Below are 59,396 nucleotides of genomic sequence, written 5' to 3'. Positions count from 1 at the left end.
ACATGCAGATGAGGGCGCATCTGCACCACCTTTAAAACAGACAACGAAGAAGCTTCAATCCAAACGGAGTCTCTGTGTGTGCATGACTGCATGTAAAATGTTTGAGCCTGAGTGCACCTATTGTTTTGAGTGAATGTGCCTGAACACACGATCTTTGACATAGATCCGTCTACATGCATGTGCACTTTGATAGTCACAACTGTGTTTTTTCCCCTTCTTTACTGTGTCACTGCATATGAATAGAAAATTGTGTCTTTTTACTAAGCTTAAGCTTCTCTGCTACACCATATGGGGCTAAACATTATTCGCAGGATGTCATGGGGAAAAAAGTAAAATGGGTAAGAGGAAATAAAGCTTGACAGGCATTGTGTTTTACAGTTCAAATAGGCCTGAGAGAGCTGTTAGGAGAGCCAGCCTCGGGCTGTGTAAATCATATATAATACATCAGCTACCAAATGGATTCTTAAGAATGGATTTTTGTTTTTGGAACAATTTGCTTTATCTGAGGTGCACTGTAGTGCATCACAAAGAAACACCTTTGCTTCCTATATTTTTCGCTCTCAGATAACTATTTGTTATAGTAATTGGTGAGAAAGGAACCGGAGCAATTATCAGGCACTTAAATGTAGAATGTAATATATTTACACCTGATTTAGCTTAGATACAGCTTTCTCCTCCAGACTCTTAAATATGCTCACATTGTTAAGTAATTCAGGAGGGGGTAAAAGGGTCCCTGGATAGTGTTTGCCAGGCTGTAGCTATAGCAACAACATGCTGTTTGTGAGCAGGGTCCTAGTTGTAGTGTAATAATCTTGGTTGCCTCATTTTGTTATCATTACTCATGACATGAAAATATAATAAATAATAATAAAGTATCATTCCATCTCCATGATAAATATTCCAGCATGTAGCAGTTCCTGTGTCATCTGAGCCCTGTGTTTTTCTGGAAATCCTTAAGCTCTGAGTGCAGGACTCACTGCTTCACCTGAAGTTGGATCTTGTACAGTGTTCCATTTAGGTTTTGATTTATTGCTGGAGGAAGCAGAAACAGACCTGCACTCTCGAGGGGGCCAGGAGAAACTGTGATGTTTGGCAAGTTTTGCTGAGATGCACACTCTACAAATCATTAAAACTTTACACACCAACTTCAGATAGCCAACACTTTTTTGGGGTGGATATTAGCTTAATGGAGGGTTAGGACTTAATTTTTGGTTGACCTTGAATTAGAAAAAAATAAGTGTGAGGGTTTTATTTGTTTATGAGCTTAGCTTAAACCACCTGAAAAACCCCTTGGACAAAAAAAATGTAAGCTGCCTTCAAAATCACATTCTTTTTCTTTTTACTTTCAGTACATACTGGAGCTGCCTTTACAAAGTATGTACTGTTGCATGCAGAATGGACATATTTCTTAGTCATAACATGGAACCTTGAACTTTGACCCTCTTGCTCATAAATCCGCCATGCAGAGGATTGTGGGTCAAAATTGGCCAATAACCCAGAAAAATGGGTATTGGAAGGCACAGGTATCCTTACCTCACTTTCTCTTGCCCCAACACTTTATCTCCTCTCTTTTGATGACATGAACCACCCTTCCACTCCACTGATTACTGAAACACAATAAAGGTGTGCAAGCTGCTGATGTTAACGACTCTATAGTATAATAATACTTTTTTTGAGCGCATTTTAAAATAATGTTTCAGAGAAGGTTTAGCAGGAGAGCAGTGTAGTTTATATAAAAACAATAGGCCCTTTTCACAGACGCCATGTTGACATGCCATTGCAGGGTAAACACAGGTGTACCTAATAACAATAATCCATTTTAATGAATGCTTTCTGTCTTGGGTTCTGATGCATTGTTCACCTGTTTGATATATCTCTGTGTTGTGATTTTAATTTCAGATTAACTATCCTGTACTTGTATTGTATACAATATTTAAATAAGGCCTTTTCATCTATTTGTTGTCAGTGGAAGGACATGAGCACCAAATTCAAATGTATTCAAGGTATTCCCTTCTTTCCCTTCTCTGACTACCGGCTTGACATATAACACCCAAAGGAACTGGATGATTTGCAGTTTCCAGTTTTTGTTGTCATACCTTATCATTGATATCGATTGAATGTCATGACGCACAGAGGCTGCATTCCTAAGTGATAGGTGCAGGAGTGAGAAAGTCAATGCATACATGATGAACCACATGACATCAGACAGAGAAAAGGATCCTGATCATTATTTATAAGTACTCTTACCGTGACTTGTCCCTGAGTGAAGCCATCTCTCATTTTAGAACCGTGTGCATTATTTAGCAATGCTGCCAATGTTTCTGCTTTTTGTGTTTGCTTTTTTGAGTTAAACAAGACGTGTAGGGCTGTTGTGACTGCTCTTTGAATCTAACAGTATTCTGGACATCATTTACATGTTTATATTATTTTTTAAGACTAATGTTAAATGTGCATTATAGTTTCTATTATTTTACGTAAAAAGGAATAGTTGGACATTTAGGGTTTTTTTTTGCAATAAATTAGATGAGAAGATTAATACCACTATTTCTAAACTGAATATGAAGTAAGCGCTAGCAGCCAGTTGGCTTAGCTTAGCACAAAGACTGGAAACATGAGGAAACAGCTCTGTGCAACTAAATCCATCCATCAACACCTGAAAAGATGAACCCCTTGTCATCCTATATGACTTGTACAGTAGCTACGGTATTTATCCTTAAGGTTCCTAAACATGAAACACAAAGCAACAACTTTATAATCTGAGCAGCATTGATTTAGTCTCAATGAATGGCCAATGGCTACCAAGCGTATGTCTAAGCATGCAAGGTGCCTGTTCTTGATGACAGTAGACACCACCTTTTCTCATTGAGCATCATCTGATCTTTACATTTCTTGCCAACACAATTAGATTCCCTGTCTTTGCTTCACAAAGAATCCAACCTGGGGCAACCACACTCCCATGACTGACAGGAACGTCTTTTCCCCTAGCTTTTATAAAGGGATTACCTGAAACCCCCTGTGGCTCGGTGACTCTAGGATTACTCAGCCCCTTTTCTCTTTAACTTGCTCCAGAAAATGAGATGCACATTGTTGGCCTGCCATGTTCTGCCCTCCTCTTTCTCTGGATGCCTGCTCTGTGACTGTCACATCACATCTGTCTGTGGGATCGTGACCGGGGCCTGTGCCTGACTCCCAGTGCAGCCGCCTCAAGGTTTTCACCTTGTATGTGCCTTAAAAGATGCATAACGTTAATCACAAGGCCATTTTGCTTGATTTGACTCATTGCTTTTAGTTTGATTAATGTCACTGAGGACGACGCAGGCTGATTGCAGCAGCTGCAGAGCGATATGTTAAAATGCATCAGTATGAACGTCACGATGATATTAGTTGATAGCAGAGAGTACTAACTGAGGACAGCCCAGCTCAAACCAACTGCATTATGCAAATTTGTTGTTTGTACACATAAATATTTCTTACCAATCTGAGTGCATAGCTGTGTTGTGAAAAGAAATGAGGGTCACACTTGCAGTATGTATCCCATACTCTATGCATGGATTAATGCAGTCTTTATTGCTTTCAGACACTGATTTTATCACATCACAATCTCTGCATTGTGTTCAATTTGAACAACTTCCCCTCTCTTTATCTTTGCCCGTAAACTTGATTGCTTTTAGCTGAAAGATTAGATGACGCCCTGTCTCCTGCCTGCATGCCTTTATTAAGGGGGCCTCAAAGACACTCTCTCCAGTATGAAATAAAGATGGCATCAGTTAATCCAGTATTTCAATTACAAGCTGTGATTTATTGTCTCTCTGGAGACTGACTGAGACTGCAGCAGGGAGAGCCACTGCCGGCAGAGCAGATACAGTCAGATACTGTAGCGTGGCACTATGCAAATGCCCTGGTTCAACGTATTGTATATCAGAAAGCACTGCCATTATCTGTCGGCCAATTCTGAGGCAGAGCGGCAACACAGACTTCACTCTTCCTGTTTTATGAAGTCTTGCTGTAGCTACAATTGAGGTATTTGTTATAGTGGCAGTTAGGGCAAACGTTTGTCAAGTTGTTCTCTGTTCATGCAGGTGTGGACATACTGCAATAAGATGTAGTCTAATTAACAATCAATTTAGTTTATTCCAGACCACTAGTTCACAGTGACATCACACATCAGTACAATAGTTATGCTAATTATGTGTGAGTCATTAAAGGTTCAATTTCTGTTCAAATGTGTGATAAAGATGTTGATTCAGCTCATTAGTAAGAGGCTGCATTGCATTTAGGTTTTCCACCCACAAGGTCCTGGTAGTATGTACACAGGTTTCCTGTCAAGGCTAACTGGTACACTTAGATGGAACAGAGCCATCGTTAATGCAATTAGTTGCACCTGTGCTTTTCCTGATATGACAAATCTAAAATGTCTGCTGGGAAATGGACTATGTCAAAGGCCATTCATAAAACAAGGATTTTTTTTTTTTTTTACTGGTCTAACGTCGTCAAAAGAGTCACGGTCTGTGAATTACACACATCAAACATAAAGCTCTTTAGATCATTTTACAATCTATAAAGCTGCTTGACCACAACAATGTTTCTAAAATAGTGTTTTGTGTTTCGTCTCCATGACAACTGAGCGATTTCCATCCACCAATGAAGACCAAGTGAGTGGTTGAAGGCCCTGAAATAAGCTTGTAAATGGACCTTGAATTCTTCTTTCGAATACTGTATTTCAAAATAAATGTTACAGATACACATCACAAAACAAACTACTGGAGTATATTATAGTTTTTTTTTATTCAGACTAGTTTAGTTGATAGTCAGAAAATAAATATAGTCAACATCATTCAACATAATTGGTTTATTATTTTAGTAAATCTTAAAGTCAAAATACCAAACGTTCTTAAGTGTGAGGATTTGCTGCTTCTCTTTGTTTTATATGATAGGTTTGTTTGTTTTTTTGGACTGGAGAGACTGAGATAGGTATTTTTTTAAATAATTTTTAAATAATAATAATAATAATTTTAAATAATTTTTGGGGGAGAAAATGGAAATATCCCTTAATTCAGACTGCCTCACATACCAAACAAACAGTCCCACCTGGGTGGGGGTGGATGGCGTCACGTGACATTTGAAGGTGCAGCGTGTAAACAACAATATATACAATAAATACAACAATATCCACATTCAAATGCAGATACATCTGTGCTGTATTCGTATAAACACACCAAATACCATCACACGACACCAGGGCATACCCTGAATACTCTCTCTCTCTCTCTCTCTCTCTCTCTCTCTCTCTCTCTCTCTCTCTCTCTCTTCCAGCAGCAGAAGGAGCATCCTATGGGCTAATCAGCTGGTAGTTTCAATCCAGCCTCAGCATCCTCCCCCTCCCAGAAGAGGAAAGCAGACAGCCGGTGAGCGCGAGGTGTTTTTTGTCCGCTACCATGGTGGAAATGACGGATGTCGCGTGCCTTCTCGTCCCGCTGGTGATGCTCGTGGGGTCAAGCTTCCAGACCGACGTGAAGAGCGTCAAAGAGGCGGAAAAAACGGGGAATTTCATGGAAGACGAGCAGTGGCTATCCACCATTTCACAGTACAGCCGCAAGATCAAGCACTGGAATCGCTTCAGAGATGTAAGTCCGCCGTGTTGATTGTGAGATGCGCGGTAATGCAGTATAAGATGCGCACGGTAATAATAGTTATCACACACTTTCTTAGCCTGCATAATAAACACAAACTTGGTGCAGTTGTTGGAACACAGCCCAGACCGTAGAAACACATAAACACACTTTAGAGCAAATGTTTCAACATAAGAACATATTCAGTAATAACCACTGAAAGGTCTATTTTTAGGATGGCAAAAATATAATTTAGAGCAATAAGAGGATGGAAACAGAACAAAGCCTATAGGAGGGGTTGTGTTTAATCGTTTACTTCCACTATATGCCTTATTTTTAATGAATGTCCTCTTCGTGTGGCTTACATATTATACCTGATTTTGACATTGTTTTTAAAGAAATTTCTTAAGATGTATAATATATGTGAATCGGATAGTTTGGGATAATGGCAAATGGGAAATGGTTGTCCCAGTGACTGGATGTTTTACTTTTCTGACTCCTCAAGATTTAGGATGTAAAAAGTGATATTTAATTGTATAGCTTTACCAGGATTGCTATAGGTTAAAAATAAAGCTACAGTACCTATTACTCTTCCTGCTCATATAGTATAAGGGCCCTTGGTTTATTATAATCAATTCATGTTTCAGTCCCACTTGCACAGCACAAGCAGTATAGACCTATTCCATCATACTGCCCTTAATGTGGGTTACCTCAGATGTGTTTCCAGACGTGTCCCGGGAGATTTCACGAACAAGAGAATTAAGCAATTAGAGCAGAGAGGCGGGATTGATTGATGTGCATATACACCTACTGAACAGACTGAACTGGGTTACAGGGATTGATTAAAGCCTGCAGGCTATGGCAATGATACATTGCTGTTTCTAAATGTATGGACATTATTTTGCCTGAAAGCTCTGTGAAATGATTACTAATGACCCCAACAGGATTTGGACAATAGTGCAGTTGGATTATGGTCCTTATAACTCCTAATTTGGCTTTAATTGATCCAGGGTGGTTGCTATCACGTGATGGCTATCATTATTGGATTTGAAAAGTGAGCAGTTGGCTTCTGCTTGACAGTGCATGAGAACAATGCAAGATCTTCTCTGTAAGTAATAACAATCGCAAAGAGGCTTTGGTGTCATCCCTGATCCGCATTCATACGCCTCCTTATGGACATCCCTGAAGAAAAGGTGTATGCATGTGAAAATTGTCAGCCGCCCCTCCTGGGATCGGATTACTTTGACTGTGATTACTTAAGGAGAATGTCCTCGGGAACTGTATTAAGGGAAGTAATGAAATTGTGGGCATGGAAAGATTAAGTCAGAATTATTGTGGGATTATAACTCGCTGAATGCTGCTCTATATTTACACAGCTTTGATCCAAAATGTTAGAGCGGCAACTTCACTCTGAATTCAGCAATACGTGATCGGCTGTGCAAAATAGAATTCCATCAAGAGTGAATAAAAACACAAACACAGACAGAGAATATGTGGAGCATCCAAAGATATAAATGGTTCTTCTTAACTTTGCTTAAGGGGATGCCATCTAGAACAAAAATGTCCCTTGCTCTGATTTCCCTTTTTTCCCCTTGATTTAACATCAAAGCTGCTGGGTAACACAAACAGTTACAGTTCCACACTGTCTCTTTCATGTTCATTATTCCCAGAGGTGAATGTCTTAATGTGTGTGTGTGTGTGTGTGTGTGTGTGTGTGTGTGTGTGTGTGTGTGTGTGTGTGTGTGTGTGTGTGTGTGTGTGTGTGTGTGTGTGTGTGTGTGTGTGTGTGTGTGCATGGGGAAGGATACAGTGCATACATGTGTGATCCATTCTACACTCTTGCAAGGGCATAAGCGTGATTTTGTCAGAGCTGTTGCATTTGTGCGTGTTAGTGCATCCGCGAGCACGTTACAGGGCAGGAGTGGTGGTGTCTCTGGCGATGATGATGATGACAGGAGAAACATCAGAGAAGCGAACCGCTGAAACTCCCGGGGGGAATCGCCAATAGAAACCACTTTGATTGCAGCTTGCTGCCGTAGCAACAGCGGTCTCTGTGTTATGGTGTTGAAATGAAGCATGCATCACTGAGGGTTTGATGACTCTATCCCCCTCACCAGTCCTGATTCAGGGTGGAATCAGAAGAAAACATCCTTTATCAGGATTTTTCATATCTTTTAAACTGCAAACTCCTTCAAGTGAAACACAATTTGTACCTGTATTTCCTTGATGATTCAGAATCGGAGTTGTTGAATATTGAATATAACGAACATTTAATTGTTGTTGCTTCATGTTCTTTGAGCAACAAAATAAAAAATCTGAACCAGAAAATGAGCAGTTCAGTCTTTGGGAATTATATGGTTTGTGTATAAAGGACTGCCAATGACACAGTTATAGGTATTCAGATTACACAAATTGATGTTGACTCCCACAGTCCTCTGAGAGCTGAATGCTGAATATTAATCTGACACACAAAAGCAATAATCAAAGCTGCACAACATGAAAGACGACCTCTTTCATTCTCCCTTTTGCATGTACACAAACACACAGAGATGCAAATAAAACCCTCACACACATAAAAACACAATGCATGGGCTACAGAACACAAACTGTAAATATTTAATATCTATTCTCTTGTGAAATGTAAAAGCAGAACCTGGATAAGAGGCTCTTTCTCTTCTAATAATAAATAGCTCCTGCACTTCAATTCAATCTATTTCACAGGATGACAAGGCGATTAGATTTAATAGTGACCGTCAACACATAATAGAATGGGACACCTTCAATCCTTTAATCTGACAGGTGCACTCAACATTTCATTTCACTAATGCACCAAATCCAGGAAAAAAAGAAAACGGGGAACGGAGAAGGAAGTCATGGTAACTGGGTTCACAGCTATAACCCAAACACTTGCTGTTATAGACTCTAGTCTTATAAGACATGAAGCACTGTTAGTTGAAATTAAAATAGGTATAACATGGAATCAATTTCTTTATACTCTCTATTATTCTAAACAACCAGAAAGTTATTATTAATAATGGACCACTAGACAGCTCTAGATTTGATGTAGACATACAATTTCTAAAACAAATTGCAGATATAGAATAATAAAAATACATCTTGTTGTTCATCATGAACTCACTTCTATTTTGAGCTCCATTTGTAAGACCAGACACTTAAAAAACTTTGTTCAGCAAACAGAAATACAGAGACTCATTTATAGGGACAATTAGATGTCAACTGGGATCACCTCACCAGTCGAGGCACTGTCTATTTTCAGGGTGAAATTTAATGACTGGAGACTAATGCATTGTATACATTGCGGATCCAATTTGATATGTTTACAAAAGGCAAATCAACAAATTATTTATTTTTGCTTAACTTCCTTTGTAATTGCAATACTGTCAGTGAAATTAGCAAACTATGAAATTGGTCTGGTGTTTTATTCCTGTTGATACAAGATAAACTCAGATAAATGTCTAAAAATGGATGACGATTAGGACTGCAGACTCACCTGGGAAGCTGTTTATTGTCAGCATTCCTCACGCAGGCATGCACATGAAAGAAAGAGCTCAGTGTTTATGATGTGATATTTTGGTTAATATTTTTCTTGTTTTCTCTGCTTCCCACCCAGCGCTATCTGTGCCTGGTAAATCCTTATCTTATAAACACATGCCTCTCCACTCAAGCAGCTCTAGACCACTCTGTACCAATCCGGCCTGCACCTGTTATACATTTACTTCACTTTAAAGGAAAACAATTAACTCACAAAAACATCAGATCCCTTGGTGATGCCAGTGTAGTAAATATGCAGAATAGGGGAAGCATTTGTGGAAGGTTTTGGCAATCTGGCAAGAACATTTGACTACCTCTCTCTACCTCACTACTCCCCTGCCTCATTTTAGCCTTAAAGTGGCTACAATCCAGCACAATTCTAACACTTTGTGATTGTGGGGCACTCATCAATTCTCCTTTTTATCATTTCACCATAGCATACAAAACATAATTGTGGCTAATGGCATATGCAACACTGGAGCCAAATACTCCATTAAAGACCAGATGAACAGTAAATTATCATCACCAGCCCTGCGCTCAGACTGGCTTTCCTGTCGTGCAGCCGCTCGACTATCCCCTGCTCTCTGCTGTTAGAAAAGACTGCCACTGATGCATTAAAGCTATGAATGATGATAAGAGCTTATCAGAAACCTATTAGTCTATCGAGTCATACTTTGTTCTGGCGTGAGTCGTTTCTTATCATACTCAAGATTCTTTATGGAGCTGCAAGTGTCCAGAGCTGTGTTGGCGGAGCAGATGGGTCTCGATTACATCCAACAGTTTTAGTAGAGATAGTCCGGTTGTTCCGGGTTTGGAGGGACTACTGGTGCTCCGTGGGGTGTCCTGGCCTACAGGGGGGCTGTAATGGAATAGAGGAAGAAAAAAGAAACAGCTTTTCATCATGATATGCTTGCACGGCTACAGCTGCTCCCCACTGCAGTACAATAGCCACAGCTGAAGGGCACAGGTGCCGCAGAGAGCCAGGGAGGGGATTTTCCAAGTAGTGAAGAAAGGTGATTCATATCTCATTTCTTAGCAGATGCAGTTATCTATAAAATGGAATACAGGTGTTACTAATAGCTGCAGGAAAAAAAAGACAATTTTGTTCAACATTCTTCCCTACAGAGGCTAGAAATGCCTGCACTTCAGCATTTCACATGCATGGCTTCTTGGAGTGACCTGGGAGTCCGTACGGCAAATAGATTGGTTGCTGCAGAGAACACCCGGCATCCAGGAATCTGCCTGTAATGAGCTCTTTGTTGGATACCTCGAATGACCTCCTGTAGTTAGAAAACCTAAATGTGCAGTAAATAGCCCAGTCAGCTGCAATAAAAGCCCCAAAATTGTTTGAATGGTGTGTCAGTGGGATGTTAGTTTGTATATATTCAGATACAAAACCGGACAGTTTATAACCTTGAGTTGTAGGCTGTGTTTCAGGATAAACTCTCATTTGAAAATGTAACAAAATTATCATGAGACTGTGTGGGGCTTGTTGAGATTCTGTACAGCCGGTTCAGTAAATCCCAATTGTTCTTCTTTTAAAAGCAACAATAACTCTAATGGCAGTAGCTGTCCCAACAGTAAATGCCACCCAAGTGTTGATTACCTTTGGGCTTGAGCCAGACTGAGTCGAAGCCAATGCAAGATCAGCTCCCACAGGCACAGTAGCTGATACAGGAGAATTTAGAAAAAGTGCTTCAAAATATAGTGGCCCAGCACTGGATGTTTTACCACCTGAGAGCTCCTGGGTGGGCTTGTTGAGAAAGTAATCAAACTCAGAAAAACACACACACCCACACACTTAGAGGGGAAATAGTTGTTTTGAAACGAGACAGTACATGCTATGAGGGCTGTAGTAACTCCATATTATAATTTTTTTACCATTCTAAGAGCAAAAGAGCAAGGAAGGGATTAGGGTGTGTTTGCCTGTTCCAACATCAACCATTATCTCATCAGGCTAACTAGTTTTATATACAGTAGTAACCTAACTTGTTATCATTATAAACTTCTTATGTGCCAGAATGGAAAGCTTGCAGGTATTGAACATAGGCTAATAAAGTGATTTGTAGGTTACAAATTATACAAAAAAATACAGTAGTAATGTGAATCTATTTTAAGTGCATTAGAATTGAGTAAGCTTACTGTACTTGTTAATCACCAGAAATGACAGCCGGTCTGCCTTTTCCACTTGATAAGCCAGGTTTCAGTCCTTTGTTACTGCTGATCTCGTTGAGACTCTCTTATTCTATAACATTGTTTTCGACTCCCCTGTCTCCAATCGTTGGCTGATTCTTATCCTTCTTGTTGCTCTTACCAGGGCAACTTCATTGATTTTCCATTGTTGCATGTCTGTTTTTCAGTTGAGCTTAGGGTTTTTACTGAAGTGTGAAGGTTCTTCCTGTGAAACAGATTCTCCTGTGAGTTGCAGACTGTTTTTTTTTATCCTCTGCAGGGCACTGAATTCACTAGGGCTTATTTTATTTATAATTTGTGAGTACAGGGCTGGCATGAGAGCACAGAGACTTTGTGGACAAAGTGGTTTTTTTTTTTTTAAAGCTGCAACTGTAGGTGTGTCTGTTGTGTGTGCATGACTTGTGTATAACGCAAAAGGGTAAGAACAACGCAAGAAAGTTCAAGGTTTGCATCAAAAATTCTGTCAAATTCTCTTAATTAATTCATTCATTTTTTTATCCTGTGCCTTTGAATATGTATTTGGGGAAATGGAAAAAGCAATTCACACTTTACATAATTAAGTGCAATTTTCAGCAAGCTTTTGTATTTGACCTTTTATCCATCTTTGATTTCACAGTATTTCTGACGTCACTCATCTCTCCTTGAGCCTGAAGAGTGTATGTGAAGAGCCTTTCTTGAATGAGGCAGAGAATAATTATGGAATTAAGCACATTATCTGTTCTAGTTAAATGTCACAAACTTCAGTGCAGATGTGAATGAATACCTTTTGTCCATCGCCTTCAGCATGAAAGAGATTACTCAAATAAGGAGAAGTGCAATGGAGACAACAGGCTCTATTAATCTGTCATAGTGTGTTTTATGATAGACATGGAAATCTATCTGTAAACTGAAGCATAAAAAAACGCTCTAGGTTGTAATTGCATTTTTTTGTGCAACCTGGTGCATCTAATGTATCTCACACAGAATCCACAAATGGAAGTGCTTGGTTTAAATTTCACATCTGATTTTATTACACAAATCCGATCACAATCTGGATTTTGGTCAGACTCAAACTTTCTTGCCATAAGGTCCTCATTCATTCTCTGTCTAGTGTTTTCTATTTGTAAACTCTGGGATTATTACCAGAAGGAACGCTCTGTAATGATGAAGTCAAGCTTGCTGTCACTAAACCTTCAGTGGGTTTGACAAATCTCTGTGTCAAATTAGTGGAGGTTTTAATGGGAAACGCTGTTTACAATTGTAGTCCCGAGAGTGGAAATACACCAGAGGTTTTGCAGATACAACAAAACACAAAAATAGAAGGTATATCAATACAGAAATAAATCAGGATATCAATGTAATGGAAATACATATCAAATATTAATCAGATTTGCTTGTATCAAAGTCTATGTTTAACCCAGGGTGTAGAGAGTTGAACTGATCATTAAGTCCATTGCTTCAAGCCAGGGTAATAATTGGAAATTTCATGTTCAACTTCCTAAGTTTTATTAAGATTTCACAAAAAAAATTCGGATGCATTTGAATAAATTAAAAAGGTGAAATTATTCACACCCACACACACACAAGAAAAAGTTATAAATAATAAAATAAGCATGTTTTAGGCTTGTAAAAAATATGTGTAGCCATGGATAAAAGTTAGTTCCTTTTTTTCAGTTTAATGTATTCTAATCAAGAGAGAAGACTGCAAGAAAGAAGAGATAAGTAGTTAAAATAAACAATTGTCAACATATTAAAGGTAAAAGACACGCATATTGTGCCTTTAGTTTCATTTATTTTCTTTGATTGGTTACTGTAGGTATCAAACAGTGCCAGGAGAAAGAAAATAATCACTGGAGAGACGCGAGACTTCTGATCGCGAGGGAAGAGAAACATCTATGGTAGCAACGACTAGCAGCAGTTTTTTTTCTTTTTTAAGTTAACTACTTTCTGTGTATAGTGGATAAGTGAACGAGTGGAGTGGTAGCTTGGACCTGGCGATGGATTCACGGTCAAACAGACCCCAAGGTGACCCCAAGAAAGCTGTGTGGGTACGCTGATAGCTGACTGGAAAGGAATGTTGGTATGTGTAATACCTTAGAATTATCTTATATATAAGCTAATTCTGTTTAGCATATTGTTTAAAGCAATTAAGTTAGCTTTTTTTGAATAGAGGTACATTTTCAATATTATTGATATTTGTGTAAGCAAGTGAAAGGGTAACCATTATTTCTAAATTTCAAAAAAGCAGTCAGTAAACTATAACTCCCTTTATTCCAAATGCCTGTCTGGTGACAGTTATTTAAAATAGAGCGTATAGTCAACATGAAGCCGACTCCAAACACCACATCATTTCAGTCTAAAGGTACTTATACTGTAGGCAGGGGGTTCATATATATATTTTTTTCTTTCCTCGAATTCATCTCACAACTGATTTATTTTGAAACTTCTAGTGGGAACTGCTGTTCCATAAAATTGCTGCGTTCCCACCCTTACCTTTTACTTTCCCTGTCCTCCCAGCCATCTTACGTAAGACTTGCTGTTGACTCCGTCCTGGAAGGGAAGCAGAGCAGATCCTCCGTGTCTGATGCTCTGCCTCTGCAATCTTTAAGCTCAGAGTCCTGTGTGCATTCAGAAATACGGGAATCAGCATTCTTGCTTTTTGTGCCCTAAAGCCTAGTGTGCATGCAGATAAGAGGAGAAAATATAGGATGAGGATGTTGTTGTGTTTTGTTTTTTTGTTTCATCTCAGGCTTGTTTCATGTGATCTGTAAACCAAAGCTGAGAGGTTGTGTGAACAGCATCTGAGCCTTAATGTGAATCTTTAGGTGGGAGGAAGTGATACGGTGCTGTATTGTTGCTAAAGACAACCTTGGGGCAATATCATTTTTTTTATTTGATTTTTGGGTTTTATTTTATACTACAACAGTATCCAAAAGAGTTTATTTCAGTAGTGTGTTTCCACAAGATTTGTGTACAATAAAACATCAGTGCATTTGTCTTGTAAAGATGCAGTGTTAAAAACAATAGATGTTTGTTGCTTTTTTTTTATAGCTGAATCCACTGCAAGTTTTCATTATTTAGGATGGGATGAATAGGATGTTTTGCTGCTTGCTGATCAGCCATCTCTGTGAGAAACCCTCATGGTACTTGCTCAGCCTCTGCACCCTTATCTCTCAGTGATTCCAGTCTTTGAGGGGGTACATGCATTTAGTTAAGGACCATTGGCTGTCGACAGAGTTGACTGGGAAGAGGATGGAAAGAGGAATTTATCAGCAGAAGTGGTGGGCTTGCAGCCTGGTCCTTGCTGTAGTCTGGAGGGGGATGTCAGTAAGGAGGATCTTTGGTGTAGAGTGGCACTCAGTCTTATTCTGCATAACAGGTGACTGATCCTTGTCAGTTGAGAGCAAAGGAGGAAGTTGACATAGTTAAAGAGCTTGCGGCCTGGCTTTGATGAAACTTGAACCACTGTTTTGGTTTTCATAAAGAAACAGACACACCAAAATGAAATAATTTTACATCAGTTTATCTTATGAGGTTGAAACAGTAGGACTGGGTATCGCCATATATTTCCCGAATTGATTCGATTCAGATTCACAAGGATTTGATTTCCAATTCAATTAGGGATATATCAGGTTTAATACCAATATTGCATGTATGTACGTTTATATATATATATATGTGTGTGTGTGTGTGTGTGTGTGTGTGTGTGTGTGTGTGTGTGTGTGTGTGTGTGTGTGTGTATATATATATATATATATATATATATAAAAAGAGCCGGCTGCTAACGGCTAACAATAACTAGCTCTCTTCCTGGCGATTTCAACACAGATCTCTTTCCAGCAGAGAGATTGGGGTCTTTGCTGGCTGAAATTCATGACCCCTTGTGGTTATTTAATACATAAAACTGTGCGCACATTGTAGCTCTGTGCTGTTCTGCATGGGTTTGATTAATCCACTGAAGGCAGATATTAACGCTAATTGTGAGAAAAGGTCAGTTATAAACCTTCATCCAGCAGACATATCTCCACATGACAGTGTTATTACTGTGTCCTTACTGATGAGGCAGCGATGCACTCCGCTGTCACTGTCAACACGAACAAACCCCTCAGGATAACCACAGTAAACGCTGACTGCATCTGACAGTTGACATTTACCTGGAAACAGCTGTCAGTCACACACACGATCAGATAGACACACACATTCATTTCAGTGGGCTTCATGTGTGTTCTTCTTTTTCAATCCACCCAACAAGCACTATATCACATGTCACCTTTTTAAAGAGATATTTTTGTTTTTGTAGTGACACTCTGCAGTTCCTCTTGACCTGAGCCCAATTTTACAGTGGACATGCTCATCGGTTCATGATTCTCATCCTACAGATATGAAGGATTGTGATCCCTCATTATTTTGGAGCTAGGCAGCAGGGTGAACTGTCTGACATGCGTGATGTGGACGGTTAGCTTCCTCGCTCCTAGAGAGGAGATCTTTCTGATGTTAACAGGTAGATCCCAGATCTCCTGAATACAGCTTACTGTTTACAGCTTTCAGCTTGCATCCTCTAATCACATCTGTGTAAAAAAAAAAAGGCAGTCGTATCTGCTTTGTGAGTCATATTTTAAAGCGATGTAACTTCTCTGCCGTGTGCCAAACTTGTCACCATTCTTTTGCGTCTCAGGCTCACTTTCATTGTACACTCAGGAGAATTTATTTCCCCTGAATACATGTTCTGCAGCCTCTCTTTTATGAAATCATTGATTTCCAGTCCTGTCAGCACAGCAGGACACTTCCCTCATCGGTCCTGGCAGAAACACAAATACAGAATAGGCTGCTAAATAATGCAGGAGCTGAAGCATCAATAAAGGAGACAGGAGTCAGATTAATGGCAAGGACGTAAACCCTTTCAGGTCTTACCCTGATAATGCGTGACTCCATCAGGCTCAACAAGGTTGAACTACATAACCGGCAATCATTCATAGACCTTTACTGGAGTGTTGAGTTAAAATCCACACACCAGACAGTTTACTGGAAGTGATTTTTCTATCGTTGAGCAGAGGAAATTAACTTGCAGTTGCAGCGAGTCGTGGATGAGCAGAGCAACAGCAGCACAGCTTGGTAGATTTCAACACTCGAGTGGAGTCCTTGCTAGTGATGAAAATATTTACCTCTGTGAAATGAAACTGTGCGGGTCAAAGAAGAAGGTCCCGGCTCTCATGAGAGCTGCTTATTTCATGTGTTGTGTCAGGATTTATCGCCTCACTGGGAGCTGTTTGGCACACGCTTCCAGTACAGTAAATGTTTACGGTGATGAGTAAGTCATCTCCAAGGAGGGGGGGTTGATTGTAAATATCTTGAAATTACTCATTATTATTATTTCAGACACAGCAATATGCTCAAAGAAGCTTCACATCTGTACATGTCTCCTGTGGAATTTCCCTTATGTTTGAAGGAAATACAATCATAAACGATAAATCGTGCATTGAATTCCTTTTATGTTTTTTACTTGCTATTCTCACTGATTTTAATTAGGCAGGATTTCGAGAAGGTGATTTCATGTATTTTTGTGCACCAATAAGAGTTCTGGGCCATTGTCAATTAAATCTAATAAGGTTTTTTAATCATTTATATCTTAATAAGGATTTATTTTCAACCTTGATGTTGTTGCCTATTTAGTTGGACTTAAAAATGAACATAAATAGTCCTTTTTAGACCCTTTCAGTGTCATTGAATGCAGTTTAATACCCTGTTTCTATATAACACTTTTCTTCATTAATATTTTCTTTTTTCTCTCCTTTTGCTGTCATTTCACCAGGAGGTAGAGGTCAGTTTTGTCCACTTTTTCTACACTGCTTCTCCAGCTGCCTTTGTTACTGCGTCTTATTCATTCACGACTCATTTCCTTGTCTTTTTCTGTGTCTTTATCTCTGATTCTCCATCCATCCTTTTCTTTAATTTAAAATATCTTTCAACTTGCCCATTTTAATAAGAATCATTCATGTTCTTATTAAGTGTTCTTATTAAGTTATTGCGTGTGTTTGTGTATGTGTGTGTGGGGGGGAGCCATATGTCTCACACATATAGGCATCGTGTGCAGATTTGTTAGGCTCATTTCCATACAGATGTAGATCCACAGTACATACCCATCTGTCTCTGATGTGACTCACTTGGCTTATTATCATGCTGCAAGACTAATGTACAAATAATCAGTGTGCCATGATGTAAATAGTAATGTGAACTACTTCACTTCTCCTCTATGAAGATGACCGAGTGTTGATATGCTATCAACAACACTGCACTCAGGCCTTCATTCTAGTATGCGTCTGCTAATAAATGACTGTTTTCTTCATGTTTCTGCAGGATGATTATGTCCGTACCTGGGATGAAAATCAAGGTTCTAATGACAGTAAGTCTCCCACCATCTCATCTCATTCTCACTGTGATGTTAGCTTCTTATAAACAGTTTATGGGGGTTAGTAAAGTCCTTGAATGCCATTTAACATTAACATTTTGATGGAATACTTCCGTTGAAGCATAATGTAAATCAACAGTTGTGTAGCTTGTTGGAGAGCTTTTTAAGTGCAGTTGCCTCTTCATTGACTCACACACACTCTCCTGTCGGGCAGTTGTCAGACTCTCTTTTTGAGCTCACCATTATGAAATTCTGTTAAATCTTGGCTGCCTGACAGCTGACTCCGAGCCCGGTCGGTTTCTGCAGTAGAGATGCTTTCACCTCACTTGTCAGGAATGTATTTCTTCTGTGCGAGCAAAACATGTTGAACAGACATTAAAAGAAGGTTCTAGCCTAGCAACATTAAAATCCCGGGAAACGGGACTTAGAGCATCTTTAGTTTCTGTTCTGTGATGATTTCACATTGAAACAAAATATATGAGCGGTGTACAGTTTCAAGAGGGAAATCAAATCCTTTGCATTTAATTGGGCCGCTAAAATGTAGTACAGAGAGCACCCAAGCTTCTTGGTCACCCACGCGATGCAGTACATGTGATAAATATGTATCTTGTAAAATATGTTTAAGAGATCTTAAAGATAACACAATGCTTAACAGCCAAAACCCGGTATATCCTCAAGTATATCCACATGTATCGGTCCAAGACTAAAAATATAGATGTACTAAATTCAATACGGCAATTTATTTACTTGGTGAAATCTTTTTCTGTGCTCAAAATGTCTCATCGGGCACTCATGCCGATGCAGTGAAAGCAAAGCCACATGATTTATTGAAACTGAACGTCATTGTACCGTAGCATGGAGACAGAATCTGTGGCCTGTGTTTGAACTGTGATGCTTCTCAGACTGTCAGCGGTTCATCGTCTTAGACAGCGCTGCATATGCTCTGTGTTTGTATGCTGGAGTCAGCCACTCGCTGTCCACAGCGAAAAAAGGGTTGAAAGATGTTAGCGTTCTGTTTTATCTGCTTGAGTGGATCCGATATGCGTCCCCTAGGAGATGCTAAACATTGCCTCCTCCTTTTTTCCTCTTTCTATGCTGCAGTCAAGCAGGAGCCATGAGTAGAGGCTAACTGTCTGAGGTCTCGCCCTCGACTCCTGCTGAGACTCCAGCCTTAATTGAGCCTCTGCGAGATGAAGTCATGACAAGACCGTGTCCTCAACCATTGTCACTTGATTTGCAGCTTAGACGAAGTAGGCTGAATGGCAGAGTCCATTAGTGCAATTTCCAAGGGCTTAATGAAGGACTAATTATGATTTCCATTGAAAGGCCGGAGAGGGAAGTAAAAACTACAAGAAAAGAGTGACAGAGGTGTGAGCTAATGTGCCTTGATGTAGTGTAAAGTGACTGACATCAACATTATTCCTGTCAACTCTTTAGTCAGCGTGGTGATGAGGAAATTGTGGACTGGGGAGATGAAGCAAGTCGACAAGTGTAGGAGAGTGTGATAGGGATTTGTGCCTTGTTCATCTGTCAAGAGGAATCTGTTTGTTCACCAGGAAGTAGATAAAGAGGAGGTCATTAGCCTACAAAATCACATCCACAAAAACATGATAAACAGAACCTGTAATGAGCTGTGTAATGCTGTTATTCACTTATGTGTCATATGTTGATCTGAGGGGCTTAATTTATATTTTTGAATTTAGGTCTGTCAGTAGCAAATAAATCCTGAAAATATTATTTTTATTTACAGAAATATTGACCCCCCGACTAGTTTTGGGATTGTTCGATGATCCGACTCTCGAACAATTGGTTCGATTTAAGTCTGCTGTCTTTCAGTCTACTTTCAATTGTAGTGCGCTTGTTTTAATAGCACTGGAGTAGTATTCAAACTGAACTTCGCTGCAGAACAAACACCATATTGTCTGCATCTTCCAATCATCTGAGGTACCATATTCCAAATTTTCTCCATATACAACTTTATTGAATTGTCAATGGACAAAACCAACGGGGTGTTTATGTTCAGTGTGAGCTCTCTATCCAGAAACATTAAATGTTTTGCAATTGAAGATTTTGAGCCATCTGACCCACCCAATTAACAGTAATAGTCAAAAAAACATTACCATTGCATGATCGAATGTGATGGTGATGGTAGCATGGATGTAATTCTGTGTTTTTGCAGATGGCAATAGAGTTGAAATAATACCCCAACTTTTGTCAACCTGGTCGACATAGATCACCTTCACAAGTGGCATCGCTATAATATATAACGTATAAACTGTGTGTTCTCAGCTTTTATGACACTTTAGCAAAGCTTTACATGCTCGCCTTAGGTAATCAGATGAATGGTTCTTTTCTACTTTAATTTCACACAGTATAGAGTCCTTCATCTATCTATTTCCCCCTTTCTCTCATTTTGACATGAGTGTACTATCTCCTCTATTGATCTGCCTTCTTTTATGAGTGGCCTAATGAAGCGAAGGAGCAAAAAGAGGAGATTTGTCCCTCTGAGACATTGCTAAATCAGCGTGATGTCTTCACTCCGGAGCTCGGATGAGCCTGCGGGCCTCATCTCTTAGCCAGGCAACCCAGACTGCCGCCGTGAAGAGCGAGACAGGGCTTTTGAACTGTCAACATTTCTAACACACAGACAGTCAAGCCAACAACAGACTGAGTTGGAAATTTGCATGCAGGCCTCATAGTGGCAGATTTCCACTTCAGCCAGCGGGGTGCAGAGTGAGGGAGACATCAGGGTACATAGATTGCTTTAGATTTCTACAGTCGATTCATCAATCCAGCAACTGATTGAATCAACTCGCTGTTAAAACGGTAAACACTAAAGGAGAGTGGTTGTAATTTGGACTTATAAGAACAAACAAGTGTATATGCACACACCCACACACAAACACACCAACACTCAAGTGTTTGTGTATGGGACTCACTTTTTTTTATAAATGAGCTTTGAATTTCAACAAGCTTATCTTACCCAGAGTGGCCAGGTGAAAGGTATAGACATTTTCTGGCAAATCTATGGATTCAGATCAATGGCAGACACAAAGGAGAAAACACGCTGAGTCCACTCTCACAAGGTCTAGGGTTTTATTTCCTCTTGAGGTTATTGATAGATACTGTTTCTTGGAGCTCTTACACATGCACACACATGCTTCTGTAACTCTCAACCTCCAAAAGCAGACGCCACAATCCTCCAGGGTCTACTGTTGCCCTTCTCACCTTCACACTCCACAAAATTGTCCAGTGCCACCCCTTCCCGCTCTCCCTCCTTGGGCTGCTACCATCAAATTCAAAACCCTGCATACACGGCTGCGAAGGATTCAGCCTGTTACTCCAACTTCAGAAGGGAGTCTGGCCCACTGATATTTTTACAGGGTACCTGTGAGGTATAAAAGTATTAAAAAAGCATCAGATTAAATATTCTCAAAATAAATCCTTAAAAATATTAAGTACTGTTCTGAATTGCAAGTTTGAGTTAACTTGGAGGTAACCTGATTTTAAACTAATCATTTTGGAGACATGCCTCACATCATCTTCTTGCTTCTGAATGTCTTCTATTCAGCATTCTCTTATTAGTCTCCAAAATAAATCTTTATTAGTTATAATACTTTTCATGTTCATGATTTCAAGAGATTTAAAGCCGCGCTTATTTACATTTTTATGTTTATGAATATTTCAACATTTTGAGAAATGTGCTTATTCTCTCTCGTTGAAGAGATCAATATAACTTGTGTGCATGCTTAATATAAAGCTAATGCAGAAAGCAGAGGGGGGACAGCCTGGCTTTGTTTCGAAAATCTATCTTCCAGCACTTCTAAATTTGATAAATTACCACATATCTTATTTGTTAAATGTAGAAGCAAAAGTTATCAAGTCGTCTGCTGGCTCAAGCTTCACATTTTGTGGCATTGGCTTACCCATCGAACACATTTCCAAGCATCCATGTTGAACCATTCTTTTAAAAATAAATTTGAATGTATAATTTATGTAGTCATGAACCCACAGAGACTCATCACCTGACCCTGCAGTTCCTCTCAGCTCTGGCTATACTGAGCATTTTAGCATCTTTAGCATTGTTTTGGTTTTAAGGCGTGCAACTTTCCTAGGAGTTGGTGGAGACAGAGCTGAAAGTTGAGTGAATATTAGACCTAGATCCATCATGTGGACCGAAACCGTGTCTGCTACATATGTTAATAAGCAACTTTTCTCAGCTTGTTGCACTGCCGAAAAAAGTAGCTAAAAAAACAATTAATTCAGGTTTACCTTTTGACCTTTATTCTCCTGCTGATTATATTTAGTCTCCGTGGGAAGTCAAGCCTATTTGCATTAAATGGACTAACAGACATGCCTGGACATGTCTGGCTTCACTGCTACTTAAAAGATAGCACTAATGATGTTAAAGACTGAGTGTGTAAATAGTAGATAAGAGGGTTGATGATGAGGATGTGGCCTGAGCTCTGCTTCAGTTATCCTCAATCCGCAGGGTTAAACCTCATGCAAATCTGGATTGTATTAGACTGAAGCACAGGGAGCCTAATTAGGAGAGCTTTACTGCTGCAGGCATTAGTTTAATACCAGAGGAGAGACTTTGGAAAAGTAAAAATGGAAGTAGGCAGGTGCGTTTGGGGATGAACAGAGAGAGGCTGGAGGTGATGAGGAAATAATAAATACGCAGGTAGAACATGAACGAGAATACACAGCAAAGATGTCTGATAAGAAGAGACAAAGGAATGAGAACCAAAGGATTGATTGATGGACATGATTGCACAATGGGGGTTTCAGAAACGGAGAGGGAGCGAGTTCTCAGAAACACCAGATTGAGCTGCAAATCACAGTCAACCCTGAAATGATTCCCGGACCGCGGAGAGCCTGTTGCTATGGAAACGTCATCATCGCAGGCACTGCTTTAATCCGTGGAAGCCTGTTAAGTTAACATGAGGCTCAGGCAGCCACCTTATGCTTCTGTACTCACAACACAACGCCGTGCCAGCATTGTAGCCGCTAGCTACCAACAGGATTTACTGACAAATGTTTTACTATTAAAAGGCAGTATTATCTGCTCTCTGTGTGCTGCTTCTATACTTCTTTTTATAATTCTATAAATTTTGGTTAAATGTTCAATGGATAGATGCAAAATACATTGTTTTGTATACTTTCCACCATACTCACTGTGCTGTATCCCCATTAGTATCTTAATCTCCTTGTCCTCCTTTGTGTCAGGAAGTATCGTAATGGTTTAATTGGCTTCTGCACCCTGATTCTACTGAAGCACTGTTGTGAAGTAGACGGGGGGATAAGGCTCGGCTGTTGACAGTCTAAATGTATGAGGAGTGTATCTGGGCATTAATGCCTCTGAGCCTCACTGTTTCTCAGTTAGAGCAGTCAGTCGGTTATACAACCAGCTCAGCCATGGCAGGGGGGTGTATTGTTTTGGATTTGCTTCTCAAATCAGATATCTGTCGGTTTGCTTCAATAATCCTGTGATGTTGGCAGCATTACTGTATTCAGCCACTGTAGAGGACAAGAGAGGGGATCCAAAGCCTGTCTGCGAAATTATAATAGTGCCATAAACAGGATATAGTAAGAGCAGGGGATGAATTCAAGCACCCCAGTCATGTCGACGAAACATGCAATACGGTCTGTGAATAATCTGTGTTCCGGTGTTCTGTACTGATGGATGGTGTAGGTGAATAAAGGCCGTGGGATGTGAAGAGAATTGAGTGTGACATCTAGGTCGGGCTCCTGGGCGCCTGCTAGGAACAGACATCTGTGACATACGAGTGTGTGTTGGGTGCCGACACGCCGTCCAGCATTAGCTGTGTGATGGATGGATGGATGGATGGATGGATGGATGGATGGATGGATGGATGGATGGGGCAGAGTGAGCTGGCCATGCTGGCTTTAGCCTACATTGCGAAAAGTATTGGTCTTAGCAGGTCACCTATAAAGTGTAATAATAAAATCGTATTCAAATAGGTTAATGAGAAGAAGAATCCTGCAAGTGATGTGTGGAAATTGCCTTTTCCTCCAGTACAAATTTACTTTTATTCAAAAAGTATTCAAGATGCATATTGGTTACAGTGCTAGTCTGACTCAAGTTATTCTGAGCAACTAGAGACGAGACACGCAGGATTCAAAAGAGTAACAGTGAAACAGTGATGATACTTCTGAATAAATCTAATTTTTCTATTTTGTTCCCAGATGTAGACACCACCAAGGACCCCTGTCAAAAGGTTAAGTGCAGCCGACACAAAGTGTGTATCGCCCAGGGCTACCAGAAAGCCGCGTGCGTCAATCGCAAGAAGCTTGAACATCGGTGAGTGTGTAGCCTCTGGGCAACAACTCCCAAATCGTACACAAAAATCTTCCCTGTTAATGCACACTAAGATGAAGGTCAACACTAGCAAGTTCACAGTGGCTTGTGCTGGTTTGGCATGTGATAATGATAAAGCGTGTTTGTGCAGCTGTGCAGTACAGCCGCCTGCTGTTAGATTATAAATTAATACATTCAGACAACATGGAGGAGGGCAGTTTGCTTCCTGTTCAGGTTGGTGCTGCTGTGTCTGCTCTCTGAATTAGCACAGCAAGTGGTGTCTCAGCTTGAATCATAGAAGGCTGAAGTATTTGTGTGCCCTCTGTCCTGCAGACTGAAGCAGCCTACTCTCAGGTCTCCTGATGGAAACTGTCAGCCCTGTCCCATCTCCTCCACTGGGCCTGTGTGCGGATCAGACGGACGCAACTATGCCTCAAAGGTACACTGAAGCAAATGCATACCCGTAGGACTGGGCAGAAATTCAATATTATCGGTTTATTGACCTTCGGTGGTTTCATGTCTTAAAGAGATGATCATATTATTGAATGGTTTTACAAAATGATGCATTCCAATTTATTGACCCCAAGCAAATTGTTATTAAACACTTATAATAGTAATAATCTTTAATGTACATTATAACACTTTTCATACTGGAAATGCAGCACAAAGTGCTCAACAATAAAGAAAGATGGACATAGAATGAACATAAAAGAACCTCAGTGGAGGCAATTTGAGAATATTAAATGTAAAACTAACTAATTTAGTTATCATAGGTTTTGGTATAAGCATTTTCATTTGTGTTGAATACTGCTACGTACATTCAGTTGTCAGTTTATTATGAGCACCAATGCAGTCTTATACAAAAGTTCTGCAATACATTCTATCTTTATGAAGGTTGTAATGTTAATTTTCTGTTGAAACTGTTTTAGAGGGGTGTTTATTCAACTTTATGGTCATTTTGGAAGTTGTAATTTGTGGTGATGTAGAATAATGTTGAATCATTATGAGAGGTGTTATATTATTTGTATCAGTGTTTCAGTTCAACTGTTTGCTAACATGTTCGCCATAAACTTCAATATGTTGTCATTACAGCTTGTTTCTGCTGCACCCGATTGGCCCAAAACTAAGCAGTGCAGGCTTACGTCTAAACATACAGAAAACAAATATATTTTTCTTAATCGGTGCATTCTCTGAAAAGAAAAAATGGTAGAAAATAATCACTGTGTGGAGGTGGAGGGTGCATTGGCGCTGAAACCTTACAGCATCCCCCTCAACAAAGAAGTGAAAATATTGCACGCACACCTTCAGCATCACATATGTTCTGTATGCTTTATAATAACATATGTTGCTCAAATAGTCTTGACACCTTTTACACACCTACTATACTAACAGACACAGACATTTATACAGTACATATGTGCATCTGTCAGGTGCTGGTACATTTATTCACAGCTTTGGCTTCGTGTTACACACATGCTAACATTATATAGTATAGTATAAAGTATTTCAGGGGTTAAATTGTAACATAGAACTTGCACATTCAGAGCAGAGAAGTGTGTAGTCAGGGGAAAAAACTGAGACAAAGAGCCATGATAAATAGCCTCAGAAGGAGCAATTGGTGGCTTGTGGTGACAGAAACCCATGGGTTTATTGATTTATGCTTTGTCTTTTGGATCACTATTCCCGACCTTGTGTGCAAGCAGAGGTTGAAAAGCACATTCAGGAGCAAATCTGGGATTTGAATTAAGGCGCACAGTCGGTCACCTCATGAATATTTGATCTATCTTGCGGCAATAACTCATTTTACTTCCACCTTCGTGTCCTCTTCTCGGTGACGCCTGTGTTTGTTGATGGGTGTATTTGTGTGTTTGTGTTGCAGTGCAAGCTGGAGCAGCAGGCATGTCTTGCAGGGAAGGATCTTACCCTGAAGTGTTCAGGTCTGTGTCCTTGTGCAACTGCTGCACCTACATCTATGGAGAGTAAACATGGTAAGATCAAATACATACAGAAATTAATATATTTAAGGTGAATTCACTACAATACCATCTATTGTATGCTGTATGTCTCTCTCTCTCTCTCTCTCTCTCACACACACAACAATCATGATAAATGCATGAATAGGTGCATCAAATATCGTATTATTAATCTCCCTCTGGCCTCCACAGAGAGCTGTACCGGACAGGATCTGGCCGATCTCGGGGAGCGTCTGAGGGACTGGTTCCAGCTACTGCAGAGCAATGCCAAGCAGAACAACAATAGCAAGACTGGGGCCAGAACCACTGCAGCCAGCACCACATCAGGTTAGAGCTACTCTTTAATAAATCCAGACTCCATTAAGAGGGAGTTACAGTACTGCAGGTACAAGCTGTATTCTATAAAAAAAAAGGTAAATAAACAAGATTTAGTCTTGTTGTAATTGGAAAAAAACTCCCAAATTCAGCATCACGGTTCTACTGGTGCTGCCTCGACCTTCATGTTTTCTGCAGCTCTCACTGGATAAATCTTGCAACCGTTTGCTGGATATCAAACATGTTTGAAAACAGTTTCAGGGCTGAAAACTCCCACCACTTTTGGGTGGATGGATCGAGATAACGTTTCATCACATGCTGTGCTTCAAAGACAAAGGAAGGGACCTGTTCGTCCACAAGTTAGTGCTTGAGAAGCACCAAGTCTTAACGCAGCTGGGAAGTGGGAAGAAGAAAAAATCCTTGTATGGGTTTATGATGATGCAGCTTTAGTAGATGGAACCTTTTTTTGTTGAACAGGGGAACATAATTAAGAAGATGATTTGCATTGGAAACAGGAGATAATTCTGAGCACACTGGCATGGTTTCATTTTCCATCGGTGCAGCTGTCTCTCCATGAAAATGAATGTTTGTTTGTCTGCCTTTGTGTTTGCAGTGTTGGACAGGAGCCTTGTGGCCAGCTGTAAGGACTCCATAGGATGGATGTTTTCCAAGCTGGACACAAATGGCGACCTGTACCTGGACCAGGCCGAGCTGGCTGCCATCAACCTGGACAAGTACGAGGTCTGCATCCGGCCCTTCTTCAACTCATGTGACTCCTACAGGGACGGCAAGGTCTCCACTGCTGAGTGGTGCCTCTGCTTCTGGAGAGAGAGTGAGTATTCTGGGGAGGATGTGAGGTTCGTTGACTGTGTGTGTGTGCATGTGTGTGTATGTGTGTGTCCACAGACATACAAACTGTCACGTGCCTCTGTGCTGAAATATTCCCCCTGCATTCAAACTTCCAGGCGCTCAACTTCCTTCAGGTGTAGCCACCTCTGTGTCATGTGCCAGTCCGTCACTATTTGTCTTCCTGCTCCTCCTCTGATTCCCATGAGGGTTGAAACAGTCAACACAAGGAGCTGAAAAACATTCCTGCTGCTTGTTGACAGCCTGGTTCTCCCAAAGCTCTCCGAGACATAGCCCGTCAGCCAACCAGCAAAGCAGAAACTCGGTGTCAGTCCCAAGCTTGTACAGTCCTTTGATTGAGAAGGAAACACACTGGAATTGATTTTAATATTGCAGGTGGTGGTTAGAAAATATTCATACACTCTGAAGATACTTCATTTTTGACTGTTGATTGTTTTTGGCAAATTTGAAGTTGTTTCTTTCTCTGTTCTGTGTCTAAATGTGTCAAGAAGTGTGTTTTGTGTGAAAAATATTTTCTGTCATTTTCTAAGAGCCACCTTGCCTGACTGAACTCGAGAGGATCCAAGTATTAGACGGCGGCAAGAGAAAGTTTGGTAGGTATCTGACTTGTCATTACAGCATTTCAGCCCAACTGGATCTGTCTTTCTTGGTGGGGGGATTTCATCCAGCAGATGACAAGCAGGAGGCGGGGATTAGTCGCTGATCAGTCTGGTGGATTAGAAACTTGATACTGACAGACGGCAAAGGAAAGCAGCCATCAGCGTGTCTTACATGTATGTGTGAGCGGGTGAATATGTGAATGTGTGTGTGTGTGTGCACTGCAGATTTTGGCTGGCGGACTGGGCTCTGAGTCAGGACTCTCCAAGGACACAGAGCAGGCTGCCAGCCCGACGCTCAGATGTTCCCTTGAAAGAATGGACAGTTCTGTCTTGAAACGTCACATTTGTGTTTTCTTTTTTTTACATTATTCTCTGAAATATTTCAACGTCATGACAGATCCCCTCATCTCTGAATAGTATGACAGTTTACTCTTATTTATGAAAACAGCCTACAAGATGGTGATACATGCACTTACAGTATGTTGTGCTTGGCTTTCTGCACTGCTATGTGTGGACACATATTTCATATTCATGTAATGGTTCAGAAATTGGAAACTTTCCAATCTTGTGTGCCTTCCTTATTTTGTGGTGATTAGCTAGCCACTTCCACACCACCCCAATATGCTGACTTGATACTTATTCACCCCGTATCTTGCTCCGTGAGCATATTTGTATTCATGGAATTGGCTGCCACATATGCTGCATGCATTTCATTCTCACCTGGCCTCGGCGTCGTGTGCGATGAGGCATCATGCAGGATGTGTTCATCTGCTTGTGGGGTTAAGGTGGCTTCACCATACCCGACTCTTATTTATTTGTGTTTTTGCGTGTGAACGCCAGGTCGATTCATCCCAAGCTGTGATGAGGACGGCTACTACAGGAAGCAGCAGTGTGACAGGGGAGAGTGCTGGTGTGTTGACCAAAACGGAGGAGAAGTAGCCGGATCGAGGATGCGTGGCAAACCAGATTGCGGTAAGTCCCGTAGGTTTCAGCTGTCAATATATATATATATATATATATATATATATATATATATATATATATATATATGAATAGAATTTGAAATTGAAAGCTGAATGTAGCAACAAAAAAAAAAACTTGAAATATCCGCTGCAGATTGGCCCACTTCTCTACCGCACCCCCACGCCTTCTATACAAGGCTTTCTTTATGTTAAAGGACTGAGGCCCACTGCAACATAACTCACTGCAGGGACCAGTGCCACATTCATGTGTCCAGAGTCATTTGCATTCTAAAGCGCCGCCTGTCCCTGTGAGAAAAGTCTTTCAAGATAAATGAGGGCTGGTTGGACTGAACCTGGGCCTGATAAGAATAAGCTCCCCTGGCAAGGTTTAGGAATAGCTATTAAAATCCAGACAAAGTCAAACACATGCCCCCTTTTTACCATTGCAGTCAATGTTTTTAAATAGATTTTTAGCATTTCTCATTGATGGAAAGAACTTCATCAAATTTGAGAGGAAGACATGCTGAACAGAATGTATTGCAATATACAAGATTGCCACAGTGGATAATTAAATCTTCCTGCATCCCCCTCCATACCCCGCCCTGCATGTTTTTCTGCCCGTCTCTCTACAGATGATGAAATGGCATATTCAGGTGATGTTGGCAGTGGGGTTGGATGGGAAGACGAGGAGGAGAAAGAGGCTGAGGAGACTGCAGAGGAGGCTGAAGAGGAAGAGGGAGAGGTGGGGGAGGTGGATGATGGGGGCTATATCTGGTAAACGTGTAGTCCAAGCTCTCTACAAGAGCATCTCGATGGTCCTGAACACACACGAACACACACACATACACACACACAGATCCTGCAAAGCGATGGACGAGGTGAAGCTCTCACACTCAGAACAACTTTTGCTTATGAAAAAGCGAAGGGAGAGGGTTGCACGGGTTGGGAGAGGGGATATGCATATGTTATGGGCGTATTTAATGTTAAAGGATGTACTTTAAACAGACAGGGGAAGGGGGCATATCACTATTAATTATGGGTCTAGAGAATTTTGTCCCTCATACTTGTGAATCTTTGTTCTCTTCTGTTGTAAGTCCTTTGAACCATCTTTGAGCAGTTTTTAGGTGATGCATAATTGAGACTTTAAGCAGTTGCAGGTGCTTGTCATGTGCTTGCATTAAAAAATGTAGAAAGATTGAGTGCGTTTCAGTAGTCCAAATTGGCCTCTTTCATCTTTTTCTCTCTGCAGATTAATAACATTTAGAGAAGCAGTTTTGATGTCAGGCATGAAACAGGCGATAAAGAGAGAAAGACACATTAGAATATTGAAAGGCACCCTTTGACTTTACCGTTTTCATGTCATTTGCTTCAGCTCATATGTGACAGTAGTCCTTCATGACTTATTGAAAAAAAAGTTTCTCACGCATCACTCTTTCTCTTGTATATAATGTGTGTATCAGAAAGCCGATTGTCACCTATTAGTCCTGTTATCAATGCCTTGAAAGACTAGCAGAGTATACTGCTTAGTTGACAAGTGTACATCGTATCATAATGTGTATCAATTATTGTGTTTAATAAAAAAAAATGAAAATGAAATAAACTTGTTTATGTGGCCCAGCTGGCCACCGTACATCTAAGTTTGTGCATTTGTTCTCTATTCCTTCCTTGTCAAATTTTTGTACCAGCAATTCTGTTGTGCAGCATGTTTACTGGAATGTGTGTTTATATATATAAATACTTATAGATATAGCAGTTTTTAACAGGCATTGACCATTTTATGTTGACCAAATGTGTATTTCTTTTAATCTGTGGTTTCCTCATTTTAAAAACATTGACTCCTTAAATCTTGCTTTTATTACAAGTAAAATCTACCGGTTAGGTGATCAACTTAAACATTTTCTAACAAGTTAAACTACATTCTTGAAAGTTGAATAATAATAAAAAACATTATAATAGATAATGATGCAGCCCATCTTAACAACTACTGTTTCAAAGACATAAATCTCTCCGTGTGACTTTTCCTCTTGAAGAGCACATCTTATTGTCAGCTCCCTTCTCCTCTTGCCTTACCTCCCTCTGCAGTGGGGTGCAGCTTATAGCTATGGGAAACCAGCAGAAATGAAATACAGTCTGCATATCAGCACTTCTAACAGCACAATGCCAATAGAAAACTCTCCTCAGCCCCCCTCGGGACATTACTCGAGGCTCTCTGCTGTGAACTGTTCAGTCTGGGGACAGTGAAATAGAAACCTTACAGTTTCATTCCGTGTATGCATGTTCTTGGAAGCTCTGGCCAAAAGAGCTTGTCTTGGCATTGTAAAAACTGACAGTAACCAATCCTGTGAAATGTCATTTCTCAGTTTCACATTTCGGTGATAATGGAAGTCAGTAGCAGTAATGTCCCAGTGGGTGAAACCTTAAATGTGTTAGCTGTGAGTGGGTATGCCTGCCAACAGATGTCTGAATACCTGATACTGACAGCAGGTCTGTGGCTACCCAAAGGGACCAATCATTTTCAGCAACCTGCCAGCAAGTGATGCTGAATATTCCTCCTGCTTGGTAAAAATAAGCCATGTGTTACAGAACCAGGTTTAAATCCTAACACATGCAAAGTGTCATGTGTTTTCTTCATACTGTAACTGTTAAATGGATAAGGGTGAAACCTGATGCACTTTTGTCTATCCATTCTCATTGTTCTATCTAGCTAGCTTCATGAATTTACATAGGGAATAATTTATTCTTGCTTTATTCAGCCTTCCGGTTCTAAATTTAGGTTGTCATGCGATTCATTTGTGACAATTGTGTACAGAAATGTACCCAAAGTACATCAAAATGTCACCAGAATAAACTTTTTTATTAATATAATTACATTACAGTATATTAAAACAATCTTAGCTGGTATTAAAGTCAAATGTAACATCAATATTTAATCAATAATTTACAGTTTACTACATCATTCTGGTTGACAGAATCAACATTAGAAATTAATAATTATAATTGCATTTACTCTTTCAGATCTGTGACTTTGTGTCTGTCTTCTTACAAAGTGAGGTATGAAACAAATGGTTTTAAAAATTACACCCAATATAAAATGTATTATTTAATTTAGATTTGACATATAATCCATATTGATTTAACCATCCAATCCTTTCCTCTAGCATATCTCAAGCTGCAGGGGTCTTCAGTTATAGTTTGCTTTGTGCACTCTGCAGCCTCCACACTGTGCCGACTTCTTTTTCTGTGGTATCCAACGCCCTGAACACATTAACATCCTTTGTCTGGTGAAAATGCTGCAACAATCTCTGGAAAACAGTCACTGGGATGCTAAAGTTGAGGTGCGGGTAAGTCACTTCAGCAGCAAAGTCTCTTGTGTTGCTGGACACGATACCTGCAAAACAGAAAATAATCCTTATAGTTTAAAAAATGTAAATACAGCAGTGCAGAGAGAGCGATCTGGTGTGTGTATAGCTGCCTTATCTCTCCACACATGGGTCCATTGTTACAGTTTAGTTTTTTATGGTCATCATATGCCCCCCACTGATCAAAAAGCAGTACATGATTTTGTATTTGCAGGGTTTTCTTACCCAGCAGCTCTCCTGAGCATGTCCGTACCACAGCACCCCCACTGGTCCCTGCCTGCACTGCACAAGTGGTCTGAAGCATGACCGGCTGGTCATTCAGGCTGATGGTTTTTGAGAGGACACCACAGGTCAGGGACGGACCACATCTCCGACCCAAGCCTCCATATCCCACCACAACTACAGGTTCCCCTGTAGGCAGAAAAACCAAGCTGAAAATCAATCTTATAACAGTCTTAATTAGGATAAAGAGACTGATCTCCTCTGGAACTCAATATAAAGCCAGATGTAACTCCCCCCCAAAAAACTGTTTTGACGAAACAAGACTGAAATCAAACCTGGATTAAAACTCTGAGCCATGTGAGGCACCACAGCCTCTGTGACAGAGTCCCTCAGCTGCACCAAAGCCAAATCGAAGGGTGAGGAGGCTTTAGTGGAAAACAGCACATCACCCACCACATCACTGACTCTGTGAAACAGAAGTCGTCAAAACAAACAGCATACATTATATATTCTGCATTGTTTGTACCGAATCACTTGACACTGTGATCAGAAAAATGACAGCATATTGAAAGGCCCTGAACCCACACAGGTGTTTCATCTGTTTGATTAAACCTCTGCACAAGTTAAAGTTGGAAGTGGTTACCTCTCTGGTAATTAACATGCGATAACCAAAGTCCATGTTAAATGGTGAAGGTAATACAGACCACATATGTATAACAAATATACAACCACATATGGTGAGGAACCAAATATTTTGGAAAGACACATGGATGAATTTTGCTGTGACACTTTCTGATGAGATGTTTTTGAAAGAATCTAAATAAAATAAAAAAATGATGTGACTGTTAGTCTTAATAGGTGGAAGAAAAGGGATTTATCAATCGAACACACACAGTCGTGAGACGTGGTCCAATCAGGCAAAATAAGTGAAAACACCTGTGTGGGTGGCTGTAAAGGGCCTTTTGAATGAAAGGATTTGTCAGTTTCACTGATTTGTATTGTGTATTTTACTGTCTATAGTGCCTCTCTTAATAGGTTTCATGTTCTAAAAACTGACCTTGTAAATTGATGGCCCTTGTATGTTCACCTGGTGTTAGTTATGTTTTCTTCCCCATTTAAGCACTTTGTGACTTATATCTTACTTTTTTTTTTTTACTTACTACGGCATTATTGTGCCTTTTGAAAGACAGATGTTGAGTTTGTTTCTGGGGCATCAAGAACCACAAACTAAAAGCAGTATGTGGTTTGAGTTCAAAGGTCACAGCAGATATCTCAACATGTCATGGCATACCAGCATTGTTTACAGGGGCACTTAACTTGGACTGACACATCGTTAACGTTATTAGTTCCACCTGTGGTTGTCCTGTAACAGTCAAAAGGGTTTGCTTTGACAATTAAACGTGTTTTTTAATGTGTTTGGGATGAATTTTCATTGAATCCCTTTCTGTACAGTGAAGGGTTGTGTTTGTGGAGAACCCGACAGCACACACTTACAGTACCAGTCAAAAGTTTGGACACACCTTCTCATTCAACTACTTTGAAGAATCTAACATATAAAACATATTCTGGTTTGTTGAGCATTTGTTTGTTTACCACATAATTCCATATGTGTTCCTTCATAGTTTGGATGTCTTCAATATTAATCTACAATGTAGAAAAAAATAAAAATAAAAATTTAGGAAAAACCAGTGAATGAGAAGGTGTGTCCAAACTTTTGACTGGTACTGTAGACAGGGGTTAAGATGTGCTGTCACCTGTCCCTGAGATGGAACTTCAGGGTGACTGTCGACCTCCCGTTGACCACGTGGCGGCAGGTCACGACCAGCTGAGAGGCGACAACGACCCCTGACCCCCAGAACTGTCCACTGTCCACCAAGCACACAGTGGGGCTTCTGACAGCTCTTATCTCCTGTCCTGCTTTGGCCATGAGGAGGCCAGGCTCTCCCGGACGGAGCCAAACATCTCGGAGCGGATCTTGACCTTGACCTCCCCCCCTCCTGCAGCGGAGGATGCTCCTAAAGACCATCTGGACCGAGCAGACTAGAGTGAGGCCGATCCACTCGTTTGCCTTCCAACCAAACGGGGACACGATCAGCCCGAGGAGACGCACACTGTCTGCGCCTCTCACCGAGAACAACCCTCCGCCCTCCGTGCCCGGCAGGCACCGCGCGTCCGTGAGGATGACGGCGTTGTCCTCCCCGGAGAGGTTGCTGATGATGCCCCTGCTGAGGGTGCTGCTGAAGAGGTCCAAGCAGAGGGAGCCGAAGGGGGAGCCACATGCAACCACCGGGCATCCCTTCTGCAGAGACGAGCTGCTCTGCCAGGGGATCGTGACTCCATCTGGGCTGCTCTGTGACACCTCACTGGCCTGGAGGACCGCGAACCAGCTGAGGGACTGGGCCTCTCTGATCACCTCCTCCTCTTCTTCTTCTTCATCATCAACGTGGAAACGCCACTTGTCAGCCTCCTGGAAAACTGCCCGGAAAGCCTGTCTGAACTCCAGGCAGTTCACCAGCATCAGCAACTCGGCTGCAACCTCCCGTCGAGGTGAGGATGCTTCTCCCCGTGCAGAAAAGCTGACGCGGATGTTGAGTTTCTCTCTGAAGCTGTGCGGTGACAGGCAGCTGCGGTCCGAGGAGAGGGAGCCTCTGTCGGTGGTGAAACGAGAAAACGGGACCCCCGAGCATATCACTGTCCCCGTTTGAGGATGCACGATAACCCCGCTGCAGCTCACGGGTTTCTTCGCTGAGAAATCCTCAAACACCTGAACTACACAGCAGCACTTCTCTACCTCCTTTACCTCCATGCTGCCGGCTGCATGTGAACTTTAACCGCCGCTCTTGCATAAGTTAGTCGATAATGAAGTTTAGTGACTTGAAGACAGCGGAGGGTCGTTGAAAGGCAGCACTGAGGCCAGCTGTTAGACAACACTTCATACTGTACAGGTATATATCAAAGCTAGTCTTCTATCGCTTATTGTATTTACAGTAGTGCTTATTAACGTGACTTCTGCCATCTAACTTCCTGGTTGAGTCTCATTGGTCCACGAGAAATAGAACCACGCCTACAGATCAATGTGATTGGTCCGAACGTAAATAGTAAAGCTCTGAGCCAATGGGAAATGAGGAGGCGGGACCTTAGTGTTTTGGTGCTACACGGCTACCGTACATAGTACCCTACCATCGGTTTAATGTTTTGGGAATCATTTGATAAAATGAATGTCTGAAAGGGATGCTAAATAACGTTTAATTGATTTGTATATCTAAAACTAAAAAAAGTTTTTTTAATGGTAAAAGAGTTTTAACTGCCTGGTATTAGTTAATGTTCTTTTATATTAATTTAAAGATAAGATAAGATAAGATAATCCTTTATTAGTCCCGCAGCGGGGAAATTTGCAGGCTTACAGCAGCATAGAGTAAAGTGCACACAAGAGACATAGTAGAAGAAAGACAAGATAAAAATAAAAAAACAAGTATTATAAATAAGCAATAAGAAACAGTAGAAAAACAACAATCACTGAAATATTATATTTACAGACAGAAAAAACTATTTTAACTATTATTGCACAGTGTAATGTATTGCACAGGTTTTTATTGTCATGTTTTTATTGTCATGTGTCATGTGGTCTGCTGGGAGCAGAGTTGGTTGTGCAACCTGACAGCAGCTGGAAGGAAGGACCTGCGATACCTCTCCTTCACACACCGGGGGTGAAGCAGCCGGTGGCTGAAGGAGCTGCACAGAGCTGCCAGGGTGTCCTGCATGGGGTGGGAGGCGTTGTTCATCTGGGATGACAGCTTGGCCATCATCCTCCTGTCTCCCACCACCTCCACCGTATCCAGTGGACACCCCAGCACACTGCTGGCCTTCCTGACAAGCTTGTTGAGTCTCTTCTTGTCGGCTGTCGAGATGCTGCTGCTCCAGCAGACCACTGCATAAAAAATGGCTGATGCCACCACAGAGTTGAAAAAGGTCCTCAGGAGTGCTCCCTGCACTCCAAAGGACCTCAGTCTCCTCAGCAGATAGTCTGCTCTGACCCTTTTTGTAAAGTGCATTTGTATGATTAGTCCAGTCCAGTCTATTGTTCAAGTGAACACCCAGGTACTTATAAGATTTCACAATCTCAATGTCCTGTCCCTGGATGTTCACTGGTTCCGGAGGACAGTGTTTACCCCAGCGGAAGTCCACCACCAGCTCTTTGGTTTTACCAGAGTTGATCTGGAGGCGGTTCCGCCGGCACCATCCTATGAAGTCCTGGTTCAGTTCTCTGTATTGCCTCTCATCACCGGCGGAGATGAGGCCGACGATTGCAGAGTCGTCAGAGAACTTTTGCAGGTGGCAGGTAGCAGAGTTATATTTGAAGTCCGATGTGTATATGGAGAAGAGGAATGGAGCCAGAACGGTTCCTTGTGGGGCCCCTGTGCTGCAGGACACCCGATCTGACTCACACTCCCTTATCCTCACATACTGTGGACAGTTGGTGAGGTAGTCCAGGAATTTTTACTAATTATTTTTTGCATCAGCTGTACAGCTCCTTCATGTTAAATTAACAGTTTACAATATAGGATAATTTGGGGAATAAGGTCCAATATTATAGTTTAGCTGGTTTAAATGTTTAATTATTTCTTAGCAGTAGATTTTAAGCATTTTTTTACACTTAGAATAACAGTATCTTAAAAACAGTTTGACCATCATAATAATTATTTTATGGTGTAGTAATAACAGTATTGTTAAATTATGTTTGCAATTGATTATATAAAACCTTCTACTGTTTACAAAAATAGATACAAATTTGCCAGACAAGAAAGCTTTATAGGATTGTCAAAAATATTTATTAGGCTCAAACTTCACACGTTAAATAACAATATGACCTGCCTTTTGTAACAGATGCATTACCTTAGAGGTCAAGGCTCGATGTAACATTAGGCAAGCCACATTTTTATTGCAAAATATAAATAAGAGCTTATATACAAAATAGTGTATAATATTGCACTAAGAGGTCATTTCATGCATATTTTTTGCATGGCCTACTTTTAAAGCACCACTCAGGTACTCTCATATCACTGCTTGTTTAGAGCAGCTACTAATCACAAAGTACTCAAGTTGTTTCACAGCAATCATGAAAACCAGTAGTTTGGCCTCCAACGTTGTCACATCACCTGGCTGTGCTGATGCAGTTAACATTTACTGCAATTATTAGACACTGTTCTGTGCTATCAAAAAGGTCATGCAGCAAAATGTCAGTTAATGCACTTGTGGTCACAGTCATATAATTGGCCTGCAGTTGTAAACCCTTCAATGAATAGAAAAAACATGAAATCTGTAGAACTGTCAGTATCGTTGGAGGTAGCAGGCTACTGAAAACTAGGCTAGTAAAACTTTTCTAATGAACAAATATGGCACCAAATCTCTGCAGCAGTTTTCAGAAAAACTATCGTGTCTGTGGATGAAAAATGGTATAGTTCTTGAAGATTCCCATTAGTTTAAAAGAAGTAGGCTAAATATAAAGATATAATTATAATATACACTCTCAATCAAGGAAGAGTAACCTCAGACACAAAATGTTAACCAAATTGACCTTCACTGTAAGTCTACACCAGCAGCTATAAATAAACCTGGGTCAGAAACTGGTTCACAGCAATGACATGTTCTATATGGCGAACAGAATTCTCTACAGGTTTTACGTAAAGGAAGAAACCACACCATGAAGATTATTCTCCACACATAATCTGAACAATACAGACGGATGATTCATAACTTAACTCTGACCTGCTGTGGTATGATTGAACTCGTGAAGAATACCAGGTATATTAACACAAAACACTCGTAACACCTTTCCTAATTGCACAGTCAAAGTCCTAAATATGGTGTAGTTAAGTAAATATATCTATGTCAGGTAGTTTTCTTTGTGGAACATGTCTTTCTGTGTGCAGGTAGTACGGTAAATAAGGTTGTTAATAGAACATTAATCAGTCAATATACTGTGATAGCCAGCGGAAACCGTCTCCATAGCCTTGTCTCTTCAGCACACTACACATGTAAACCTCCATTGGTCTCAAATTCAGCTCCTTCAGAGACACTTTGCCCTGAAAAGAAACAAAAAGACGCATCCAAAAGAACAGATATTAATTTCCAACCCAAACATTTCAACCTGCTCTTCCATGGATGACGAACACGTACAATCATTATCTTAAACCTGATAACCTGAAAATTAACACTTTTTTTCAGTGTTGAAACAGATATAGATCTGGCCTTGGGAGATTTGTGAAGCACACTGTTGTTGTTATTATGTGAAAATGTCCTTGAACGACCAGGCAACATGGACACAAATGTGATGTGTAATGAAGTTATAAAGCAGAGTAAAGAGTAACTATAGGAAATATGCTGTTTTAGTGTCTCTACTGCTTTACAACATAGAGATTCCATTCACTTAATTTAATCCCTTATGTGTTGATTACCTTTCCAGTTGTGTGTCCATGAAGGCCAAACGTTCCTCTGAGCCCATCCTCACTTATGGCCTCTGGCCGGTCTATCTTATTCCCCAGGATGAGAACCGGGACGTTGGAGACGGTTTCATCCGTCAACAGGGCCTGCAAACAGAAAGTGTCAGATATACACCAAAGAGAACTGCATTGAGTGTCGTATAAAGGTGAAACCAATATAATTAACTTACATCCAGTTCAACTTTAGCCTCTGCTAGCCGCTCATGGTCTGCACAGTCCACCATGTAGACTATACCGTTTATGGCTGGGAGGTAGTTCTTCCAGATCCTTCGCGCTGTGAGAGCAACACAATGTCGGCATTTATGTACACAAAGCTGCCAGTGACTCAAACTGCATATTTCTTATTCCTCCTACCTTGTGTATGACCTCCAAGGTCAAACGTTGTAAAGGTCATCCCAGCTATGGTCAGCTCCTCAGATGCTGAGGAAAGAGGGAAAGCACTGACTTTAGATTAGTGACAAGGCAAGGTACAAAACTGACTGCAGAACTGACGACATGTCATATTTGCTGAATGTACTCGGATGTAGCGTCGGCACGTGTTGTCCGAGCCTGTCGTCTCTGAGCATGTGCAGGAGTGTGGTTTTTCCAGCATTGTCTAGTCCAAGGAACACCAGCTTGCCACTCTTCTTGTACAACCCTGAGGATAAAAAGAATACAAGCCATATGAATATAAATAAGATCACTGCAAACTCTTTTTTTATCTTGGTTTCAAAGATTATGATGATGAGCGGGAGGAGGAGAGGGAGGCCCTACAGTCATAACAAACACCAAGGGGTTTTCTTTTTTTGTCTTATTCAGGCATGGCACAGAAATTCTACTACATCTGTGTTTTTACACATTTATGCAAATTGGTGGTATCTATTTTTAGAAACGTAGATGATACCAAAAATAAATTGAAAATCTGCACAGCTGAGTATTTGGGCTGAAATTGGTAAAAATATATCTAAATGTAAAATGAAAACACTTCTAATGACTCAGAATGACCTGGTTTATTTTGTAGTTATAGCCTAACAGCCTTTAAGGCGATCAACCTTCACCCATTTTTCAAAATATCCTGTATTTCCTCATACTATGTGTGATTTGTGCTTGGTATTTTGTTTGTAGCCACTTAGTTTCCTTGACATCTACTGACAAAGGGACAGACAGTTATTCAAAGTGACAAACATATAATGCATCCAACACGTTCACAAGAAACGTTGGTAAGTTTGCTTTCTGGAAAGACCTTCTCCATGCATACACTCAGTGTGGTTCATGAGCTACAGACATTTTAGTTTGGCTCTGTCAATTTACTTTCCATGACAACAAAGTTCTGCTGCTTAAGGTTGAACTTTATTATTGATACAAGATAATGTGCTGTACTTTACCTAATAGTTGCAAGACACTGCTGAAGCTCCTGTAGATCCAGTCAAAAATAAAAGACATTTCTCTGGACTGCCTGTAATACAGAACATATAACTGAAATGATTTATTACATTAAAGAAGAACACAGCCAAGGACAGTGATTACGTTGGCTCGAGTGCCAGTCAGACCTTAACCGAGTCACCTCTCCCCTCATAGGAACATGAGATTAGAAAGACAAGTCCCATGTAACAACGCAACACATCAAGACCGAATTAGGAAATAAGCATTTAATATGGTGTTGCAAAAGGACAGATTCCAGCACTGAAGCTCATTGTTAATCATTATTCCTAACTCTGGATTATTCTGCTGGTATGTCTAAGCTCTTCATAATCACACAAGCTTTAGAGCGTGAAAGGGAAAGGAGGCCAAATTAAACAACAAACACGCTTCAGGAGATTTTTAGATGTTAGTTTGTTTCTGAGGGCTGTCCCACTAAGTTACACTGATCTTCCCTTGACTATTTTTATGACGGGTTGTGGCAGGGACACTTGATCTCAGCAGTCACCCCCTGCTTCCCTCTCTCACCCACACACACACACTCACACACACCTGTCACTCTATGTGAGACTTGATGTGCTTGTTGCAATGACTAGTGAGGCCTTCAGTGACTAAGGCTTCGGGGGAAAATACCCAACTGTTGATTACTTATCATACAGTTGGATCATTTGCAAACAACAAACTCCATTTATAAAGCACGGCATTTAAATCCAACTGTAGAATAAGTGCAGCAACACAGCTTGTTCTCCAGTTTACCCTCTTTAATGTTTGGTATTCGTGTCAGAAATTGCACCAGGTTTAAATGCAAATCTCAAACCAGTATTCAAAAACTAATTTTAATGTATTTCAACATAACACAGGGCTCAAAAGTCATCACTAAGTTCTTGGGAAATGTTTGTTCCAGCGATTTCACGATTACTGCCACAGCTCGGTTCTATCACATGAAGCGTGTTGCAACGAGATCAGCTGTCAGAGAAGTAAACAATGAAACATTCAGCAGATGACATTCGCGCAAAGAGATCTGGAAATAACTCGCTCAACTAAACCTGGATGTTGTGAGGAAAGTGGTTCAACAAGCAGAAAGAAACACGTGGACTCTGAAACAGGGTTAACTTGATCCATAGTGTCTTACCTTTTGTCTGTCGGATTTATGAACTGGCCGTCAGATGTTTCTTGGTCCAACCTGCCCGTCGACTGTCATGTAGCCTGCGGGTTTGACAGCTAGCCGGAAATACGTCACTATTATGGCATATGGAGGGGGGCGGGGGGGGCACATGCCAGTAATGCTTTTCTTAAAAATGTACCATAAACTCGCACTCCTGTCTTTTATAGTAGGAATTATACTGCTATTTATTTTGGGAATATTTTCTACCTACTTTTCTACAATATTAACACAAAGTTCTAGTCATGAGTTTACAAAAAAAATTAATTGCTGAAGCACAATTTAAAGTTCTGTTAAAGATGACAATATATTCTGAATGTGAGGACCCAGAATGTTATTTCATTGTAAATGTTATGATCCCGTTTAGTAGATTTCATTCACCAGCACAGAATTCCCAGTGTGGACTACTTGGAAAAATCTGGAATTAATTTTGCTATTATACTTTAATATTTCTGGGGTTTTTTTCTTTTTTGGTCCATACAAATTGTTAAAGAACATACAAGGAAGACCATAAGCCTGATAAGACAAAGGAATGACGTATTATACCCTACACACACACAAAGAGTAGTGTGAAAACATTAAGTATACCCGTAAATAAATGCATCGAAAAAAGTAAAGTAATGTAGTGTACTGACCACTAGGTGGCAGCCTTATAACAAAAAGAGAAGTTTAGAGATAAAGCAAAGTTCATCTTGATTTCCTTAAAGTTCTCTTACAGCTCTGCTCATTAAACTCGTGGTCATGGCGGCAACATAGATGCTAGTGATTGTCTCTTTATTAAGAATACATTCTGTGGCAGACACAAATAAATCACACTTTAATAATAATTTAACCAGAGAAGCTTTATTAAAGCAGCTCAGATTCAAACATGATGACACAAGTACCTACAAGAATAGATCTTGTAATTTCTTTATGACAGCACATCTCCAAAGAGATCTTTGTTAAATAAGAAATGAATTGGTCATGATTTGAGTACTTTTTAAATGTTTCTACAGTACAGTATTTCTTCATCTACTGGTAAACAGCCAGCCCAGACCCAACCATCCAGATCCCATCCTGTCATCCCATTGGTTCCCATTGGTAAGACCATCTTCCAGTATGAGAGATGAGCCTTTCACTCTGCTCCAATCCAAACCGCTCCTGGTTTACTTCCTCTCGTAGTAGAACCATTTATCCACTGCAAATGAAAACGTCAATCTCACATCAGATCAATGATGTTCAGGAGAAATACAATTATAATTATTTACAGGAATATTTTTTTGGAAAAGCTACCTGATGAGGGGATGGGTTCTTCTTTTCCACAAGGACTGGTCTAAAAATAGAGTGAAACATAATTTATCACGGAGGAATAAGGCCTGGTATTGACAGATATCCTTGTGATAAAAAAAAAAAATGGAAGAACTAAATCGTACTTACTTCACCAACAACAGCTTTAGCCTCCTCCACCGTACAGCAGTAAGGGCTGTCACTGGCCGAGACACACGTGTTTTTGCTGTATTGCATGATAAGACACAGTCATTCATAGTTTAGAAGCTATAATTTAATACAGTTAAAGTCAAATAACATTTGTCCTAAAAAGCAGCTGTAATTTAAGCCGTGGTCAAAAAAGCAAGAACAGTGTTTACCAGTTCAGTTCACCAGCATTGGTCTTTTGGGAAATTAGGGCCTTCCAAAAGTTATGAGTGCTCTTGATTACTTTAATGGCAAAGTCCTGAAACACAAAAAAAAACTGTTAAGTGCTTTGTTGAAAGTAATATTTTTATTCTATTAACATTCATACAAGAAAAATCTGTTATCCAGTTTGAAAAGGCACAAGGCAGCTCTGTGCTCAAGATTAATCCAAAACTGTTTGTCACAGTAAAGATTCTGTTTAAATAAGGCGTGTTAGGGTGAATACCTTGTCTTTGAACTCGTCGTTGAAAGCAAACTGGTTCTCTGGCTTCCCATCAGGCACTTTGTACCTCCTGAACCAGTCGACCGTGGATTCCAGGTAACCAGGTTTCAGGCGCTGGACATCACTGATGTCTGAACGTACACGAGGACAACATCATAAGTTCAGTACGACTGATGCAGACTGCTAAGAAGCTTAGAGGGAACAAAATGAGGGTTCTTACTGTTAAAGTCGTTAGCTTCAGGGTCCTCTACGTTAATTGCAATCACTTTCCAATCAGTCTCACCCTCATCGATCATGGCCAGGACCCCGAGCACCTTGACTTTGATTACCTCCCCGCGGGAACACACCTAGAGAGGACGTATGAGCTCCCAGTTCATTTTCTGTTGATCTCAGCAGTATTTGCCTTTTTCAATTCAATTTATGTACACAACAAACAATGACATCGATAATCACAGTGACTTAATGACCTAATGAAAGATGATAAACATTTACGTAAGGCTGTAGAATCATCAAGCTAGTGTTGTACCTTAGTGCCGATCTCGCAGACGTCAATGGGGTCGTTGTCGCCGCCGCAGCCGATGTCTCCATCTTTGTGTGCGGGATCTTCCCATGTCTGAAGCAACACACAGAACAAAAGCAAGCCAGCTGAGTTAAGTAAAATTACACAACATCTGCTGTTTTACATTTTAAACGCGTCACGATCGATTTAACGCCATCACAGTTTTTAGGGAGGACACCTTCAGATTGGAAAAACAAAAAACTAACCTGAGGAATGGCTCCATAGTTCCAAATGTAGCCCTTATGTGGGAAAACATTGGCAACAAATCGCAACTTGCCCTTCTTCACATCTTGCTTTACTGGGTTCAAGGGGTCTTTTGTAGCGATCTGAAAATAAGAGTGTATTGCTGTTACTTTAAAAGAACTGATAAGTACTAAAAAGACAAAAAAAAAAACATTATTTAATTCATGTTATCGTGCATTTGTGATGTCTTATTGCAACAGAAGAACTTCACATTTTAATCTAGTTGCAATCCAATCCAATGCATGACTAAAAATAAATGAACTTATGGTTAATCATAATGTTTGATGTTGTTGAACTCTCAGATGAAGGATTACCCTTTAGTTAATGAAACATTTTAGAACCTGTTGGGTAAACTGTTAAAGACATTGGGATCAAACTAAAGTCAAAGCTTCTAAAATCTGATCCGATCCAAAAGTTGATGGTGGAAAATGATCTGACATTCATACCTCCATCTTTGCATTTGTCCACCTTGGTACTTCGACAACCACATGGAAGATGTTCTGTGAGAGACAAGAATATGTAATAATGATCTTTAATTGCTCTGAAATAGCATAGGACACACCTAAGGATGACTCAACAAATGCTTATATAATGTGCAACATTCTGGCATTCACGGACATTGCTTTGGTCAAAACATTAATAGCATAATTGTTCCGTAAAGATTAGATAATACCTAATCTACTGCAATCACAAGAGGTATTGACACAGCACTGGGAAAATAAAGAGTAAAGGCCATTTCCTTAGCGTCTGTAATTGATTGAAAGAAAACTACATATTCATGGCAGCACTATTGGTTAAATATTAAGCAGCGGGTAGATTGAAAGGGTAAACAAAATAGATGTGTATATATATATATATATAGATTGATATATAGATATTGACTTTGGTAGAGGTGAAAGATGCTACATTACCTGACTCTCATCAGCATATATTGGTATGTCATGGAATGGTGAAACATACTTTCCCTCTGCATTCTCTGTAAAACAGTCAGATTAAAAACACTGTATGAACATAACAGACAGATACAGGCTGCTCTTATCTGTCTCTTATCAACAGCCCAGTGTCCTAAACCAGAACGGATCAAATCATGTCATCGTGTGTAGTGGATAAGCCAAGAGAGGAAATAGGTTTTCATTTCTGATTGCTTTCACTTTTGTTTGAAGGTGTGCCAATGGGTTGCTTTTTGAAAAAAACAGATTAGAGTTAATGCATTTTATGTCTCTATAGCATAGCCTCTCCCAAGTCAAGGTTCAATGACAAATCTAGGATAGTGCACCTATTAATACAGGCAATAAGAGTTTAAAATATTGCATTTTTATATCAAAGACAAGGCTTGACTTGGGGGGGTTTGTCTGTAAAAACTATGATTACAAACTATAAAGGGAGCTACAATAAATTAGAAAAATGATTAACTGTGCAACTTAAGTGAGCTTTAAGGTTATTTAACAGCTCGCAGCCTTGTGTTTATCAATATCACTGGGGTAACGCATTACAATCAGAGAGGGTGTTGCCTCACCAGCTCCAAGCTTTTATGCCAGATGACGTGTTCAAGCACCTTGTCAGATTTCCCGAAATAACCAACTAATTTCTACAAAGTTGAAGAGCAGTGGCGTAAACTCGACGTTTGGACCTAAGATGACTTTATGTCAGAAACCATATTGTGTTTCCATATTGTGGAACCGGCTAAACTGGTTAGAGAGCTTCAAATGGCTCAAACAGAGCCGACTATTCGAGCTGGTGGAGATGTGTGTAGATCTGTACGTTCAAAACCATCACTAACACCGGTAGGATGAAACTAAGCAGCCCCAATAATAAATAAGTGACACGTGGAAGGTTGCAGCCAGCCTGTCGGGTTTTAGTGAAAAGACCTCAAAGTAGCAAACAATGACAAAGCTCTTTAATTTCTACTCGTTTTCTACTTACTGAAGAACAAGCGGTAGCTCAGGGAGTTGGGGTTGCCCCTCTCTTCCACAGTGAAGCTCATCTTTGCAGGTTTGCGGGCTCCGGGGTGAAGGATGGCGGCGGAAGGAGACGTCTGCTGAGCTCGGTAGGAGGTAGTGTTGAACCAGAGGGCACAGCGCATGCGCTCTTTGCTCGAGATGCCTTCAGAGGCTGTAGGAATTATCATACTCAGCAGATGAAAATAAAACCAAAAATGTGCAGTGGAAGTGGAACTTTGCATTGTGTATATATAAAGAGAGTTTAAGACGAAATATATGGATGAACTGCAATGTCAGTGTTGTTATATGAAACATTATGTCATCTTGTATTGTGGTTATCGAAGTATTAACTAAATATTGTTTATTTTAAGGCAAAAAAGGTTAAATGGTACTATTGGCTGAATATGTTTTGACATTTCCAGACCCAGTCCTTTCTTTAAATAATAATAATAATAATAATACATTTTATTTATAGAGCGCTTTTCAGAGTACTCAAAGACGCTTTACAGACATTTAAAATCAGCATTAAAAGCTACACACTAAAAACTTAAATCATAAAATGATGTATGAAACACAAATAACTGAAAAGCACCCCCACACATTTATGGATGGAAATATTTATGGTACTTTATAACTTTACTCTCTCTGGCCTTGATTTTCACTACATACATACCTCCCGCACCTCTATGGAAACAACACAATCAGACACAATAATGTATTTTGTCCAATACAACAAAGTTACTATGCAATAGAAAAAAACAATGAAATCCATATATACACAACTTTTTGTGTGTGTCCACAACTGTTACCAATGGTGAAAAAAAGGAAGGGGCCACGTGCTATATCATTGACTGTGTATAAGGAGTGGACCTAGTCATCATGATGTCACCCATTGGTTTGGGGACTGATGTTTTGAAGTCTTTGGCAATCTGGTTCAGAAGGTTAAAATGTATCTAAACACTGAATCTTTGAATAATTACAACATGTACGCCCTGAGTAAATAAAACTTGTTTGTAAGCTGTTAGTTATTTAAATATTACCAGCTGCTGAGGTTATGATCTCACATGACTGAGCTATATGGCTTGTGCATCTGCATATAATTATAAGGAACAGAAAAGTTTAAGTGCATGTTGGGATAATTAGTTAACCGACGAAACACAAAAAGCAGAGTGTTCCTGGTATTCTATTTCTTTATACACAAATGACAAAAATGTTTACATATATTAAGGAAAATTCAGAGAAATGTGCCTAAAACAATATTGATTTAGTCTGGTCGAATTTAAGTTTAAACTAGATTTGTTTGGATAAGAAATGAATTAGTAAATACAGAAGGTAATCTATTGATCATAATTTTTGTTGTAACATGCAAATAAGTAAGCAGTGCAAAAGGTGACGTTCTCTGTGGAAACTTGATACAGTCATTCTATTTTTGCCTCTCTACTAAGTAAAAATTACGAGACGCACTTGAATGCAGCCTCGAAACATGCATTGGAAGTATGTTACTAAAGTAAAAGTATGCAAGTATAATCAGGAAAATGTACCGATAATATTAAAAGTAAAGAACTCATGCAGGAAAAATGGCCCCTGTTACCTCCATGCATTGATGTAAAAGCAGGATTTTACTATTGTAGAGGTGTTCATTCTTAATTAATCTGTGAAGGACTGCAACTAATAATTATTTATATTGTGGACGAATCTCTTAATAATTCTTTTACACTATTGGATCGATGTTTGGTTTGTAAAAAATGTAAAAAAATAGTGAAATATCGCATCACAATAATCTAACCAACAGTCCAAACCTCAAAATGATAAAAAAAAATATATATATAGTTAATTTATATTTAAAAAAAATGAAACGGAAAAAAGCTAATTATATTTTAGAAGTTGGAACCATGAAATGTTTGCCATCTTTGCATTAAATATCAGAATAGCCAGTGAATTTCTGACTATCTGGCTGAGTGATTAATCAGCTCAACTGTGAACTACTTGTATCTACTGTTTGGTAGTAAGTTAGTAAGTAAGTTACTAGTTACTTAAGATTTACAATAATTGTTGTGAAATAAAAAATAGCCTACGCAATATTTCCCTCTGAAATGTTGTGGAGTAGAAGTAGACTAGAAAGTGGGATGAAAAGTTGGAATGTTATTCTACAAGTACCTCAAATATGTTGAAAGTAGCCTAGGCTACATAACTCGAGTAAATGCACTTAGTCTGGTTATCATTAGCGTTGGGGACTTCAAATACTATGATTATATGTGGATTTTACAATGATTTATGCTCCTTTGATTTCCCCCTCGCTTAGGTCAAATGTTAATGTTAATGTTGGGCCTTGGTGCTTATTTTAAGCCTTTTTGTTCAGCAACATTGCAGAACTTAAGCAAGCAATTTCAAGTTTAGCAAAGGTTAAGAAGAATCTTCAGATTTAAGCTGAAGCTGATTTATTTATTTATGTGAAAGTGTTATGAACATAATGGGTTCAGGTGGGGAGAAATATGAATATGACGTGTCACAGACAACAGCAAAAACATCACTTTTTTTTTTTTTTTTTTTTTACCAGCCTACAGAATAACTCAAAGAAAACATTAAAAAATAAAGAAATACATGTTTATCAGGGAATATAAAGTAGGCTGGCTCCGTGTGCTGACTTCACATCCGCCCGCTGCTCGTCGTGCTTCCTGCCTTTGCTGAAGGAGGGCTCGGTGCTGACGGCTGGGAGGACGAAAGGAGAGACCAGAAAGCTTTTAGGGAAGAGCAGAGAGTGGGACACGGGCCCCGGGTTTGCACCGTCCCTCGGGATAAAATAAACACCCCTAAATTGTGTGCAGCTGCTGGATTCGTCTCTGCATCGGCGCTGAAACATGTCGACCAGTCGTCAGCTGAGCGAGTGCAGGGCCATCCCGACCAGGACGGTGTTGATCAACGACACAACGCAGCTACCTCATGACTACTGTACCACCCCTGGAGGCACTTTATTTTCTACCACTCCCGGAGGTAAGATGATACCCTGTCAGCATTTTTTATTGTTTTTTTTTTACATACAAAACAGAGGATATGTATCATGTGGTGGTGTTTGTACCCTCACCAAACCTCTCTCTGTTATGTCACCGTGGCCTATAGGCTGCGTTGTCATCCTGATCAAAACAAAAACAAAGCTAAGCCCCGCCCCCGGGCTCTCTAGCGGCTGTCTGATTGGCCGCTTTGCAGCGCAGAGATTCTGATGAACGCATTGTGTTTAACAGCTTGATGCAAATTGTCTATACAAGATAAGATAAGATAAAATAAGATAATCCTTTATTAGTCCCGCAGCGGGGACATTTACAGGATTACAGCAGCATAGAGGATAGTGCAAACAAGAGACATAGTAAAAAAAAAAAAAAAAAGATCAAAATAAATATTATAAATAAGCAAATGAGCAATAAAAAACCGTAAAAAAACAGTAAAGAATCCACAGTAACTGAAATATTATATATACAGACAGAAACTATTATAACTATTGTATTGCACAGTGTATTAGTGTCGTGTGGTCTACTGGGTGACAAAGAACTTCATAAATTGAAATGATATAATAAAGCACCTGTGACAAAAATAAGTATTATAAATAAGCAAATGAGCAATAAAAAAATAGTAAAAACAGTAAAGAATCCACAGTAACTGAAATATTATATATACAGACAGAAACTACTATAACTATTGTATTGCACAGTGTATTAGTGTATTTCAGTTATTGTGGATTTTCTTTTACAGTTTTTTATTGCTTATTTATAATACTTGGTTTTTTTTCATTTTATTTTATCCTGTTTTTCTTTTACTATGTCTCTTGTTTGCACTATCCTCTATGCTGCTGTAATCCTGTAAATTTCCCCACTGCGGGACTAATAAAGGATTATCTTATCTTATTAGTAATATAGTCAGGATAGTCAGATTCTATACATGATTCATTTCAGTGTATAGAAGGCCCTTGATACAGGACGTACTATATATCGTACTATAAATAAAGCAAGGATACCGTACTCCTATCATGGTCATGTGATATATACACTGTGTTGCTGAAATTCTTTATATCTGTACAGACACTGTATCGCAATGTTATGGAGTAAATCTGTCAATGTGATTTGTTTGTTGTATTCATTACTGATTAACTGTTTTGCCCAAAAATATTGAATAAATTACCATTACAGTCAAATGTGACTTCTTTCAAGGTCTTGTTTTCTCCAAATACAGTCCAAACCCCAACGTATATTCATTTTATAGTGATACAAAAAGAACGCATTTTCACTTGAAAAAATGCTCATACTATTAATTGATTATGAAAATGTTTGCCTCTATATTTTCTGTTAATAAACGAATCAACTAGTCATTTCAGATGCAATTCAAATACTCACTATTATTATATGTATTTTCTGAAGCAGTTGTTTCCCAACTTGGCTCATTGGGCAATTGCATGTGGGACAAATGTAACCAGAGAAAAGTGTGAATTGAAACGAGAGTGAAACAGCCTTTGGTCACAGCAGACATTTTGACCAGCCAATGGTGATAACTGAGCCATCGTTATTAGTTAAACCTGTGCTTTCATTTTTGGCTGTTGTGAAAAAGCTGCTGTTAATCTGTTTAATGTGGGAACAATAAATAAACAAGAGTACTGTGATGCCAGCATGGTTATCAAGGCTAACCAGATTTATTCAGAAAGCAAATAAAAAGTACATTACATGATAGAGGGATTTTTGACAGAAAAGAAAATCCAATAAAGCGAACTTCCAAACCATAAAAATGGTATCTTGCTTTCATTGTCAGAACCGTGTGTCTCTTGTGTTTATTAACTTTGACAGTGTGAGCGATGTTTTAACTATTGCAACACAACCTTGTGAGAAATGTGTGAAAAGGAAAATGCATGAAACTTTGGAAGTTTTCCTGGCTTCCTAAGAAAGCTAAACTAAAAGTTTTGTAGTCACTGACTTAGAGCAAGTGCAGACACACTGGCTGGTCCATGTTCTTTATCTTTCACATTTCCTTTTATCCTTATAAGTATTTTTGTTTTTTGGGGGTTATTTATGACTTGTTTTGTATTGTCAAAGCCCTGCATCTGCCTCAGAACAGACTGAAACTGGCTATGAAAGGTAGATGCTTTAAGACAAAGTAGCTTTGATCCAGGCCCTCTGGATTTTGACTCACAGCACATTTGATAGGACCCGCATTATATACTTCCTCGACTAGAGCATGAGTAACTCAAACTTCTATGTGTTTTGTTGCAGGAACCCGGATCATCTATGACCGTAAGTTCCTACTGGACAGGCGTAACTCTCCGATTGCCCAGACTCCCCCAGCTCACCTGCCTGTCATCCCTGGAGTGACCAGCCAAAATGTCCTGAGAGAGAACAAGAAGAATGAAGCCAACAACCACATCAACAAACATGATGGCAAGCCCACAAACGGTAAGAGTTACAATATTCATGAGTGACCTACTTAAGATAAGATAAGATAAGATAATCCTTTATTAGTCCCGGCGTAACGGGGCGTGTTTTGTTGGTGTAGTAAAAGTACACACTCTGTTGATGCATGTCATTATTCCACTTAAACGTGCAATGTGGAAGATCTGACTAGAATTTTAATTTAAAAATAAACATGAGAAGATTACAGTGTTGACTTTAGGTCATTAACGGCTAACGTGAACTAAAGGCCAACTCCACATGTGAAGATTATAACATATCAGTGTTATTTTTACAGAGTTTCAGCAGTTCGGTTTAAGTTTGATTATTTCTGCCTTGCCGTTAGGTAGTAGTAGGCTTTTTTTATAATCCATGGACCCAGTAAAGGAGGTGAAATGTTGCGCCCTATTTGTTTGCAGCATGTGGCCAGGCATCACACAGTGCACCTTTTTAATAACCACCATGATCATTAAACAAACCAGCCTTTTCCACACATGCCTCAACACCGTATTGTCTTTTTTTTTTATTTTCAAGGTGACGATGCTCAGTTTGAAATGGACATCTAACAGACTGGAACCACACCAGCAAAAGCAAATGACCTGGCATCACATATGTCAGTGGCTTGGCTTGTAGAAAACCAATGTTGTGAGCCCTCATGGCAGCCATCTTCTTTAGCTCTCTGTCTCGCTGCTGGATGTAATGTGTGTAAACCATGGGGATTCTGTGTATCATACATACAGGTACAGTGCAGCCAACTCTGGAAACTATGTTTATTTGTATAGATTTCCATGGTTACCAGTCGCTGTACAAACTACACAAGGAGGGAGTGGGCCTGAATATCATGTACCCAGACACTTAGTCCAATTAGCAGATCGCAGTGCTCATCTTCCAGCTTTCTGTGAGTCAGGATCTAGTCAGCACACTATGAAACAATACTCCCAAGTTAATGAGGAGAGGAAGTGGTCATTACAGTACTGGCCTTAGAATAAGTCAAAAGCTTTGATATTCATCACAGTCTTTGGTTTTGAAGACCCTTGCTAGCATGTTATTTCAATTCTTATGTCTTTTTGGTTTTTGGAACTACTTGAAAAGCTCCACAATCTATTACAGATTGTTTGATCGATTTAGTTTCCTGTGATATTATGCAAACGGTTGCTATTGTTGTTTTTAATTTGCAGTTAGGTGAAGATACCATTCCAAGACTTACATTTCCATTACAAACACAAGCCTGTGAGAGTTTCCAAAACTTTTTTAAAAATGAATTTAAGGCAGTAATTTATTTGTTTTGTAATCATCAAATGATTGAATTTCCTTTAATCACATGAAGCTATTTATAAACCCTACAATGTAAAACAAGCTTTTCATTGAGAATTAACTTTCAGAACAATATAACAATATCAAGCCATTAAATTCATCACTAATGGTGACCTTGCTATACATTTTATTTACACATTCTTCTCCTGTTTAGAAAAGTCAAAACACGTTTTCTCCTGATTTGCTTAAACTTTTTTTGTTGGCAGGAGCTTGTGGTTCACAATTTGATCATTCTAAGAAAATGAGGTGTTACTCTCCAACATCTGTCTGTGATTTTTTTAATACCTGATAAACTTTTAATGTGGAAATGGTTAATATCACAATGGCAATTTTTAGAAAAACTTGAAAAATTCCAGATGTTTTATATGCATTTTATTTTTTTATTCAGTTTCTCAGTACTGAGGGTATTTGTTTGGGTATCAGCCCTGTCTAGCCTTTTGACGAAGTGTCAAAGAACCAGAAAACATTGTTTTCATCAGGCTTAATAATCTACAGTACAGATCGGTCGCCAGTGTCCTTAACCCATCGGACATTACCTTATTCTCTCCATGTGTCATATCTGTCCATGCCTTAATTTACACAAGATGCAGTAACTAAAATGAGGTTCCTATTCATCAATTTGTACTTTCCAACAGATGTTTATTTTTTCACTGTAACATTGAACAGGTAACATTGTTCTTGGCAATTTAGCAAAACAAATATGATTTATTTTTTAAAATTATTACTATAATTTTTCCTTCCCCAAGCAGCTGTGAAGTTGGGTGTGACGGCACACATTTTCTTTTTGGGATTCTGAAGTTCTGAAAGCGATGGTTAAAAGATTTACCAAATGCTTATTTAGTCCAATTTCTTTTGTTTTTGTTTATTTGTTTCTTTGTTTTACACCACAATCATAATTATGTCTGCTAACTGTATTGTGAAGGGAAACTTCCTGGTGATTTATTTTCCAAGTAAATAAATCACCAGGAAGTTTCCCTTTTTACTCAAAATTCATTCACAACATGTTTGTTTCTCTGTATGAGTGGAACCGGTGAATGGCTGAAATGATGTTTATCAAAGATTTTCTTTTTTTCTTTTGGGCTTTGTAATTGATTCTGGCCATGTTTGGTGACAAATACATTCAGGGGTTGCTTGAACCCAATTTGCATAGCACATTTTTGGAGGTAAAACTTTGATTAACAACATCAAAATTCAGATTGCAGTTTATTTCAAATCACTTTGGTTTGACAATGAGGGCTTGACATTGTGTGTTGAAGGAGATTTGAAACAAAACTTACTGTAACTTTCTGCTCTTATTTTAAGTAATTTTATTTTAAATAAAATTCCAATGCCAGTGGACTCTGTTGCTGCAAGATCAATAAAGTTCCGTAACAAAGAAAATAAGATGGTGTGTTTTTAATTATCTGTTTTGTGTGGTTTTAGCTATTTTGAATGTGACAAAAACATGGATGGAATCATTTAACAAGACTACGTAATTCTTCAATGTAATGTTTCAATACGGAGCAGGAGTCTCTTCTGTATATTTTTACCACAATATTTCTCAGTATTTTGCCTCAGTAACAATCATTCATGCTGTGCAACAGAGCAGAGCCTTCTTTCCACATCTGAAATGTCACATCACAAGTACTCATTAACAAACTAAAAATAAAATTGGCAAACGGTCTAAAATGGTGCAAGTTAGATAATGTTTAAGGGTGGTTTCAGTAATTTGATTAATGGCAGAATTAAAATGAATTTACACCACTGCAGTACAAAATCGACTGTCTCGTAGAGGGGCCACAATGCCAGCTATTAGTTTAAAGGTTTTTTAAGACTTGGAACTAAACTGGACATTAAAGCCCTACTTACTTATAGTGTGTTCACATGATGCATTTTCCTAGATAGAAATGTGTTTAATCAAATTAACACAGACTGTCATTTGGAAAACCGAGGTGCCACTGGTGTTAATTGAAGTATAGCACTACTGGTTGGTTTCTGGTTTTCCGGGCAAATTAAAAAGCTGCCATGCATAGTGTGCTCCGTGCAAAGTACTGTAACCCATGAAAACATTAAGGCAACAGCGTAAATCTACTGTGTACAGAGGGTGGTAGGTGAGGGGTGGAGGTGGGAGTCCAACATCAAATTCTGGCCCTGGGCCCCTATAATAGGTGCATCAGCACATGTAAACGTCCAAAACACAATTATTTTGTACATTTTCATAACGACAACACTTTTTTTTAATCATTAGTTACCTTACTAATGAATACTGGGGTTATTGACCTATTGCTGCCTCATGCTCTTAACTGAATGGCACTAACTTTATTATTCAGGAGTGCATTACTGACGTCCAGTGGACTAAAGAGGAACCGCACGTGACGGTTCCTTACAGTTAAGCCACAGTACTTTACGGCCCAGCTTGTGTTTTTAACTCAAATTGCATGCATATTATTGATCTGTCAGCATCAATGCATATATAAAAAGTAATGTTTTGGTGGCGGCAAAAAAGCATCAGACTTTGCCTAAATACGCGAACGCTATAGGTAAATTATTTCCAATGCATTATAAATACTATATAATGTAATAGCTCTATTTTACGTTTGCTGGAAGAAAAACTAAAAATTATATAATGATATAACAGTTATTTTATTATGTTTACGTTTTTACATCAGGCAATCCTCGTAGCCGCCCCTTCCATTTCTCTGCAGGCATTAATCCGGTCGCCTGCTGGTCCTTCCTCCTTTTCTACGTCCCTGAGCGAGGCCGGCGTCAAGATGGTGAGTCTTGTGCTAAAATATAAACTATAATCCGTTGATTATCGAGGCCATCCGTCCACCTGAACACATTTCATTCCCCGATAAGTGATGGTTTAAGTGTGCGCTATAGTTTAATCTCGATATTGATGAAGTTTGACGCTATCTGAGATTAAATTTAGCGGAAACATCCAAATGCTAACCCAGTCCGGACGCTACACACACACTGACACTGTATTTACCTCCTTTGGGATGGTTTATAGACTTTCCTCTAGGTGTTTCCATAACGTTTTATTCTCCATTAAATCTCCTTATCCTACACTGATTCTTAAAAGGACACAATGAATTAATTAGACGTGTATTAGTTGTCAATAAAGGGACGTGCAGTCCTAGCCACTAACGTTAGCATACAGTAGACTGTTACCCGTGGCTAGGCCCTCATGTTGCATGAATAGGAAAATGTAACTGCTGTAGTATTACTGAGCTTAACCATCTGACACATGGTTGTTTTATATATCAGTCCGCATTGAGGCTGTGGAAGCATGTTCGCTTCCTGGTTATCAAGATATATAAGCTAGTTAACTGAGAAGCTAACATATAATGTGACAGCATGCACTGATACCTGATGGGGGAAGCTGCACTTTAATGCTGGACCTGTTTTGTTTTTTGTGTTTAGATCAGTAGTTTCAGGCATGGAAATAAACTAGTTGTTGAAATATTAACAATTAATGTGCATCTTCTTCTTTCTCCCACCTTCAGAATGACACAGTGACAGTCAGGACCCGCAAGTTCATGACGAACCGGCTGCTTCAAAGGAAGCAAATGGTAAAAAATGTTTTGTACAACTCTGCAATGATGTGTCGATGCCACTACGAGACGACTTTCGTTTGCAGTCGTGTATTAACTGCCTGTCCTCTCTGCAGGTCGTCGATGTCCTGCACCCCGGCAAAGCCACAGTCCCCAAGACTGAAATCAGGGAGAAACTCGCCAAGATGTACAAGACCACCCCCGATGTTGTGTTCGTATTTGGCTTCAGGACTCAGTTTGGTGGCGGCAAGACAACAGGCTTTGCGATGGTGTACGACTCTCTAGACTACGCTAAGAAGAACGAGCCCAAACACAGACTGGCCAGAGTGAGTCTTGGACCGTTGTGTGCACGTCCTTTTCAACTTTTCTTACATTCTTCAACAGCAAGCAGTTGAATTGTCTTGTTCTCAAAGGCAGTTTTATGGGAAACAATTTTTTTTTTTTTTCACCGGACGACCTGTTTTTGTATGGCAGAGGCTCCTGACCCCTCAGAGTTGACAGCCGATAAATATACCCCGTTTTGCATGTACATCATGTTGAATAGTTGCAGACTGATAGCAGATCAGCTACTGATGGTATAAAAGGTTGTACTATGAAATGCAAGTCACTTATCCATAATCAAAATCACACTTCGATTGTGGATAATGTGGGAACAGTCCATTTATTTGGATGCAGGCAATCTTTTGTGCTTGCATTGGCACAATTTGAGTTATGTTGATCATTATTAAAAGCTAATCAGCAAAGCCTGATGTAGACCCCTAACTATTTCAAAGCAGATCATTCATAGTTTGTCACACAGTTTTTCATGTATCATGATTAACTGTCATTAATCCATGTTATGATGCAGTAACAACGCATTGTCTGCCACTAATTTAATGATATTGGTGGGTATATGGGGTGTGGCTGTGGATCAGTTGGTTCAGCAGGTTGTTCTTTTAATCACGATGTTGGTGATTTAAAAGTGTCCTTGAGCAAGACACTACATCCCAAGTTGTTCCTCGGCGCTCTACAACAGAAAACTGCCCCGAAAAATGTAGGATTAGTGAAATGCAGAAGTCAAATTTCATGGATGTATAATGATTACAATTGTAGTTTATTTTTAAAGTGGTGTGATCATTGTAAAGATATTCTTAACATCATTCCGTTATGATTCCTAAAGTATAAAGTAAAATATGGTAAAATGAAACACTTTTTTTTGTTCCCTCAGCATGGTCTCTATGAGAAAAAGAAGACCTCAAGAAAACAGCGCAAGGAACGCAAGAACAGAATGAAGAAAGTACGAGGCACCAAGAAGGCCAGTGTGGGCGCTGCTGGCAAAAAGGTATTGTGACCTTTTTATATACTTTCTTCCAAATGAACAGTCGCTAAACATTAGTAGTCTCCTATTGGCTCTGTTAACAAAATTGATTCACAGTATTCTTGTGATAGTATGCCATAGGGAAATATAATGTTTTTATTGTCCTAATTGAAGCAAAGAACAGAAAGCATAATTCAATTCAGGGCACTTGATTTTTTTTTTTTTTGACTTTCATTGCAACTATTCTTAACCTTATATCTGCTATATTTTTCTCACAACTTTTACTGTTTTAATTTCCTTTTCCATCTTTCCAATCATATCAAATGCTCTTTGGGAACTGTAGAAGGTAACAGCTGTGCATAAATAGACAATGCATAGATAGTAGCCATCTCCTACCTTTACACCCTCTCCTACCCATCTGAGAGCAAAGCCTTAATGCTTTCCCCCTGGATGTACATGATGCATCAGATATGAAAGGATTTGACCCACTGATAGATACCTACCTGATGTATCCTTCCCTTAATATTAACAATTACTAGCTTGACCTGAAAATTAGGTGTGCTGTAGAGCTAAGCTAGTATGAGGAGATCTCACAGCCAAAAGAGAAAATAACTTAAAACATAGTGTCTGTGAAAACTCCTGGTGTAGTTTTTGTTTTTAATGAAACCCTACATACTCTTATACCCTTTATAGCACCAGTCACCAGCCTAAAGTCACCTAGATTAGATCCCTGAATTACAACACACAGCTGGACTGTATACAGCTGCATCTGTAATAGTGACAGCACAGACTGGCTTGTCCAGCCACATCTACCAAAGTTTTCATTGGCTTTATTCTAAGTACAGCTGCGGTGAATCCATTCAGATCTTTTCTATTCCATGTTTCTATTTTCAACTTGTTAACATTATTTTGTTCCATCTTTTGCTCTTGATTTTGCTTCCCATGGATTTCTTTTGCAGAAATGAGGTGTCAGTGTGCAGGTATAGAAGCTGAACAAGCGTTGTGTGCCCTTGTGCCCCCCCCCCCCTCCTCACGTTGTTTAAAACTCCCTGCTAATAGATTCCCTCTACCTGAGTCCTTTGTGCCACTACAATGGGTATATCCAGTAGGCTTTGCACTCTCTGCCTTACACTTAAACAGACTGATAATGCTTCAGATCTGTAGTTAATGGAGGCAGAACCTGAGTGTAGCATGTGGATCTAAGTTTTTTTTTTTAGTGTGTCGAGTGTGGTGCAGTTTAACTAAAAGGCTGCCAATGTGTGAATTTCCACGGAAATGTTTCCTGAAAATGTCTAACTTTAGTCACAACAATGTTTTACAAAACTTCAAACTATGATGTTGGTGTTAAAACTATTTGTCTTGCCTAAAAATAGTTAACATTTGTTGGCGCAGTTTGCGCTCTTTAACTCACATTGTCAAGGAAGTTTATTATGTTGTTGTAGGAATTAAATTTGCAATTGTATTAATTTTTCCTGTTCTCTCCCCACAGTGAGCTGGATCAACCAGGGAGGGTCTCCGTGCTCAAGATGTTCTTGTATATTGTCATCCAATAAACTTTGGAAAAAATTGTTATCCTTGGGTTTATTCATTTAAAAATCAATTAACTTTGAAGTCTACATTTTTGGGTTCAGCTCACATCCTTTTAAGGCCAGTAGCTGTACAACAAGTCTGTCGGTTTAAAGGGTTACTCTGTAAAGTCTGGATTACTGTAAATGTTTACACCAGACAGTAAGCAGCCATCATTCTTCTCATAGTGACTCAGGTTGTGTTTG

The 59,396-nt window shown here is 39.6% G+C and overlaps 6 protein-coding genes across 6 annotated transcripts; 3 read left to right on the top strand and 3 right to left on the bottom strand.

Moving 5' to 3' along the window:
• The first annotated feature begins 5,405 nt into the window (after positions 1–5,405).
• On the top strand, positions 5,406–30,305 carry spock2 (SPARC (osteonectin), cwcv and kazal like domains proteoglycan 2). The gene is made up of 10 exons (XM_054600561.1): positions 5,406–5,624; positions 17,688–17,733; positions 23,950–24,064; positions 24,395–24,500; positions 25,941–26,049; positions 26,227–26,361; positions 26,963–27,181; positions 27,747–27,809; positions 28,656–28,787; positions 29,410–30,305. Exons 1-10 carry the CDS (start codon positions 5,436–5,438, stop codon positions 29,553–29,555), a joined length of 1,260 nt encoding a protein of 419 aa, XP_054456536.1. The 5' UTR covers positions 5,406–5,435; the 3' UTR covers positions 29,556–30,305.
• Positions 30,306–31,662: 1,357 nt separating this feature from the next.
• tysnd1 (trypsin like peroxisomal matrix peptidase 1) lies at positions 31,663–35,366 on the bottom strand. Its single transcript, XM_054600412.1, has 4 exons — positions 34,113–35,366; positions 32,694–32,824; positions 32,362–32,547; positions 31,663–32,165 (listed from the first exon to the last, which is right to left on the bottom strand). Exons 1-4 carry the CDS (start codon positions 35,162–35,164, stop codon positions 31,963–31,965), a joined length of 1,572 nt encoding a protein of 523 aa, XP_054456387.1. The 5' UTR covers positions 35,165–35,366; the 3' UTR covers positions 31,663–31,962.
• A 1,798-nt stretch (positions 35,367–37,164) lies between these two features.
• On the bottom strand, positions 37,165–41,472 carry sar1ab (secretion associated, Ras related GTPase 1Ab). The gene is made up of 7 exons (XM_054600341.1): positions 41,389–41,472; positions 40,223–40,293; positions 39,376–39,495; positions 39,213–39,278; positions 39,029–39,132; positions 38,814–38,945; positions 37,165–38,441 (listed from the first exon to the last, which is right to left on the bottom strand). Exons 2-7 carry the CDS (start codon positions 40,278–40,280, stop codon positions 38,325–38,327), a joined length of 597 nt encoding a protein of 198 aa, XP_054456316.1. The 5' UTR covers positions 40,281–40,293; positions 41,389–41,472; the 3' UTR covers positions 37,165–38,324.
• A 766-nt stretch (positions 41,473–42,238) lies between these two features.
• Positions 42,239–46,172, bottom strand: ppa1b (inorganic pyrophosphatase 1b). Its single transcript, XM_054600075.1, has 11 exons — positions 46,038–46,172; positions 45,026–45,090; positions 44,561–44,614; positions 44,078–44,197; positions 43,839–43,925; positions 43,533–43,659; positions 43,316–43,443; positions 43,044–43,129; positions 42,835–42,910; positions 42,691–42,730; positions 42,239–42,595 (listed from the first exon to the last, which is right to left on the bottom strand). The coding sequence occupies exons 1-11, from the start codon at positions 46,096–46,098 to the stop codon at positions 42,564–42,566; spliced, it is 876 nt and encodes a 291-aa protein (XP_054456050.1). The 5' UTR covers positions 46,099–46,172; the 3' UTR covers positions 42,239–42,563.
• A 2,548-nt stretch (positions 46,173–48,720) lies between these two features.
• Positions 48,721–54,164, top strand: eif4ebp2 (eukaryotic translation initiation factor 4E binding protein 2). The gene is made up of 3 exons (XM_054600132.1): positions 48,721–49,045; positions 51,304–51,483; positions 52,012–54,164. Exons 1-3 carry the CDS (start codon positions 48,913–48,915, stop codon positions 52,041–52,043), a joined length of 345 nt encoding a protein of 114 aa, XP_054456107.1. The 5' UTR covers positions 48,721–48,912; the 3' UTR covers positions 52,044–54,164.
• Positions 54,165–55,451: 1,287 nt separating this feature from the next.
• Positions 55,452–59,196, top strand: rps24 (ribosomal protein S24). Its single transcript, XM_054599941.1, has 5 exons — positions 55,452–55,544; positions 56,280–56,345; positions 56,444–56,653; positions 57,535–57,648; positions 59,114–59,196. The coding sequence occupies exons 1-5, from the start codon at positions 55,542–55,544 to the stop codon at positions 59,114–59,116; spliced, it is 396 nt and encodes a 131-aa protein (XP_054455916.1). The 5' UTR covers positions 55,452–55,541; the 3' UTR covers positions 59,117–59,196.
• The last annotated feature ends 200 nt before the right edge of the window (positions 59,197–59,396 follow it).

This window comes from Anoplopoma fimbria, chromosome 6 (genome assembly GCF_027596085.1).
Source record: "Anoplopoma fimbria isolate UVic2021 breed Golden Eagle Sablefish chromosome 6, Afim_UVic_2022, whole genome shotgun sequence".
NCBI classification, from domain to species: domain Eukaryota; kingdom Metazoa; phylum Chordata; class Actinopteri; order Perciformes; family Anoplopomatidae; genus Anoplopoma; species Anoplopoma fimbria.
Note: the sequence above shows the minus strand (reverse complement) of the source record. Positions and strands in the feature narration are given on the sequence as shown.

Coding starts and splice junctions, on each gene's coding strand:
- rps24 (XM_054599941.1), top strand. Junction 56,346..56,443: donor TGCTTCAAAGGAAGCAAATG/GTAAAAAATGTT, acceptor TCCTCTCTGCAG/GTCGTCGATGTCCTGCACCC. Junction 56,654..57,534: donor CCAAACACAGACTGGCCAGA/GTGAGTCTTGGA, acceptor TTGTTCCCTCAG/CATGGTCTCTATGAGAAAAA.
- spock2 (XM_054600561.1), top strand. CDS start 5,436: ATGGTGGAAATGACGGATGTCGCGTGCCTTCTCGTCCCGCTGGTGATG. Junction 26,050..26,226: donor ATCTATGGAGAGTAAACATG/GTAAGATCAAAT, acceptor TGGCCTCCACAG/AGAGCTGTACCGGACAGGAT. Junction 26,362..26,962: donor TGCAGCCAGCACCACATCAG/GTTAGAGCTACT, acceptor TTGTGTTTGCAG/TGTTGGACAGGAGCCTTGTG.
- ppa1b (XM_054600075.1), bottom strand. CDS start 46,098: ATGAGCTTCACTGTGGAAGAGAGGGGCAACCCCAACTCCCTGAGCTAC. Junction 44,615..45,025: donor TATATGCTGATGAGAGTCAG/GTAATGTAGCAT, acceptor TGTCTCTCACAG/AACATCTTCCATGTGGTTGT. Junction 44,198..44,560: donor GGACAAATGCAAAGATGGAG/GTATGAATGTCA, acceptor TCTTATTTTCAG/ATCGCTACAAAAGACCCCTT.
- sar1ab (XM_054600341.1), bottom strand. CDS start 40,280: ATGTCTTTTATTTTTGACTGGATCTACAGGAGCTTCAGCAGTGTCTTG. Junction 39,279..39,375: donor CGTGCCGACGCTACATCCGA/GTACATTCAGCA, acceptor CTCTTTCCTCAG/CATCTGAGGAGCTGACCATA. Junction 39,133..39,212: donor CCTTGGAGGTCATACACAAG/GTAGGAGGAATA, acceptor TTGCTCTCACAG/CGCGAAGGATCTGGAAGAAC.
- tysnd1 (XM_054600412.1), bottom strand. CDS start 35,164: ATGGAGGTAAAGGAGGTAGAGAAGTGCTGCTGTGTAGTTCAGGTGTTT. Junction 32,825..34,112: donor AAGTTCCATCTCAGGGACAG/GTGACAGCACAT, acceptor TCTGTTTCACAG/AGTCAGTGATGTGGTGGGTG. Junction 32,548..32,693: donor GGCTCAGAGTTTTAATCCAG/GTTTGATTTCAG, acceptor TTCTGCCTACAG/GGGAACCTGTAGTTGTGGTG.
- eif4ebp2 (XM_054600132.1), top strand. CDS start 48,913: ATGTCGACCAGTCGTCAGCTGAGCGAGTGCAGGGCCATCCCGACCAGG. Junction 49,046..51,303: donor ATTTTCTACCACTCCCGGAG/GTAAGATGATAC, acceptor GTTTTGTTGCAG/GAACCCGGATCATCTATGAC. Junction 51,484..52,011: donor TGATGGCAAGCCCACAAACG/GTAAGAGTTACA, acceptor TTTATTTTCAAG/GTGACGATGCTCAGTTTGAA.